This window comes from Camellia sinensis, chromosome 3 (genome assembly GCF_055761805.1).
Source record: "Camellia sinensis isolate YWXY chromosome 3, ASM5576180v1, whole genome shotgun sequence".
In the NCBI taxonomy this organism is placed as follows: Eukaryota; Viridiplantae; Streptophyta; class Magnoliopsida; order Ericales; family Theaceae; genus Camellia; species Camellia sinensis.
Genome location: NC_138963.1, coordinates 42,621,775 through 42,693,863, shown reverse-complemented (window position 1 = coordinate 42,693,863; position 72,089 = coordinate 42,621,775). Strand labels below are relative to the sequence as shown.

The 72,089-nt window shown below is 39.5% G+C and overlaps 1 protein-coding gene and 1 long non-coding RNA gene across 4 annotated transcripts; both read left to right on the top strand.

The window, feature by feature from the left end:
- The first annotated feature begins 42,701 nt into the window (after positions 1-42,701).
- Positions 42,702-45,717, top strand: LOC114269951 (secoisolariciresinol dehydrogenase). Of its 3 annotated transcripts, none has more exons than XM_082919629.1 (3): positions 42,702-43,236; positions 44,515-44,595; positions 44,854-45,717. In XM_082919629.1, the coding sequence occupies exons 2-3, from the start codon at positions 44,546-44,548 to the stop codon at positions 45,632-45,634; spliced, it is 831 nt and encodes a 276-aa protein (XP_082775755.1). In that variant the 5' UTR covers positions 42,702-43,236; positions 44,515-44,545; the 3' UTR covers positions 45,635-45,717. The 3 variants fall into 3 exon arrangements, with proteins under 3 accessions (XP_082775755.1, XP_082775754.1, XP_028067132.2); XM_082919628.1 differs by having other exon boundaries at positions 42,773-43,236; positions 44,512-44,595; XM_028211331.2 differs by lacking the exon at positions 42,702-43,236 and having other exon boundaries at positions 44,496-44,595.
- A 545-nt stretch (positions 45,718-46,262) lies between these two features.
- On the top strand, positions 46,263-49,073 carry LOC145822501 (uncharacterized). The gene is made up of 2 exons (XR_014363823.1): positions 46,263-48,692; positions 48,780-49,073. It is a non-coding gene; the product is annotated as an uncharacterized LOC145822501 (long non-coding RNA).
- The last annotated feature ends 23,016 nt before the right edge of the window (positions 49,074-72,089 follow it).

The window sequence follows — 72,089 nt, the reverse complement described above, 5'->3', positions numbered from 1 at the left end:
TGGAGAAGTGTGCTCTTGGCTAAACAAACGATTCCAGATGTAACCATGAACTCCGTTTTACAATTTTAGACCATTTGTAATTGTAACATTTGTAGTAGTTTTAATTTCTAGTTTGTAATAGTTTCACCATAGTGAAAGGAAAGGGAGAGATAAAGAAATTATAAACCTTCGGGTTTAGAGAAAATCTTTGCAATTAATTTTATTATTCTCAAAGTGGTTTGGTTTTTTGTAATAGAAACCAAAATATTTAACCTTGGCTAAAGAGTATTTATGATTTATATTCAGAAATGGCAACTGAAACGGATTTGGTTTCAAACCTTTGGTGTTTGAGGAAGTTTTTAGGTTTAATCATTTTATTCCCAAAGTGTTGGAAAACCAAGTTTGGAGAAAGTCTTTGGTTATAATCTGATTATTTCCAAAGTGTTTTGGTTTTAGGAGATGAAACCAAATTTTAGCATTGACTAAAATATTTCTAATTTTTATTCAGAAATAATGGGATCAGTTCCGAGAGTACCGGTTAACGTTTATGAGTGGTGTAATTCTGATAGCAATTTTTAATTTCCTGTAAGTTTTGTAAACTTTATTTGTTTTAACCTAATTTATTTCTCGAAAAACTTAATTTTAAATTTGTTTCTCATAAACTAGGAGTCAACATATTCTTAAAAGTTTTGTCTAAGGTAAACTGGATCTTAAATGGGACCGGTGTGACTCCTCTAGTCTTCCTGGACATTTTCCTAACCATGTTTGATCTTAGGGTAAGTGACGAGATCAGTTTTGAATTATATTTCAAACTTTGGGATTTTCTAGTGTTAAGTTTAGTTTCTAAAAAAACCAGAATAGTGAAATTCTATTGTAATTTTTTAGAAATGGCTTCAAGAGGTGATACTAGAAAATATTGCTCCACCTGATAACCTTAAGCTTTGCGAGGGTCTTAAAGGAAGATCTAGAGAGATCAAGTGTGATTAAAAGAAATCATAAGATTGCATGATAATAGTTCTGAATTAATCAGAGTTAATTAGTATAATATCCTTGTGTCAATTATAGCATGTATGATTGCTATGTGATTTCGGTTAAGAACAAAGATGGAACAACCCGTTAGGGTGGGTAAATATATTTTTAAATTTAAAAAAAATTCCAAATATATTCTTAAATTGGTGGCTCTTAGTGAGTACAATATCACTGATCACAAAGATAGAAAACTAGTGGTTCGTAGGAGATGTTAGACCACGGGCTACACAATTATGAGATTGTGGTTCCTAGTAGTGAATAGATTATTGATCACATGTCAAGACATAATGGCTCCCAATAGTGGAGAGGTTACTTATCATATGTCAGGAAATGATGATTCCTAGTAATGAAAGAGTCTATTGATCCTATGCCAAGACGTTGTGATTTCTAGTAGTAAAATGACTATTGATCAAACATTGTGATTCCTAGTAGTAGAAAGTCTACTGACCACATGCCGAGAAATTAGTGATTCCTAGTGATAAGACTATTGGCTATGTCATGAAGTTTCAAATAGTAGACTGTTGAACACTAGATTTGTGTTTCCTAATAGTAAGACTATTGGCTTCAAAGTGATAGGTTGGACCAAATATGTTTGGGTGCCTTGAATTTGAAAAAGACCTAATTCGGTAGATGACGATCTGGGAATGTATTTTCTGTGATATGATTTTGAGAGTTTCATAATCATTATGACACAGGAATTGTTTTGAAAACCTTGTATGAATTTTTGAAAAGGACAAAAGCCTTCGTATAAATTCTACAAATGTGGGGGTGTCATGCAAAATGTGGTAATACCTAAACCCAAGAGGGTTAAGATAAGCCTAAAAATCCGTTGACTTTGTATTTAACGATTATGCACAATAAAATAGTGCATATCAATTTTTTTGTGGACAAATTTGATATTCAGATTTACACAAGAATATTATTATGAAATTGAGGAAATGGTTTTCATGAGAAAAGAGATGAGCCTAAAAGATGTTAACATACTAGGACTTTAAAGTTGTTCTATCTAAATCTTCTTAAACCTATATGGTGGCTAGTGAGGCTAAAAGCTTCTTTGAAGCTGTGATTTCTTTAAAAGGAAGTTATTAATTTAGCTTTATCTTGCATAGGTAGTAAGCTTTGGGATGAAAGTGAATGAAAGCCAATGAGATAGGCTTGTTATCAAAGGATACTGGCAAAGAGAAGGTATGGATTACTTTGATACGCGATCACCAGTTATGGTGAGTATGATCGCAATTGTGCGAAGTTTGGAGATATATCAAAATGGGTGTTAAAGACAGTTTTCCTAAATGAAGATTTAAATAATGGAACAACCTAAAGGGTTTTTCATTTTGAGGATAAGGAAAGTTTGTAAACTTGAGAATCATTTTATGATTTGAAATAAGCACTGAAACAATGACATGAGAAATTTGACAACACAATGTTATCAAAAGGGTTTTAAATAAACAGGGATTGACAAATATGTGTATGTCAAAGACACTGACAATAGTATATATCATTTTGTGTCTATGTGTAGATGACATACTCATTGTCAGTAGTTATGAGAAGATGTTCAATACTACCAAGAAGTTGTTAAACTCTAAGTTTGACATGAAAGATATGAGCGTTATAGATGTGATTCTGCGTATTAAGATTACTAGAACATCTAGTAATATTATACTTTCTCAATCTCATTATGTTGATAAAATACTTGAGAAATTTAGTAAATCAGAAATACTTGAGAAATTTAGTAAATCAGATACAAGTGTGTCGAGGACACTGGTAGACTTGAGTCTACATTTGGCTGAGAATAATGGTGAAAATGTATTTCAACTAGAATATTCTCGAGTCATTGGAAGTTTAAAGTATCTGATGAGTTGTACAAGGCCAGGTATAGCCTACTTAGTTAGTAGGCTCAGTAGATACACGAGTAATCATAATGCTACTCATTGAAAGGGCATTATGTGGGTGTTAGATTATTTACACTATACTCAGGATTATGGATTGCATAACACTTGATATCCAGTTGTACTAGAAGGATACAAAGGCGCCTATTGGATATCTGATATAAAGACTACGAATCCATTAGTGGATATGTTTTCTCTAATTGGAGCTGCAACCATGTCTTGGAGATCTTCCAAGCTAATGTGTATCACGAAATCAATGATGGAATCAGAATTCAGTGCTTTAGATAAAGCTACTAAAGTAACTGAATGATTTTTCCATTTTACTGAGGATATTCCATGTTAATCAGAACTTGTGTTAGCAATTTTCTATATTTTGCGACAACCAATCAAGTATTGGTAGGGCACAGTTGGAAGGTCTTGACATTTTCATCGAAGACATAGTTCCATACAACAACTACTCTTGTGTGTGTCACTATAGACTATATACAGTCTAAGGATGATATTATGGATCCATTAGCCAGAGGGTTAAATCAAGAGTTAGTAGGAAAGTCGTCGTCAAAAAAAAAAAAAAAGGGGTTAAGGCTTTTAGCGAATGTTATCAGAACGAAAAACCCAACCTAGTTGATTGGAGATCACAAGATCTAGGTTCAAAGGGATAACCTAATTGCTTGTAATGGGTAAATCACTGTGGAGGTAAATCCTTCTACCCATTCCTTTATACAATGATACCCTGTGGGGTGGAAGGTTAAGTTGATGTTTTTAATGACCTAAATGTTGTGAATAGTCAATTGTGGTATAACGAGATACCTTATATATGTCATCTATGTGAGTGCGAAGCCGGGCCACTTCTTTAAGAATTGACAAGGCTAAATTCTTTAAAAACACTCACTGAACTATACGAGTGTTTCAAGGCCAAACCGGACACACCAGTGAGAACAAGAACAATGGTTGGAGTGACTCCTGTGTGAGGTCTATTATCTTGGTTTACACAAACAACATGATAGTTCAAGACATCATGTTCACTGGTACTGGTTAACTAGTAAATCTAACAGGCTTTCACTACGAAAGGTTCAATGCCAACAGCTACCTTTTCTAATGTAGGGTTATTCCGTGTGCTCTCTCTCCGAGTCTTTGTTATTAAGCATTGTCCAGTTTTCTTTATTCGACCAATTTTATTCATGTGGGGGATTATTGGAAAATAATGATATTTCGGCAACTTTAATTCAAAATTAAAGTGGGACTTAACCGTCGGTTGAGGTAGGTTTGAGTGGTTTTGTATTCTCTTAAGTGAGAAGATTGCAATACAAAAATAATGAGCCAAAATCATTAAGTTGTAAATGAGAATTGTATCATAAAGTGGTTATTAATATTGGGTTTAGATTTCGACTTAGTCTTGGTTTGGACTGGCCTAGACTTGTACTTGTGTATGTGCTGGGTTTAGTCTTAGACTTGGACTTGGACTTAGTCTTGAGCTTTGGGCTGAGCTGGGTTGGGCTTAGTTTGCACATGTGTTTGAGAATGAGCTTGGATCAGGTTGCAACCCAACACCCGCATCCATTTTGTAACCCATCTAGTTTAATTCTCAAAACTTATGTATTATATATACATTATGATTTATATAATGGTTTTGGAGCTTTGAACCTTTGTAACTCTAGTCCTAATGGCTAGAGTTGATGACATTTGATGACCCTATTAATGTTAGCCTTCATAGGCTCTCCCCTACTAGTATAAATAGAGACCTTGCTCTTCCAACTTAGTAGGTTGTTTTTAGAGAGGTTTTGTGATGAAAAATGAGATAGTATTTTAAGATAAAAAGTTGGAGATGATTTTTTATACCAAAGAAATTTTTTCCTATCTTCTTTTGTTAGCCTCTTCTTTGGTTCTTATTAGAGAGAGTGCATCCATTGTCAGCTTCACCGAAGTTATTCAAAAGGTGCTTTTGTATTAACTAGTTTCGACCCTCGTATCTTGGGAGATAGATGCCGGCGTACCTCCAGCATCTATTGGGAGGCGATGAATCTGTTTTAAGGAAACTGTCTAGTGCAAGTTTCAGTTTGCTTCTTTTTTTATCATTTGTTTTTAAATTTTTCAATATTTAGTTTACAAAGATGAGTTCTAATCTTTAGTTATCCATGTTAATAATTTGTTCTATTAGTAATGTAATCTAATTCATTTCTGTATTTTTAGTTGTGTCATTTATTTTGTATTTCATCATTTTAATAAAAAAAATTATTTTGTCATTTCTATTTAATTTGTTTTATATATTTTTCATGTATTATTATGGAAAAATACTAACATACAACACCACTAATCTGGCTTTCATAGAGCCTTTCAACAAGATGTCATCCTAAAATATCAATACCACTTCAGCTATGTGTAGTGTATCAGGCCATCTCCAACGCTACACCAAATCCATTGTGGAACAAAAAATGTAATCAAATCAGAAGAACGCATTTTCATTTTAAGGTGGTAAGTAAATTCATAATTTGAGTTAGAAAAATACACTTGCCAACCAGCTTCAATGCTGTTGAGATCTTCACCAAAAAAACCACCCAATATCCAAATCTAAGACAAGCTGAACTCATTAAGCTGCTGTATTTTGGGTTCCCACACATTTAAGGTTGTTTTTGCTCCATAGTACTTGTCTCCTTCAACATAAGCTATTGCATGTTGATTACCCCCCAAATTAACCAAAAAAACCAAAAATATTAGTTCAAAGAAATCAACATCAGCAAATCAAGAAAAATGCTAGCTCTAAACTTGTTTGGTTTTGTGTTTTTTGTGTGTGTAGTGGTGAGAATTAGATTCGTTTTCATTGATTTACCTGATGACCACTTTGGTTGATGAGGTCAGGATCTGCAGACCTGGGCTTAGGGAAGCTTCTATTTCGAATCAACTAATTTTGTTTCGAACAAACAATCTATACTTTCCAACATATGGAAACCTCTTTTAAGGATTGTATTATTTTATTCTACGAAAGTGATTTCTTCTGTGTACTACCAAACCAACTATTGGTTTAAAACCTAGACCAAACAAATTCTAGCCGTAAGGTATTTCAAATTTTGCTTCGAAGGCTTTTACTTTCATCAAGAAACCTAAAAAACAAGTCTTTAATCTCTTTGAAGTAAACAAAATACCTAAGTATTCTTTCACCCTTAGGTGTGGAATGTCCCTCGAAGCTGACTTCCTGCTTTCGAAGCCATTTGTCAGTTGATTTTGGCGCCAAAAGTTGGCTTCGAAACCAAATAGTTTATTTCGAAGCTAACATTCTTTCCATATCTTTTCACTAAGCTTGCTCTCAACACTTCTTCTTCCTTTGTTCTTGTAATGGGTATTTGTCTTCAAGGCACCTACATTTCAACTGTTGTTTTTTTTATTTTTTGCACTAACTGGTCGACCGGCCAGTCGTCTGCTCGGTCGACCGGTGGTTTGACGAAAAGTCAAATCCCTCCGTTGGAACAAGCAATATCAAATAGAGTTTTTACTCAAATTTAGTGAAAAAAGTAATGCATCGTTGGAGATGCCTTCATGAGCTCAATTTTCATAATTTGAACAATTCATTTTGCAAAGTATTGTGGTTATATTATTGTTAAAAAAATTTAAATTAACATCTTTTTTATTTTATTGCGTTTATTTATAAAAAAAATAAATGATAAATATATTTTTAAAAATAAATAATTTTTTTTAAACAAACGCGATAAAATAAAGATGTTAAAATTATTAGATTGGCCTAATTTTTTTTAGGGATAATATTCACGAAGTATTCTACAAAATAAACGATTCAAATTAATACGCGGTGGGCTCCATGGGTCTATATCTGGAGAGACGCTCAACCTATATCAATAATATATATGTTGGGGTCTTGTATTGATATATTTTTTTAATAATTAGATATCCGGATTAGTTTATGCATATTTATATTGTTGAAATAATTTTAAGACATAAAACTAAACTAATGTATTTGTTGGTGCATTCGACTCTATAATTATTTATTATTTTAATAAATATACCAACAATATTAAAAAAAAATCAAATCAACTGAGGCCTCGTTTGGCAATTCAATATTTTAGTCTAAAGTCAAAAAGTCACTAAAAAAACTAAAAAGCCAACAACCTATATCAAAAAGTCAAAGATTTCATTTTATCTTTACTTTTTGCACATCTTTTCGTAAAAAATCAAAAATCATTCTAAATATATTAATTTTTTTACCTAATATTTTAATCAAAAAATAAAAAAAATTAATAAAATAACCTATTCTCAAATGTGGCCAGGAGTGATTGATCCAAACACTCCCATTGGCACAAAAGGGTTACTCCCAAAAGCTAGATGGTCTTTATCTGCATTCACTAACCTCCCAAGCTTTTTTGCACTCTCTGCTATATAAAGAAGAAGAAAAAAAAAACAATGAAAGAATAGTCACCAACTTTGGAATTTAAAATCATAATCACATATATAGCCTATTACATTTTAGTCATTAATCTTTTAATTTTTCATTTTGATCCTCAAAATTTGTAATATGTTACACTTTACTTCTTGTCATTATGGTCATTTAAAATTAATAAGGAATGAAGGGTATTTTCAGGACTTTATTTAAAAAAAAATTTAAATTAAAAACTTAAGGATCAAAATGTAACAGATTGTATAGTTTGTGGATAATAATGCAACATAATCCATACTTCAAGAACCAAAATGCAACAAAATGCATACTTTAGTGACCATTTGTGTATTTGATTATTTTCATTTTGTTGTGGCTTCATGTAAAATTTTAAAAATACTCTTAATTTCGTTATTAATTTTGAAAGACGCTAATGTCAAACCAAAAGCATATTTTAAAGACAATTATATATATGTGTATATATATATATCCAAGAAATGAGTTTAAACAACCTTGTTCATATGGTCAAATGTGAAAATTGATAATGCAATAATCTTGATGGAAGATGGGTTAGGCTGATCCACGCTTCCGACGGGTCTGCTGGCTTTGGAGTCTTCAAAGCGTGCCTGCAAAAAGGTTTGAAGGGGAAAATTGACCCCCAGCGGACACTTCAACGATCAAGTTAGGTCAGGATAGATTGATTTTGGAGAGAGGGATAGAGAGAGAGAGACGAGGGGGTGAAGACTTAACCTCTAAGGTATCTCGAAAGCTTTCTCATATCCTTTACTCATCATTTCCTTGTCCATTCTCGGCTGTCTTGCTGGCCGAAAGTCTATGCCTAGTTAACATCGTTCATGGTGATTCTATATACTCCGACGTGAGGGGTCTTGCCGCATTTAATGCTGCAGTGGCCTCATTAAATGGCTGATGTGTGGGTGTAATAACTTTGCAAGATCTTTGTCTGTTTTACGTGGCTAATTTCTTGCCTTACACGTGTTTGGATGTTATTGGTCTTGAACTCAGCCAGACTGAGTTATGCAACTGAGCTATGCAAAGCCTCAGCCAGACTAAGCCTGAAGAACTCAACCAGACTGAGTTATGCAAAGCCTCAGCTAGACTGAGCTCTCCAAGCCTCAGCCAGACTGAGCCTAAAAAAGTTAGCCAGATTGAGCCATGCAAAGCCTCAACCAGATTGAGCTTGAAGAACTCAGCCAGACTGAGTTATGTGACTGAGCTATGCAAAGCCTCAGCTAGACTGAGCCTGAAGAACTCAGCCAGACTGAGTTATGCAAAGCCTCAGTCAGACTGAGCCTGAAGAACACACTGTATACACAGCCTCAGCCAGACTGAGTCACACAAAATTTCAAAACTCCATCCTTATTCTTCTTTTGAAATAATATTCCCCTTACTTTTTCTTTCAAATAACATAACTCGTTCTTTGAAACACAACACCATATGCAGAGCCAGTTCAATATATAACAGTCCAAAGGGCGAAACAAACATTAATTTTATAACTTAACTTTATTACAAACTGTAGGTAATTTTTATACAATGTCCACAACGTTTCCTTATCTTATAGACAACTTCATCACCCAACAATTAAGTCTTTACATACACAGATTTATTACATACCAAGTAAGCCATTACAAAAACCAACACCAAACAAACTTTCAAACCCATCTCTGCAGTTTAAACACAAATTCTTTACAAATTTGAGCCATTCTTCACAAGGGGTATTTTAATCCAAAAGAAAAAAAAGAAACAACAACTAGAACACAAAACAAATAGCTTCTAAACCTAAGTCTACTCTTCACACTGCCTCGCCTTCACCTCCATCATCTTTTTGGTCTTAACAAAATCAGGACTGGCAGTCTTGGTAAATGTTTTAGCGTTGTGAATACCCTCATGAAACTTGGTGTTCCGCCTAGACATGTGAGGTTGTCTCCTAACCCAAAAAGTATTAGAATTTCTACCCTTTTGAGACACCTTACCAAACAACTCAAAGCAATAAGGACGAATGTGGCCATACCTACTACAATGATGACAAACAAAAAAAGGTTTTACCTCCCTTTTATTGATCTTACCCCCGTTAGGCAGATGAAGAGAGAGATCACCCTATTGCACCTTCAGCTTTCCTTTTGTTTGAGTCTTTAGGTCATGTGATGTAGAGGCCTGTCCCTTGTGAACTGTCGCATTACCATAGCCTAGACCACTTTTGTCACAACCCATTTGTTGAGACCCGAGGATGTCTTCTAATGTCTTGGAACCTTTGTTCCACATGGAAAGTATGGCTCTAGCATCTTTGAGTTCTTCATTTTTTTGACCAACCATCTTTTCCAATGTAATTTGTGACATCTCAAGGTTTTCAATCTTCTCTTGATGTCATTCTGCTTTGCTGTTGCAATTTCTCCTTTTAGCTTGATATTTTCGCTTTCACATGCTTCGAGCTTGAGAGTGAGTTTGTCATTGATCTTGGACAAATTTAGAGATTCATCATAAAGCTTTTCGTAAGCTTGTTATAGATCATCACCATCAATCTCATCATTGTCTTCTGATGTTTCATCATCTTCTTTTTGCTCATCTTTCTCCTAGACCTCATTCAGTCGAGTAACTAAGGCAGGAAAGGTGATAGATGGTGGTGAAGATGACTATCCTCTTTCATGAAATTAACTCAGAATGTCCCATGTATCTTTGGCCTTTGTGCAGTGAGCAATCCGTTGCTGTTGTTTGTCAGAAATTGCTTCATGAATGGTAGTCAGAACTCTCTGATTGCTCGGATTGTCAGTGCTTTCAATATCCTCTTCAATGGCTTGTCAGCCCTTAGGTCATAAACTCTCAGAAACATCTTCATTCTGATCTTCTAGAACAAGTAATTACTCTCATTAAAGGTAAGAGTACGGTGCAGATTCTGACCACGAGCAAATTTCACTGGCTTTGGAAGAGGTTGAGTGACAGTAGAGCAGAATGCGATGTAAGTACTATCACCGTCTTCACCAGATTCGGTTTCATCGGGTTCTTGCTCTGACCTGCTTTCATCATCCCAAGTCACTATATAGACTTTCTTTTGGTTCTTTTTCGAAGGACATTCAAGAGCAATATGTCCAAACCCTTGATATTCGTAACACTTGTCCCCTTGCCCCTTCACAATCTTCTTTTTAGTTTTTGGAGCAAGTTTTTGTGGAAAAGTTTTGGGGTTTTTGTCACTCTTATCTTTTGAAATAGAGTCATTGAAATTAGGCTTCTTTTTCTTTAAATTTTTTTTGAACTATTTAGTAAACATAGCCGTCATCTCGGACTCTAGATCAAACTCAATCTCAAGGGTTTTTCCAGTCTCATGAGCATTAATGAAAGCCACACTATCTTCTTGTTTTTTCTTAGAAATTTGGTGGGCTTCATAAGTCTGCAAGTTTCCAACCAACTGATCAAGCTTGAGGGTGTCAACATCTTGAGCCTTCTCAATAATTGTCACTTTTGATTGAAACCTCTCAGGTAAAGACCTTAAAATTTTTCCAACAACATTAGCTTGAGGGATTTTTTCACCAAGAGTGAAACAAGAATTCACGATGTCACTAAGTTTAGCGTAAAAATCATCAAATGTCTCATCATCACGCAGAAAAAGAGTTTCAAAGGCGAAGGTGAGACGTTGAAGTTTTGACCTTTTAACAGAAGTAGTACCCTCGTGAATAGTTTCAAAAATATCCCAAGCCTCTTTTGCTACCTCATAAGTACAAATACGACGAAACTCTTCTGGTATGACGGAGCAAAAGAGGGAGTTGAGAGCCTTACTGTTCCAACTCAAATTTTGATAATCGAATGCATTCCATTTATCAAGAGGTTTGGGAATATCAACACCATCAATGGTGACATCAGGTTCACTTCACCCATAGATCACACAGTGCCAAATTTTCTCATCAATAGATTTTAAAAACGCTCTCATACGAGCTTTCCAATAAGAATAGTTTGCACCATCAAGTAACGGAGGTTTATGGGTTGAGTTACCTTCACGAATTGAATCTATATCACCAATCACACAAGATCACACTCCTATAATTTTGGGAAAAATAAAGAGTGACCTGCTCTGATACCAATTGAAAAACCTAAGTGATTCTTGACTAGATCAAGATTTAATTGTGACAATTCCAAACCAATTAACACTCACAATCTAAATAATCAAGCATGTACGAAAGTGATTTAGATTGTTGGTTCAGAAACAATAAATAGACACAAACGATTTTTATGTGAAAAAAATCACTATTGAAACACCTCCATTTGTGATTAAAAAATCATGGGCGAAACGCCACAAATCAATCCAAAGAAAGGTTACAAATATACCAAACAAATTACCAAAATGCTGTCAATTTATCTACCACAATCTGTATATCTTTCACCGCAACCTTTATCTCGGAATTGATCAGATTGATGTTGAATCCACAACATCCATTGTCGAATCAACGACTGCACACAACATCAAACTCCTTCAACTCCTCTGCGTTTGATTCTTCGGATTCCACCGAAGAAGAACACTTTTAAAGATGAACAACCAAACACTTTGATGTGTGCTTATCAAAACATGAGTTTAATACTCAATCAGACATCAAGGAAAAACAGCAAAACAGCCCTAACAGAAAACCTTAAAACCCTTAAAAAAGATCTCAAAAAACGTAACCCTAAAATTGACTTAAACACGTACTTATAGAAAACAGAGGCTGCGAAGGTCGCTCGAGCGAAGACTCTCTCGCTCAAGCGAGGAATCAAATACGCGTGTTTTCCTTAAGTGGCGTTGCTCGTGCCAAGCTTCCTTCGCTCGAGCACATAATCCTCATTCCCAGAACTTTTGCAGACAAAAACAACCTCTGGGAGCAAGACATCTTCGCATGAGCTAGGACTCCTTCGCTCGAGCGAGCAAGGCAAAACAACTAGGAAAATTACAACTCGATAAACAAGTTTGTTCGTGGAATTGACAAGACTAAGGGACCTAACAAACTTGATAAAAAAAAATTCAAAAAACTTCATATTTATAAATTCTACTCTACTTCAAATTTCAAAAAACTCTTTATAGGGTTAAATTTTTTTTTTTTTTTATAACTTCTTACAGCACCTTTATCCGATACTTCAGAGTTCCACCCGATACTTCAAATCTGATGTTGCACTCCAACAACTATTTTGGCATCAAGTTTGAACTCCACCCGATGTACCAAAAGTTAACATGACTTTTGACATGAAAATTTCTTGATGCATTTTCTTTTTTTTCTTTTTTCTTTACTTGTCTTTCTTTGCTTTTGCCTTCTAACAAAAGCAGCCAACTATACAATTTGGTACAAATTGTGGTTGTTCCCATGTTATGTCATGCCTTCTCTTTCTTTTTTTTTTTTTTAAAAAAAAAATAATAGATTAATAGATTTGACATATTGGATAGAGAGCTTCCATGTCAATTTATCATCCAAGCCTTCAAAAAAAATTTGACATACTAAATTTTGAAAGTTTGAGTGAAGAAACTCTTAGATTTGTCTATACAAGACTAACGTGAAAAGTAAAAAAAATTGACATATTTTGAAAAAAGGTCATTAAAGACAAAAAGAAAGAAAAAAAGAAAAAAAAAAAGGAAAATGTAACTTTTTTAACTGTATGCCAAACTAACACTATATTAATCCCTAAAATCTAGATAGTGCTCTCATAATCTAAATAATTTTGTCTTGTTTGAAATCTCATTCTAATTTCCTATTAATATTTTTCTGGTTTGATTTTTCTACTATAGCTTTCGTGTAATGAGCACTTTTTATTATAATAAGAAGTATTTTATCATAACTCGTTCTTACCATTGTCATACAGTAAGCGCTATTTTAAAGCAGCTAAAATCCTGTCCAATCTCTCTTAAATCAAACCCCACTTAATTTGTGATTCTTCCATGTGAATGGATAACCCTCATAATCCCTATGAATTCAAGTGTTCACACAAATTAAATTTAGGTCATTCGCCTATTCAAATTAAATTTAAAATTTCTTCTTGAACTTCATTTGACTTGATTCTAATTTGATGTTATTCTTCAATTTGCTTATGTAGAAACAATCCCCATTGTTCTTTGTCTATATGGGACTTCTGATATTCAATAATTGAAATCAAAGGATTTTTCTCATGAAATAACATACTGTAATTAATAGATACATCATATCTGGAATGAGTCCTACTTACATAATAAAAATTTATGTGATATTGAGAGTCAACTTGTATGGTAAAAACAAAACTAATTCGCTTGATAGAAATGTAGAGTAGTCCACTCCAGCTGTAATCATCACCAACTTGGACAGACTTGCCAAGAAACATTTTGAGTATTAATGGGTGTTTGGGGTTGTTTTTTTTAGTAACTTTGCTATTTTATTTATTTATTTATTGTTTTGTTTTTAGTGAACTTGTTAAAAAAATTTCAAAAAACTTCACATTTATAAATTCTACTTGACTTCAAATTTCAAAAAACTCGTTTCAGGAATTTTTTTTTTTTTTTTTAACTTCCTATAGCACCTTTATTTGATATTTCAGGGTTTCACCCGATACTTTAAATTTGATGCGACACTCTAACAACTATTTTAGCATCAAGTTTGAACTCCACCTAGTGTGCCAAAAATTAACATGACTTTTGACATCAACCCTTATGTCAATTTTAATATGAAAATTTCTTGATGCACGTTTTTTTTATTTTCTTTTTTCTCTTGTCTTCAAATACAACCAGCTAACAGTACGATTTGGTACAAATTGTGGTTGCTCCCATGTCATGTCATGTCATGTCATGCCTTCTCTTTCTTTTTTTTTTTTTTTTTTTTTTATTAATAGATTAATAGATTTGACATATTGACTAGAGAGCTTTCATGTCAATTTGTCATCTAAGCCTTCAAAAAAAATTAGACATATTAAATTTTGAAAGTTTGAGTGAAGAAATTTGACATATTAGATTTGTCTATACAAGACAAACATGAAAAAGTAAAAAAAAATTAGTAACATATTTTGAAAAAAATCATTAATAAAAAAAATTAGAAAAATATGACTTTTTTAACTGTATGCCAAACAAACCGTTAGTATATTAATCCCTAAAATCTAGATAGTGCTCTCATAATCTAGATAATTTCTCCTCCTAATTTCCTATTAATATTTTTTGGTTTGATTTTTCTACTATAGTTTTTGTGTAATGGGCACTTTTTATTATAACACGACATATTTTATCATAACTCGTTTTTACCCATTGTCATACAGTAAACGCTATTCTAAAATAGCTAAAATCCTGTCCAATCTCTCTTGAATCAAACCCCACTTAATTTGTGATTCTTGCATGTGAATGGATAACTCTCAAAACCCAAATCAGCCAACCCAATGTAGTTATTGAAAATTTTGAATTCGGGTGTCTTGCTATTGGATTCTTTTTTTCTCTCACGCCCAATTCATGTCAACAAAATATATGATTCAACTGTTTGAGTTAAAACTAAACTAAAATGATATTAAAATCATACATCCTAAAATAATGAGATCAATTATAGAGAATTATGATCCATATTTTTAACCTCCTCTTTACACTTGGATAAAATTGTATGTTATATCACTATTTTTACTCACCCTCCGGGTGTTATAATACATGTTTTTTTGGTACTCTTTAAAGTGACTATCATATAAAATGTACTTTTATGTCTATTTTTTAATAAATTGAAAAAATATTTGCCGGATAAACTCCTCACCTCTTAAGCCATGATGGTAGATATTCAACAATATTACAAATTCATTCTTATTAATGTAGAATTTATCTAAAAAAAGAAATTAGTGGCTTAGATTCATTTCATACGTGGATCTCACACTTCATCAATTCAATCTCTACCATGCAAACACATTCGGAATAAATTCGAGATCCGTAAGGGTGGATTCCTAGCATTTTTTGAAAGATATTTTATAGCAAACATTCATTTTAGGTTATTGTAGTTTGGCATCATCACATATTTTATTAATATCAATTATAATTAAAACTTTTTTTTATATAAAAAAAAATAAAATTATAGTATTTCATAAGAGCACATGAATAACACTATTACACATAAATTATATAAGTTTCAACCCTAAAAAAAATGCCAAAGCCAAAAGTATCAAAAAAACAACAACCAATGTGATAAAATTTATATATCAATTAGGCTTTTGAAATTATTTCGTCATGGAAGAACATATATCGAAAGAATTTGTGAAGAAGAAGACTCAAAATTTAGCCTCTCCTGAGTAAAATTTTTGGTTCCGCCCTTCAGCTAGTGAGAAATGTGTCTAATAGCCTTAACTTGGCATTTTATAATTGATTATGAGACAAATATAATTATTTCCATACATTAAGTGTAAATGTGAGAGGTGAACTCTCTCTCTCTCTCTCTCTCTCTATATATATATATATATATATACGCATATATGTCTACAAACATTATTATGATATGTCCACATTATTATGACACTTACATTGTGTTTGGTTGGGGGATTTGAAAAAGGAAAGGGAAAAGTAAGGTGAAATGTGAATAAAATATACCTATATTTCATATAGTTTCACATACTTTTTCCCTTTTTCTTTCCAAATCCCTCTCCAAATCTCCCAATCAAACACAAAATTACGCATTCCCTTCCATTCCAACTCTATGATTATTTTTTTCCCTCAAGCATATTTTTCACTTGATCGTTAGAAAGCCCTTAAGAAGGAAAGCCCAATTCTACTCCGTCCAGTTCATAGGCCATTTATTTACTGATTCCCTCGTCAGCTCTTTGAAGTTTTGTCTTGAAATTTACTTTAAAAATGAGATGTACAATGTACAGGGAGCAAATATTCAGACAAGCCCGCACTCCTTTCTTCCAAGCTCCAGTTTGTCTGATCGACCTGCGAGCACAACAGCGGTGAGCTACCTGGCGGTGTGTGGCCGGAAAACCCCTTCGACGATCAAGTTAGCCACACACACAGGGATGGAGAGAGAGAGGACTGGAGTGGTGTTTAGTGTTTACCTCACTAGAATGTCATCTGTCCAGGCATGGGGGGTGCAGACTCGCTTATATACCTTCTGCACCCCAAATCTACTCCCATTAGTCTCTCGACACGTGGTGCTGCTATCTCATTTGTCAGTACAAATTCAGTAATCACCACCTAACCAAACTGTTAGGATACCTCGGCGGAGCTTGGCAAACTGGCGGAACCTCCTCGGTTTCTCCTGACCGCGCTGCGCGGCATACCTTAATGAACCATTTGCCGAGCTCCTGTACAACCGAACTCGGCTGCATTCCGGCAAGCCGAGCTCGAGATAGGTCGAGCCGGTTAGCCGTCGGTCTTCCTGCCGAGCTAACGCATGAACCGTGGAACCTATGGAGACAGGCAGACATCTCGGCCGAACTCCCAGTAGACCGGCATCCGCACCAACAAGCCAAGTAGCTCGATCCCACATGCCATGTGCCTTAACCAAGCAAAACCCTTCTGAACAGGCCCAAGCTACCATGACCAGTTGTGTTCGGCCTACAATTTGCCCGGCCATTACCACGGCCCAATTGTGTTCGGCCCACAATTTGCCCGGCCATTACCACGGCCCAATTCAGCTCATAAATCTCCCTCTCAATTGCCCCTTAATTCTGTCCGCGCAAGCGTGACTGGGATTACATGATCTGACTGGGGTAGACTCTTCCTCGGTCCTTAGTTTGCAAGACATCAACCGCGCTATTCCTCTTGCTCGGTTTCTTGGCTTGCTTAGCTGAAGCCTCAACTTGCCTTTCTGGTGGTCAAAATCAGCTCGGCGAGGAACTCCAAAGAAGGCGAGCAAGGTCCGCTCTGCGACTTCCTTCTTGGCGAGCAAGGTCCGCTCCGCGACTTCCTTCTTGGTGAGCAACATCAGCTCGGCAAGGAACTCCAAGGAAGGCGAGCAAGGTCCGCTCCGCGACTTCTTTCTTGGTGAGCAAGATCAGCTCGGGAAGGAACTCCAAGGAAGGGGAGCAAGGTCCGCTCCGCGACTTCCTTCTTGGCGAGCAACATCAGCTCAGCAAAGAACTCCATAGAAGGCGAGCAAGGTCCGCTCCGCGACATCCTTCTTGGCGAGCAAGGTCAGCTCGGCAAGGAACTACAAAGGTCGGCGAGTAAGGTCCACTCCGCGACTTCCTTCTTGGCGAGCAACATCAGCTCGGCAAAGAACTCCAAAGAAAGAGAGCAAGGCCCATTCCGCGACTTCCTTCTTGGCGAGCAACATCGGCTCGGCAAGGAACTCCAAGGAAGGTGAGCAAGGTCTGCTCTGCGACTTCTTTCTTGGCGAGCAATATCAGCTCAGCAAGGAACTACAGACAAGGCGAGCAAGGTCCGCTCCGCGACTTCCTTCTTGGCGAGCAACATCAGCTCGGCAAGGAACTCTAAGGTCGGCGAGCAAGGTCCGCTCCGCGACTTCCTTCTTGGCGAACAACATCAGCTCGGTAAAGAACTCCAAAGAAGACGAGCAAGGTCTGCTCCGCGGCTTCTTTCTTGGCGAGCAACATCGGCTCGGCAAGGAACTCTAAGGAAGGCGAGCAAGGTCCGCTCCGCGACTTTCTTCTTGGCGAGCAACATCGGCTCAGCAAGGAACTTCAAAGAAGGCGAGCAAGATCAACTCGGTAAGGAACTCCAAGGAAGGCGAGCAAGGTCCGCTCCGCGACTTCCTTCTTGGTAAGCAACATCAGCTCAGCAAGGAACTCCAAAGAAGGTGAGCAAGGTCCGCTCTGCGACTTCCTTCTTGGCGAGCAAGGTCAGCTCGGCAAGGAGCTATAAAGAAGGCGAGCAAGGTTCGCTCCGCGACTTCCTTCTTGGCGAGCAAGGTCAGCTCGGCAAGGAACTCCAAGGTCGGCGAGCAAGGTCCGCTCCGCGACTTCCTTCTTGGCGAGCAACATCCGCTCGGCAAGGAACTCCAAGGTCGGCGAGCAAGGTCCGCTCCGCGACTTCCTTCTTGGCGAGCAACATCAGCTCGGCAAGGAACTCCAAAGAAGGCGAGAAAGGTTTGCTCTACGACTTCCTTCTTGGCGAGCAACATCGGCTCGGCAAGGAACTCCAAGGAAGGCAAGCAAGGTCCGTTCCGCGACTTCCTTCTTGGCGAGCAAGATTAGCTCGGCAAGGTACTCCAAAGAAGGCGAGCAAGGTTCGCTCCACGACTTCCTTCTTGGCGAGCATGATCAGCTCGGCAAGGAACTCTGGTCTTTCCACCAAAATGATTGTCAATTGCCCCTTTTCCTCGGCCTTCTAACTGACGTCTTCCAAAACCAAACTCCCTAGATCTCTTCCACAGTTGTTCACACCGCCATCCTCTGAGCTTCCCGCCGGGATAAAGCATCTCGGCTAGAGCCTTGAGTTGAGCAAAACATCAACTCTTTTTGCCGGAGTAAATCATCTCGGCTGAAACTTCAGAGTTGAGCAAATCATCAACTCATTTGGCCGGAATACATCATCTCGACTGAAACTTCAGAGTTAAGCAAATCATCAACTCATTTGGCCGGAGTACATCATCTCGGCTGAAACTTCAGAGTTGAGAAAATCATCAACTCATTTGGCCGGAGTACATCATCTCAGTTGAAACTTCAGAGTTGAGCAAATCATCAACTCATTTGGCCGGAGTACATCATCTCGGCTGAAACTTCAGAGTTGAGCAAATCATCAACTCATTTGGCCGGAGTACATCATCTCGACTGAAACTTTAGAGTTGAGCAAATCATCAACTCATTTGGCCGGAGTACATCATCTCGGCTGAAACTTTAGAGTTGAGCAAATCATCAACTCATTTGGCTGGAGTACATCATCTGGCCGGAGTACATCATCTAGGCTGAAACTTTAGAGTTGAGCAAATCATCAACTCATTTGGCCGGAGTACATCATCTCAGCTGAAACTTCAGAGTTGAGCAAATCATCAACTCATTTGGCCGGAATAAATCATCTCGGCTGAAACTTCAGAGTTGAGCAAATCATCAACTCATTTGGCCGGCGTACATCATCTCGGCTGAAACTTATGAGTTGAGCAAATCATCAACTCATTTGGCTGGAGTACATCATCTCGGCTGAATCAAAAAAGTTCTTAAGCAAAAGTAATTCACTTCTATTACACTGACAAAGAGAATATCACATTCAGAAGTGTAGGGGAAACAAGTTCTTCCTTAAAAAATTACTTAAGAACGATAAGAATATAATAGTTTGAGGTTAGCCGCATTCCATGGCCGGGGTACGCCTTTGCCATCCAAATCTTCTAAGTGGTATGCCCCCTTACCAGCCAGACCAGTTATCTTGTAAGGCCTTTTTGTCTGTTGCCACCGACGTTGTCTTCGTGGGGGACGTCGCTGCATCATCCTCTACTCGGATGTGCTCGTTGATGTGCTACATTAGTTGCCCCATGGATGGCGGCTGGTTTATTGTAAGCGAGTCCCTCAGCCTATGTCCGACCGGGAGACCGCGCTTGTATTGGGTGATTGCCAGGTTGACCGGGCAATCCAAGATCTCGTTAAAGGTTTCCCAATATCTAAAGTTGTATGCCTTCAATGTGTCGCTTGGCTCCATCTTGACACTGAGAAGGTGGTTAACTTCCTTTGGCGTTTTGGTGTTGGTTTTGAAGCGCGTCACAAAGGCTTCGGCCAACTGCTACCACCTTTCTATGCTCCCCTCCGGCAGCCTCTCAAACCATTTCAAGCCCAACTCGCCTAAACTTGGCGGGAAGATAAGGCACATAAGAGTGTCATTCCGCCTATGTCCGGCCATGACCTGTCGGAAGTGGCTTACATGCATATAGGGATCGATTTTTCCGTCGTAGAGCGTGAACTTAGGCTGGTGAAAGCCCGCGGGAAGCGGTGTTGTTTCTATCTCCACGGAGAAAGGGGTGGCGCTCAGCCTTGCCAAGTCTGTGTCTAGAAGGAGAGGCGCAGCTAGACGAGGTGGAGGCATTCCGACTCTTCACTAGCGTGAACCCCATAGGATAGCCGCTGGAACGCCGGCACCCTCTGAGCCTCCCGCCGGCGAGCCTGTTCCTTTAAGACTACCCGCAAATCCTCTGAATGAGCAGAATAAGAATACCTCGACGTCGTCGCCGGACGTGAGGGTTAATAGGTGCTGTCTTGCGTGCTAGACTTCTCTACGTACGTATCGAAATCTCCAACCTTGTAACTTCTGGTGATTGAGATGGACGGAGTACGCTGCTGGCTCTAACTATATGAACGGCGGGGTTGGGTGCGCTCACTGTGGTCTCCCACTCCAGCTACACCCTTCCCTTTGACATGTCGCATAAGATCCTCCATCTCCGCCGCCATTCTCCGGATGACGGCGTCTTGGTCCCTTAGCTTGTGGTCCAGTCGCCTGGCGTGCGATTCTCTCCGCCGCCGGTGACCGTCTGGACTCCGTGAATGTCCAAAGCTTCTTCCGCACTTATCCCGCACATCTCTTAAATGTCTTTCTGGAGAAGTTTCCAGGTCCGCCATAGGAGGAATGGCGGGATGTCCTTCTCTCCGTCTGCCTGACTCCGGGGTAACTCCATCGATGGCAAACAACGGAATCTCGTCGTTATTCGCCATGGACGGTGATCAGATGAGCTTGGGAGACAAGGTTTTGTCTTTCAAAGTTCCCACAGACGGCGCCAATTGTACGGGAAGCAAATATTCAGGCAAGCCCGCACTCCTTTCTTCCAAGCTCCAGTCTGTCTGATCGACCTGCGAGCACAACGGCAGTGAGCTACCCAGCAGTGTGTGGCCGGAAAACCCCTCCGACGATCAAGTTAGCCACACACACAGGGATGGAGAGAGAGAGAGGACTGGAGTGGTGTTTAGTGTTTACCTCACTAGAATGTCATCTATCCAGGCATGGGGGGCGCAGACTCGCTTATATACCTTCTGCGCCCCAAATCTACTCCAATTAGTCTCTCGACACGTGGTGCTGCTATCCCATCTGTCAGTACAAATCCAGTAATCACCACCTAACCAAACTGTTAGGATACCTCGGCGGAGCTCAGCAGGCCGGCGGAACCTCCTTGGTTTCTCCTGACCGCGCTGCGCGGCATACCTTAATGAACCATTTGCCGAGCTCCTATACAACCGAACTCGGCTGCATTCCGGCAAGCCGAGCTCGAGGTAGGTCAAGCCAGTTAGTCGTCGGTCTTCCTGCCGAGCTAACGTATGAACCGTGGAACCCATGGAGACAGGCAGACATCTCGGCCGAACTCCCAGTAGACCGGCTTCTGCACCAACAAGCCAAGTAGCTCGGTCCCACATGCCCTGTGCCTTAACCAAGCAAAACCCTTCCGAAAAGGCCCAAGCTACCACGGCCCAATTGTGTTCGGCCTACAATTTGTCCGGCCATTACCACGGCCCAATTGTGTTCGGCCCACAATTTGTCCAGCCATTACCACGGCCCAATTTAGCTCATAAATCTCCCTCTCATATAATGTATATTTAAAATTGGTGAAATATAAATTACACCCAAAATAATTGTGATTCATAAATATACTTTTCTAAATATTTTTAAAAATAAAATTTCTAAGTACGTAATATTGTTGTTTTCGTTATATTGGAAACAAAATGTGGAAACAAACAAGAAACTAGGAGACTACATAAATTACATAGAATGACCAAATATAAACTACCAATACTAAAATTTTAGATAAATTACACTAACCTCCTTTGATGTTTAGAAAAAATACAATAAGTCCTACAAAGTTTGTCATAATTATACCGAATTTTCTTAAAATTTTAATTCATATAATATTTAGTTCTATTTTTATTAAAAATCTGTTAGTCATATAATCATATGAATGAAAAAATTATATTCTTATCTCTTTTATATTGAAATAAATATTTTATCGTGTATCTTTGTGTTTTCATATCACTTGAATTAATTTATGTCTCTTTAACTTTATAAATTAAAAATATATATATATATATAGTATAATTATATTAAAACTATGAAATTTGCTATAATTTCTTCAAATTTGACAAAAATCATTATATTTACCTAACATTTTTAAAACATATGAGCTCAAATATGAAGTCCAATCAATCCCATATCCTTGCCCAGCAATAATTTCAGAGCATTAATTTTAGTATTTTAATAAAGTATTAATAACATGAAAAGGAGAAAAAAATAAATAAGTAAATAAATTAAGACTAAAATATTATATTACAGTGGATAAAATTTATTATCAACCCATTAAAACTGACTTTAAAATTCCAGAATTAGAGTTTGAAAGCCTTTTTTCCTATCCTACAAAAACAGGGTCAAATGATCAAAAACAGGGTCAAATGATTCGGATGGTGTTGTCTTGTCAACGAGCCATATTTTAGAGAAATTATTTTTTGTTTCGAGGGCTAATTTATGTAGTGGCCCAATTGAATATTTATTGATTAAAATAATAAAATTTTATATATTTTTATTATATTTTTAAGAATAACTTATTACCTGTCAAATGATAAATGATACGATGTAATGTTCGAAGATCACTAAGATTCCGTTTGAGAAGTGGGTTAACTTTTTAATTTTTTAACTTTTTTGACTATATGAGTTTGGGCTCAAAAGTTTAGGGTTGGTTTGGGATGTTCTAAAAATGTACACTTTTTAACTTATTGGTGGGTTTGGGTTGGGTTTGGGTTGGGTTTGATGTGATGTGTTAGAGAGGTGATGTGATTTAAATAAGATGATGTGGGATAGTGACTTTTTGATTTTTTGGCTTATTTAGTACATGCCAAACTAGTTCTTAGTTTGGGAAGGACTTTTGACTTTTTGATTTTTTTGATTTTTTTGTAAAAGAAGAGTGTAATGATTATGGGGTTGGATGGGATGTTTTGTCTGTAGTGACTCATGAGCCTATTCTGTCTATTGTGGCTCATTGAGCCAAAAAAACCCAATGAGCCCTTACCAAACCAACCCTAAATAATCAATTAATATTTTGGTGTTATGCACATGTTTCCATCCTATGCACACGTTGGAACCCAACGATAGGCACTTCCTACAAGGTAGGCAGAAGCAAAATCGGATTTCCATACATTTTTAAAATATAGGGATCACAATTTCCGTCTAAAAATTTACTTATAAATTAATCTTGGGATCCAAATTCAACTCTTGGTTGATGAAATTTATAAGTAAAATCAATTCAGTCGCACATTAATTGTTCTAGCCAATTTTGTTGGACAAAAATTTTGAAATCCTAACATAGTTGACATTTTATTTTATTTTTTATCTTTTAAGTGAGAAATAATTCTAAACTTGCATCACCGACAACTATGAATAGTTTGCAATAGTTTCGAGAAATTATTTGATAATTTTAAAGTATTATTTCACATCATTCCTAACAAAACATCTCTATTCAATTACTTCTTAAAGAGAAATTATAATTTGTTAAAAAAAAAAAAAATCAGTGACAAAACACTTATTCTATTACATTTTTAGAGATAAAATAATAGGGAGATCACATGCAGGTGAGAATTGGAGAAAAAAATTACCATCATATGGAGGGCTGCAAGTGCCATTTGACCCTCCACAGTCTTTTATTTACACTCCATCACAGACACACTTACATTTCATGTATTTGTAATTTCTTTTCCTAACCCCCACCTACATTTTGTTCTCCCTAAAATTAATTTGGCCTACAAAAATTTATTTATTGAGATAAAAATCTAGTTTTAAAGGATAGCAATTCGTTAGTTCAAAGAAAAAAATATAGTAATTTATCATTAAATATTTAATTTCATCACTAAAAAAATAATGATACTTTTAACTTAAAAATATTTTGTTTCTAAATTTTTGCCTCTAAAATTTTAATTTGTTGTAGTAAATATTATAGTTAAAACAGTAGGTCCTACTATCTTTTTGTTATATTTGCGGAAACAACAGAATATTTATCCAAATATAAGTGGCGTAGAGGAATACACCAAGACAGCCAAATAATTTTTCAAAAGAAATACAAAACTAATGAGATCTATTATTTGAACTAGGAGTGCTTATCAGGTTAGGTCGGGTGACCTCTAACAGATGATCTCTTATCCATCATTCATCTAAACTTAGGAGGATTGAAAAAAATTAATTCACTTAGTTAACGGATGTGAATTAAGTAGACTGTGTGAATTGACGGGCGGATGCAAATCAATTTGACGGTTTGGACTTTACTATTTTATATTTTTTTTGAACTATTTTAGAGTAATTTTTTTATTATTCTGGGCCTTATTTGAGTCCGATTTTTTTTTTCTTCATGTTTTATAATTAAAATGAATGCCTAAATTTCATATTTCATAAGTAGCTGATATTATTATTAAATAAAATGTACTTTTTTTAGCATAAATATATAATATTATTTTTTTAAGTGGGTTGGCGAATCAGGTTAGGTCAAGTGACTTCTTATTCGCCATCCGTCTGAACATAAATGAATTTGACAAAATTTTTATTTTCATCTATCCGCCTATATTATCGAAACAACTTAAAAACAAATGAATTAAATCAGACCGATCAGTTTGACGGATCAAATTCATTAGCACCCCTAATTTTAACCAACTATAAATTTAATTGGACCACCACATAAATATGCGACAAGCAAAATACTGGAGTTTCACGTTCAGAAGTTTCACGTTCAGAAGGTGTAAATCAACAAATCCACGATAGGGTGCTATTTTTCCTCCTCTCCAACCAGACAAGAAGAACGTGGGCGGCTCTACAACCCTATGATACCCTAATAAATTTTATTTATTTATATTTTTAGATCAAATTGACCCCATTATATAATTTTTTTTAAAAAAATTAAAATTGTACTTTACTTGCTTATGAAATTTGTATTTTTAATATACAAACGTTCTATATCTTAATCTATCTTGTGTCTATTACTTGTTTTGAGAGGTGGATTATAATTCACTTCTCAGATTATAACTCACTTCCTTCTCTCACAAAAAGTTGATTATAACCATATTCTCAAAATAGCCCTATGTATTCATGAGATTGGTTTTTAATATACAAACCTTCTGTATTCATTCTATAAAATTGGTTTTGTCAAATTATTGAAAATATATATTTATGAGAGTGGACATTTTCTTTATAAAATTTGTTAAGATTTTTATTGATCTCAAAAAAGAAAAATCATGAAGTCACTACTAGAAAGACGAATAGAGAGATGAGACAATATAATTGAAGCTAGGAAACGTTGTCGTCTGATGCAATTTCACTTGTGTAAGAGGGGCTAATTTGAGCCCACTAAATTATTTAGGCCCAATAGCCCAAGATTAGTGGGCCCGAATTTATTGCAAGTCCAAGAATCGATGGGCCCAGATTTATCGCCATCAAACGGATTGAATCGCTGTAAGCCTCGAAAGGGTTCGGGTCCACGAACATAGAGACTTACTCGGGCCCGGACTCGAAAAGGTATTAAGCAAGCCTAGAGATCCGAGGCACTCGGACTCGAAAGGATTCGGACCCACGAATCTAGAGATCCGAAGTACTTGGCTTCGAACGGATTCAGACGCAATCTAGAAGTCGCTCCGTTAATGAGTCCCAGAATACTTGCGGGCTCGGAGCTTTCCGGGATCTACGCACCAGAACCATGGGCGTAATGGAGTTCGAACAAAGGACCCGATCCCGAGGACGGTGAGTGGAGATAAATTCACTCTTCGGTTAAACTAGCCTATACCCGGGTCGAGGTGGCACGACCCCGGGGGGGTCCATGAGACTCGGCAATATTTTTGCGGCAGGACGTCCTCTGGGACTACCCCTGACCCTTTGGGATGATTGGGGATCATTGGTTAGGTGTGGCTAAGAAGAAGGGTTCGCCGAGGAAGTGATCTCCTCTTCGGGGTTTTCTCATCCTCGGAGAAGTCACCTCCTCGGAGAGGTCACCTCCTCGGACAAGGTGGTTAGAGAGAATATCTCCCATGTGCCTTGCACATGGGCTCCATCCTACATCATGAGGTGCCTATAAATAGCACCCACCCATAGCTTTACAAGGGATGGATTTTGGAGATTTTTTAACTCTTGGGAAAGAACTAATTTCCCTTCTCCATTATCAACCTTGAGAGTGAAAATGGGAGATCAATGGGAGAGCCTTGCCATTATTCTATTCTCTAGCCATTTTGCCTTCTTCTTCACCCAATCTCTTATCTCCATCATCTCCTTTGTTGTTGTGTTCCTAAGTTGAGATTATTGAAGAATCTAAGCCTCTCATCATATTCTAGAGAATTTGAAGTTGTTCTTCAAGGATCTTTGAAGATCTTCGAATTTTCCAACTCCTTTCTTGAACCCTCTCCTACATTTTGGCGACTCTGCTGGGGAGGCGGATTGGTTAATGGTCTCAACGAGATCTGGAATCCACACAACTCCAACAAGAATGGCGGGAGAAGATGAAGTTCACCAACAAGGATCCTCTAATGGTGGTGATGACAGAACCATGACTCCAGATCAACCACTTTTGCTTGAAGCCATTCAAGGACTTCAGAATACTCAGCAAGAGATTCTTACCACTCTTCAGAATCTCACTCACACCATGTTGGTGATGAGTTCTAACTTTGCACCGGCGCCAAACGGGAATCAAACTGGTGGTGGAGTTATTCTCGCCGGAGCGCAAAATCAAATTCAAGGAGAAGTAGGCCCCAATCAGCCTATGGCTCATGGCAACACGGCCACAGTAACACATGCTCAAACCACAGTAGGCGGCGGCAGTTTGCCCATGCCCGGGCTCCATGGCGTGCCAAGCCAAGATCCAATGGTGACTAGGGGAGTTTCTAGTGTAATGAATGGTGCTCCGGCGACTGTTGGTGTCCAGGAAAACATAAGGAGCGTGATGGCGCAAAAGGGAGCTCTGCCCGTACCTAATCTTGTCACGCCACCAGTAAATGTTACCCAAGCACCAAGCGGGCCTCCTTTGGTGCCGACAACAAATCTGCAAGCACAACCCGGTATAGCGGCGCCGTACGGTGGACTTTACGGGCCTCAATTCAATATCCCATCACCAACTGGCTTGTCTATAGGCGCTGATGGCCAGTATCGTCAAATGTCCTCACCAATGATGAATTCGCAGCACCAGAATGGCCAAGACACCCCTAGCTCAGTCTTCGGGTACATAAGCCAAGTCCCGGGAATACCACCATCAAACTCTCTCCCTCAACAGTTTCTCACTCTCGCCGATGTGCAGGCCATGTTCGATCTCGAACGGGGCAAGAGGACCTTACCCTCTTTGCCTGATCCAGACGTCAAGCCGCCTTACCCCATTGAGATGCTGAGCTATCCATACCCTGAGGGATATACAGTGCCGAAGTTCATCAAGTTCGACGGCAAACAAGGAAATGCCCGAGAACATGTTGTGCGATTCATCGAGACTCTAGGTATTCATGGTTCAAACCACGTCCTCCGACTGAGAGAATTCTCTAAGTCCCTCACCGACCGAGCATATAGTTGGTATGTTAATTTGGCCCCAAACTCTGTCCGAAGTTGGGAGGAAATGGTTAACAAATTCCACTCCAAGTTCTTTCAAGTGGCGGAGAAGGTGACCACACTTACATTGTGTAAAGAGAAACAACAAGAAAGTGAAGACATCCTTGACTACGTCAAAAGGTTTCAGGACAAGGCCGTGGATTGTCATGAAGCAGTTGAGGAGAGTTATCTGGTTCAAATTTGTCTAGAAGGGGCATTGAGCAGGTACAAAATGTTTCTAGTTAACCACAAGCTACCCACCTTCTCGGCATTAATAGAAGCAGCTCGGAACATTAGCATTCCTCAGGCTCAGGAGTCCGGATTTAAAGCCAGTTACAAGACTAGTTTCAAGTCATCTCGTGGACCTATCGTTGCTGCTGCCTCTGCCCCGGATACCCGAAATTCACAAGGAGGAGGTCATAGAGGCCAGAAAAGAAAGCAATATAATGGTGAAAAGGGGAATGTTTCTTATCCATGTGGAATCGAGGAAGTGAAAGCTCTAGTTAAGGAATGGGTGGCTGACGGAGAGCTAAAATTGCCTTATGTTGAAGAAATGCCATCAAAAAAGGACCGTGAGAGCCCTGAATTTTGTGTCTACCATCGTACATTGAAACATCCAACAGAGAAGTGTTGGACTCTCAGGAAAATCTTCAGAGATAAAGTCGAGGCAGACGAATTGAGGTTCAAAAAGCGAGGGACTCAAGACATCCGAGAACAACCGTATCCTCAACACCGAGACAAGGGCAAGAATGTTGCTATGATAGCTTATGAAGGCCCAATGATCGAGGCTATCGCTAATCTCGATGACGATGACTGTTATCTGGACGACATCCTCGAGCCAGAGGGTGAGCAAGTTTACTATGGAAGTGCTCTCGATCCAGAGGGCAGAACATTTATGACTCATGGCGATGATCCCTTTGATCCAGAAGGAGGAGAAGAATACTATGGAAGAGGAGGACACCATGTTTATGTGGCATCTTATTTTGAGGAGACCGAGGAGATGGTTAACTACGAGCCTCCAAGTGTGGAAAAAGATCCGGATCACTATGCCAAAACCCTGCAAGACTGTGTAAAGTTCAAGCAATTCTTTGACCAGCTTGGACTTTCCAGGGAGGCAAGAACGGAAATCACCAAGTCTATCATTAATATAGCCGAGGCACACCATGAGGAATGCATGTCGACTGAGGGGTCTATCCCGAGGAAGGCAAAAGAGCAATCTAGTGCCATTACTTTCTCCGAGGCTGATCGAAAGTATCCTTTTTCTCACAATCGCCCGCTTTATGTTACTGTTTTTATTAACGGGGTTGAGTTCAAAAGGGCCTTTCTAGATAGTGGAGCCTCTATCAACATTATGACTCGCGCTACTCTAGAAAGAGCCGGAATCTCTGAAGAACGCATTGTGAAGCAGCCGATAGTCATCACTGGCTTCGGTGGAGAAAGGAGAATTACTATCGGATGCGTAACAGTTGATTTAGCCGTTGGAGAGATTCGCTCGGCCACCAAGTTCCATATTATCGATTCTGAGGCAAATTATCACATCATTCTAGGGAGGACCTGGATGCATAGATATGGGGCTGTACCATCAAGTTATCATCAGTGTGTTAAGGCTAAATGGGGAAAGAAGACGGTGACAATTCAGGCTACAGAAAGGCCGTTCGAGATCCATGAAGCTCATTATTCTGATGCCATCTACTTCACCGAACTGGCTGTCGAAGAAGTTCCCACCACCTCTAAGCCTCGAGGGGTCAAAATTCCTCGTTGGGAGGATATCAAAGATGACAAGGAGCCGATGACAGAATCAAGTAAGCGGGCGATGTCTAGACCAGAAAGTCCGCCTATTCCTCGGAAGGGGATGAAAGTTCGAGAAGGAGGCAAGATGGTGTATTATTTATGAAGGTGCGGGGAGTCGGTTTCTTCAGTCACCGACTCCGAGTCAAAAGAAGAGCCTCCTGACAATGATATAGTAATAAAGCCTGAAGTGGCTCCAGAATGTATGCAAGATGGGCCGAAGCCTCAGCCTGAACAACTTATCGAAATAGATCTGAGTGATGGACAAGATGCACCGAGGCCGGTATTCGTAAGTTCGAGCCTTAGCCCAGAAAAGCGGGAACAATTGTTAAAGTTGATAAGCCGATACTCAAATGTGTTTGCTTGGTCATATAAGGAAATGCCTGGACTAGATCCTGACCTAGTCTCCCACTATCTTGATGTGTTCCCAAACTCCAAGCCAATTAAGCAAGCTGCTCGAAAATATCATCCAGATCTCGAAGAGAAGATTAAGGAGGAAATTGAAAAACTTCAACAGGCTGGTTTCATCCGGCCAATACAGTACCCCACGTGGTTAGCAAACATCGTGCCAGTAAAGAAGAAGAATGGCCAAATCAGAGTATGTGTAGACTTTCGAGATTTGAACAAATCTTGCCCAAAGGATGAATTCCCTCTTCCTCACATCGACACCCTCGTGGATACTACCTCGGGACACCAGATGTTCTCATTCATGGATGGATTCAGTGGATACAATCAGATTAAGATGGCTGAAGAGGATGCAGAAAAGACTGCTTTTAGAACACCTCTCGGAAACTTCTTCTATACAGTCATGCCTTTCGGACTCAAGAATGCCGGTGCAACTTACCAAAGGGCTATGACTGCAATCTTTCATGACATGATCCATCATGAGATGGAAGATTATGTTGATGATCTAGTGGTGAAATCCAAGAAAGAAGAAGACCATCTCCGAGACCTTGAGAAGGTATTCAAGAGGTGCCAGAAATTCAAAATGAGGATGAATCCTCTCAAATGTGCTTTCGGGGTGACGGCCGGGAAGTTCCTCGGGTTTCTTGTACATAGGCATGGTATCGAGGCAGATGAAGACAAGGTCAAATCTATCAGAGCAATGCCTCCCCCGCATTCTCAGAAGGAGTTAAAGAAGTTCCTCGGGAAGGTGTCTTATATTCGGAGGTTTATCCCAGCACTGGCAGAGATCTCTGCGCCTTTCGGCTCTTTGTTAAAAGGAGATGCCAAGTTCGAGTGGAACCAAGAGCACCAAAAGGCCTTTGAGAGAATCAAGGCGGCCTTGACCTCGCCTCAGACCATGATAGCCCCGCAGCCCGGGGTGCCTCTAATGTTGTACCTAACTTCAACCCCCAAGTCCATAGGGGCATTATTGGTCCAAGATGTAGATGGAGTAGAACGCCCGGTGTATTACATCAGTCGGAAGATTCGAGGAGCAGAAGTCCGATATACTCCAGTAGAGAGACATTGTTTAGCTTTGGTATTCACTGCCCAAAAGCTCAGACATTACTTCCTAGCACATCAGATTCAGATTGTTACTAGAAGTGATCCAATCCGATACCTCCTCAGCAAGCCTGCTCTAACCGGGAAGGTGGCAAGATGGTTGTTAGCATTGGGTGAATTCGAGATCACATGTGTAGCCCCCAAGGCGATCAAAAGCCAAGCCTTAGCTGATCTCCTTGCCCAATTTCCAAGTGGTGACTATGAACCAGTGAATGAAGAATTAAGAGGAGAGGTGCACGCAGCTATGGCTTCCGAGGAAAGCTTCTGGACATTGAGCTTTGACGGAGCAGCAGCCGGAGGGAAGGGAGGAACCGGGATAGTCCTTACAAGCAAAAGTGGGGAAAAGTTATATTTGTCTTATAAACTGGATTTCCATTGTTCGAATAACGAAGCCGAGTATGAGGCTCTTATTTTAGGCTTGATAGCAGCTGAGAAGCACAGTATCAAGAAGATTCGGATCCGGGGGGACTCAAAGCTGATAGTGAAGCAAGTTTCAGGACAGTTCGTCTTAAAGGAGCCTGCCTTGGCCACATATCGAACAACAGTCCAAAGGCTTCTTGACAAATTTCAGAAGGTCGAAATAGAGCATGTGCCTCGCTCCGACAACAAGTTTTCAGATGCCCTCGCAACATTAGGGGCAAGAGTTGACATTCCAGAGGAAGAGGCAACAATTGTTATCAAGAAGAGAACAGAACCTTCAATAATACCCGAAGACAAAGGCCTTCCGGAGGACTGGAGAGGAGAAGTCCTCAAGCAACTCAGAAGCAAAGTTGGAAAACTGACTATGGCCAAGCTTGCCCAATTCACAATTATTCAAGGTGAACTTTACTTCCGAGGAGGTACCAGATTCCTAGCCCGGTGTATTGGCCAACAAGAAGCAAGCTTCCGACTACAACAGATCCATGAAAAGTCTTGCGGGGATGGGGATATCAGTCTGTATAGAAGAATCCAAAGACAAGGTTATTATTGGCCCGAGATAGAGAAGGACTCAAATCAATTACAGAGGGAATGCCCCAAGTGTCAGTCATACATCCGGGAGGATGAGAGTTGCTTTGAAATTGATACCCCTGACTGGAGGCAAGTCTACATTGACTATCTCAAAGAGGGAACACTACCTGAGAGCCCAAGGGACATTGCACACCTCAAGAGGAGAGCGAGGCGGTACTTTCTTGATCAGGACAAGCTGTATAGAAGAAGTATTGAGGGCACTCCCCTGAGATGTCTCTCCAAGGAGGAGTCAGATCTAGTCCTCGGAAGAGCCCACGAGATTGAACATCAAGGAGGGGCTCGGCTGTTCGAGCAACTTATACACCTTGGGTATTACTGGCCGACCATGGAGTCAGATGCATCCCATCACGTGAAGAGGTGCCAGACTTGTCAGAAACACGGAAATTTGATCCATGCTCCAGCTGTAGACCTGCATAGTATCCGAACGCCATGGCCGTTCCATACCTGGGCTTTTGATCTGATAGGGCCCATCTCCACATCTTCTAAGGGGTACAAGTGGATTCTCGCAGCCACAGAATTGAGTACAAAGTGGGTCGAAGCAATTCCTCTGAAGAACGCTACGGGGCCTGCAGTTGCGAACTTCATCAAGGAGAATATCATTTGCCGATTTGGAGTACCAAACACCATCCTCTCGGATAACGGCACTCCCTTCATAAACAAAGATGTGAAGAGCCTCCTAGAGACTTACCAAGTGAAGCATCACAAATCCACACCCTACTATCCAAAAGGGAACGGGCAGGCGGAAGCCACAAACAAGACACTGATAAGGATTCTGAGCAAGATGATGGATGAGTTTGGGGGGACTTGGTCCGAACAGTTGATAGTAGCCCTATGGGCGTATCGCACTTCGAAGAGAAAGCCAACTCAAGCAACTCCTTACTCCCTTGTGTATGGGTCCGAGGCAGTGTTACCTATAGAGTTGGAAACGCCATCTGCTCGAATGGCTCTCGCCTCGGGAATGGTATTGGAGCCTCGAACCACCAGATTGGAAGCATTAGAGGAAAAGCATGACAGAGCTGCAAAAGTCATGGAAAGGTATCATGAGTCCATCGCCCGAGCCTATAACCAGACTGTGGTACCAAGGAAGTTTGAAGAAGGTGATCTAGTATGGAAGATTGTAGACCCAATCATGCGAGGACAGCCTTTACCCAAGTTTTCTCCAAAATGGGAAGGGCCCTACAAGGTGGTTCAGGCAAGCTCAAGCGGGTACTACAAACTTGTAAGGGTTGAAGACGGCTTCCGAACTGGCCCGCTCAATGCAAAGTTTATCAAGCATTACTACCCATAGTTGGACTCATCTATGTTGAAATTCATTTTCACTTTCTTACTTTGTCTAAAGGTTGTATTTCCCTTGCGTTATGAAGAAGCTGGTTTTCTCTATGGTGTATGTTTTATCCCATCACTTACAGTGAATCTATTATGCTTTTGTCAAGAAAGTTGAAGAACTAATGAGAATATTTCAGCTTTTATAAACATGTGCATATGATTGTTCTATCATTCGAAATAAATATTTTATCAAGTAGAATGAGAAAACAATGCGAAAATATCCAAACAACAAAAATTTTGTCATTTCATTGCATTGTCCTAGATAAAACATTTTTATCGAAAGGGGCAAGAAAGTAATGATAAAAAAAAAACTCAATCTTTCCTAAAGACACCTTCGAAGAAGCTGCCCGTCACATCTACATCTGGAGGACAAACAGTAGAGTGTGCCTCTAAAGTCTCCAAGGCCCGAGCATAACCCGACTCAAGTTCACGAAGAGTTGCCTTTGTCTCATCTATAGAGGTGCGATAAGAGGCAAGCACAGACATAAGTTCCAGCCGATGACTGGCGTTCGAAGCTATATCCAGGCGCTTCCGAAGCCATGATAAGTCCACTTGGTGACGCTCCATGTCAGAGATCCCCTGATACGCCGTCTCGACTACTTTTCCATTAAGGTCACACAACCGTTGCGTGTCCAAGCTATATAAGATAGTGGCAAAAGACTCGAGAAGAGCAGTCTGAATGAGTGGACACTGGCAAGCAAATGAAGCAAAGGTCTCCGGGTAACTTGAATGCACAAGCTGTAGAACTGAAGCAAACTCAGGAGCTACCCAATAATGGAGAAATGATACTTTGCCAGAAGTCGAAGGAGGAATTGGGGCCGGAAAGTTGCTAGTCTCAGGAATCTCCCCAATGTCTATCGGGTTAGATGAACCACCCGGAGGGGTAACTCCCGGCAGAGGTCCCGAGCCTGAGAATGCCGAACGATAAGGGGACAGACCAAAAGCATCACTATCAATGTGGAAATCACTGAGATTCAAATCCAAAATATTCGAAGGCACTGGCGATGAAGAACCTCTGGCAGTCGTCTCAAAGGCAGGTGTTCCCCCTTGAGAAGGAGAACCGTGAGGAGTTACAAAGAGAGTCGGAGTAGAGTCCGGGGCAGGTGAAGACGGGACCCCGGTAGCAGCTAACACTGGAGCAGAGTCCGAGGCAGGTGAATGCAGGACCCCGGTAGCAGCTAACACTGGAGCAGAGTCCGAGGCAGGTGAAGGCAGGACCCCGGTAGCAGCTAACACTGGAGCAGAGTCCGAGGCAGGTGAAGGCAGGACCCCGGTAGCAGCTAACACTGGAGCAGAATCTGAGGTAGGTGAAGGCAAGACCCCGTTAGCAGCTAACACTGAAGAAAAGATAAGAAGGCCTTATTAGAGGTAGGGAACAGGAAAGTCATTTAAGTAAAGATTTCTCACAGATAGAAGTAAATGACAAACTTCAGAAAGAAAGATTACCAGAGGGAGAATCAATATGCAAAGCCGGAGCAACTGAAGGACTCCTAGCATCAGCAAGGTCACTTGGCCGTATAGAGAGCACCTGATCGATCTCAATGTCTGACAAAGCCTGAACAGTAGCAGTCATCCCTGAAGAAGGAAGGAGGACCGGAGGATGAGAATTACCATAAGTGCCAGAGCGAGTCTCAGAGATTTCTAGCACATCCACCTCCACACCATTCCCAGAGGCGCACCTCGTCTCTACATTGCTTCTAGAAGCATGGCCTACGGCATCAATTTCTGTGGCATCAGTCCCTCCAGTAATCTCAACATCAGAACGGTGAGCCCCAATAACCTCGTCACCAAGATAGCGCTCCTCCTCAACTACGGTAGGGCAGTGACGACGCATGCGTGGAATAAGGTCACAAAAATGATCGGAGGACTCAGCCTCATCATCGTCATCATCTATAACTGCTATACGAGAGGTGCGCATCTTCACAAGTCTTGCAGACAAAGGAAGGGTGTCGTCCAAGTCTGAGTCCGGCCTGGGGGAGGCAGCATGGCCAGGAGCCCCGGTACTAAGAACGTCAACAACCGCAGGATCCTACACAACATGGACAAATAAAAGTTTTCATTTTAGAAGGTATAGTCGCAAAAAGGAAAGTAGCTTCAAATCAAAAATTTCGGGTACCTCATGAAGCCTTTTGGAAAGGCGAGAAGCGGAAGGACTGGCATCAGAAGTCCTCTTGTGAGCCATCTTCTTAAGGCGGGTCGTCCGAGGAACTGGCTCCGGAGAAGTAATTGCCAAAGGGACTGGCTCCAGAGAAGTAATTGCCAAGCTAGAAGCAGATGCCCGAGCAGAAGGGTCAGTTGGAGCAGATGAGGTGAAGAAACTCTCGTACATGTGGTCAGATTTTCGGCTCTCGGGTAGCCGAAGAGAAGAATCCTTCTTATAAATCGGCGGAGGCAAACATACGGTCGGTCTGCTCTGGACAAATGCAATAAACGCATCGATATTCTTCTGCCAATACCGCCTGAAAGAGGGGGTGAAACCCCCTACTCGGCTCAAGCCTGGCATCGTCAAAGAGCCGGATATGGGAAGCATGGTGTGTACAAGCCGGCGACTGAAGCGCCCGTAGCTCTCTGAAAATGATAATAAATGAGGTGCTGGCCCCGGGGCACATTGATCAAACCCGAATTGACATGCTACACGGTCAGGCCTATAAACGGCACTATCAACGCCTTCCTCATGCCACACCGGTAATGAACTCGGACGGATCATAATCAGCATATCAACAAGGGGTGCAGGGATGTTCTTCGGTAAAGGAAAGGACACCGAGCGGGAGGAACCATGATAGATAAGCGGTGTGGCCACATCTACAGGTGGGCATACATACGGCCGTGCCACAAAGCGTCGGGGATCATCCACCAGAGTATTCAAGGATAAGGTGGAAATGATACGTGACCAACGTGTAATCAACGGCTGGCAAGACTTTGCTTTCTCAAATGTCCGAGACCCATCAGTATCGAGCACGGGGATGCCATCTTTATCCACTATCTCCCGAAGAACCTCCGCCTCGAATACAGTTGGAGCAGGGGCAAATTTTGGGAACCTCTCGAAGAAGAAACAAAGTAGGAACTGGCTGTGAATGAAGGAGACAGGCTCATATCGACCCACGGAGCGAACCATATCTCGATGTAGTAGATCCAGCCGATAATAGAGATTCCCAAGAAATAGGGGAGCCAAAGGGATCCGATCTCCTCTAAAGAGCCTGACTGCCAAGGGGAAGACGAAAGGATTGAGGGAATCCGGAGGTGTGCTCGGAAGAATGAAGAATGAAAGGAAGCAAGCCAGAAATCCCAAGAAATAGAGCCTGGAGCCATACATCGGACCGGCTTCATACTCCCGAGAGTCAGGATCAGCATCTCTGGCCAAGGGCTGAAGATCCTTGAAGAAGTGACGGATCCATGCAGTATAGGAGGCACGGTCCGTCCTTACTCGACTAGTCCTCCTCGCTGAACCATCAAAAACAGAACTCCACCGACCACAAGTTTGAAGATTTAGCTTCAGAGATTGGATCAAAGAATCATCTTCGGGGGGTGTCTGCTCAGGGTCGAAGGCATCAGGGCCGGTCACTTCCAGGCGCAGCAACATGAACACATCCTCAAGGGTGGGCCCCATCTCGTGCTGGCCAAGTATAAAGGTGTGTGTCTCGGTGCTCCACCGAAGAGCCATGGCTTCCAGGCTAGCATTGTTGCGACGGATGGATAGAGATCTAGATATTTTCACCGGGATCAATAGCCGGGCCTCTTGAAGTCGTTGACAGAGGCTCTTGTCCGAGAGGACATCATCGACCCACTCTTGCCAACCGAAAGGAGGGTTTGAGAAGGCCTTGAACTGAGGATAACAGTATGGAAAGTCCCCCTGCTCAATCCGAAAGCGTAGCACCGAGGAAGGAGAAATGAGGGCCTCATGTCCAGAGTCAGTGTCCTCAGTGAGACATAATGGAGCCGCCTTCGGAGATAGAAGAGAAGTGGTGGAGGTAGCCGCCCGCCAGAAGGGGTCCTTCCGACCAAAATAAGGAGATTTCCTCCACTCAGATGCCGGAGATACATCCCTCTCTTTCATGAGAGCCGGTTCCGATGACCCCGGGACAGCAGGTTTCTTTCGAGAAGACATATGGCTGAAATAACAGGTATAAATAGTAAGGAGTTGACCGTATTAAAATTCAGAATATTGTTACATGCAACATGATGGTTTTATCAACAAATTCAACTTCAGACGTCATCAACAATTCATTTTCTCGGATATTCTTCAAGCTCAACAAATTTTAATACCAATGGGTGCATCATCAACATATAGATTTTCGCCTTCTATCATCAATAAGAGGTGCAATGTCAAAGGTCGCTTCATGATGAAGTTCAATTGGGTCAATTTCTTAAAGTCACTATGTTCCATATTAAAGGTCCAATTTATACGGGGCTCAAAATTTGGACACAGTGAAGTTCAATAGTAAATTTCAGGCCCGAGATCCGAAGTATATTACATTGCTTATCAGTAGCAAGATTTGATGGATTGACGTGCAAGCTACAAGAATGTTCTTCCCAAGTCAATATTATTTGCTCAATTCAGGTGGCAGATATTCTATTACGAGGGCAAAAAAAAAAAAAAAATTCAGCAGCAATGGTTCAAGTTATGCAATAGTCCAGAATTTCTTTGGCAAATTTCAAGTCAGAAAAATCGTTTAAATAAATCCCACAACTTATTTCAAAAATTGCAAAGCCCAAACAAATTCAAGATTCACATTGGGATTTCAAATCACCGATATTATTTTTATTTAATGTATCAGAACATGGAAGTTCAAGCATGGATTCATTTTATTTAATATAGCAATGCATGGGTTTATATATCTATTTCTTGAGCACAAAGATCCATCAATAAGAAGGAAAGTGAATTTATTCATTTATTTATTACAAGAGCTGCCACCATACAAATATATATATATATATATAAAACAATTGAAAGAGTTACTCACAGATTCACGCCAATGGAAGAAGAGCACGGCTGGAAGTAGTGACAAGACTACAAAACGTAAGCCAGACACACCTGAGGCCGACGCCGAGCAGTACTAGGCAGGCCCACTCACACGTCGCGTTGAAAGGGCAACGTGCGTAGTCGGCGTTGGAGAGTTGAGGACGGAGGCAGTGTTGAAGATGTAGCTGAGTCGGCGTCGATCAAGATCAACAAGATTGAGCTAGGCTGAGCTAGACCACACACGTTGCGTTGAGAGGGCGAACGTGTGTGGTCTGTGTTGGAACCCTTGAAGTCAACAGTGATCGGAGGTGAAGCAGAGAGAGGCTGACAGCGGCACTCGGAGGGTTGAGACAACAATTGATATGCAAATAGAGGCGGATTTCAGCGATTGTGGGAGCGAAACCAAGGTTCGGCGTGCTTGAACCTCTAAGCTCACTAAGCTGAAGTGAAGCACCAAGGGCGAGCAACAGCCTGGATTACACGACTGCGGCAGTCGTGACGCTGAAACAAAACAGTGGCTGTGTCATGGCGTTGGGGCAGATTGGCGGCGTCGCTTGAAGCCACGAGGAAGTTCAATGCAAACGGCAGCGGCTCTGCTTTGTTCACAAAGAAGAAAAACTGTGTTGGTCCCATTCAAGAGGAGTCTAAAAAAAAAATATAATGAAATAAAAATATATAATATATATACATCATGAGCCATATATATATATATATATATATATATTTGAAATGCCTACTAAAAGCAAAGATGAGGAAGAACGCTGGACAGTGGAGGAGCAGTGATGTTGCAGAAAGGCCGATTGTGAATTGGCGATGAAGCTGGGCAGTCGAAGCCGGCAGTAGCAGCGGCGTCGGTGCTGTCTTGGGCTGTGATGTTCGCGATAGTCGGAGCTGAGCTATGTGGATGGCATTGCAATGGCAGTCGGCATTTGTGGTAGGTCGTAGTCGGCGTTTGCAGTAGTTAGAGCAGCGACAAGATGTCAGCAACGCGAGGAGGCAGCGACCGTGACGAGCTGGTGCCGGTGCTGACCTACCGTGATAGTGGCTGGATCTTTGGCAGCGGGGCTAGAAGCTGCGATGGAGGTCCGTGCAAATGGCAGCAGTGCTGGGTTGCTGAGGAAGAAATATGGCCTCTCGATCTAGAGAGAGTAGGATGAGAGACGAAGTTGAAATGGGTGTGGCGGCTGTGCGAAAAGTTGGTGAGCCAAATAGGGTTTTGCCATTTCCTTAAATAAAAAAAAAAAAAAAAGAAGGTGCGATCCGGTGTGATGCCAGGAGTATTCTGAATATATATATATATATATATATATATATAAAAGAGCCTTTCGTTTTTCTTTTTTTTTTTAAACTCTTTCTTATCAATTTTTTATATTCTTGACAAGATAAGCCACACTTTTTCTTTTAGAGTACAGCTAGCCCACGTTTCACTTTACAGCATAAAAAGGTAAGGCTCATGCACTTTTATTTTTGATTTGAAAAAAAAAAAAAATATTTTTGCTTGTCAATTTTTTCTGTAAATTGAAGTGCGTCATCAGCTTTATCCATAGGCTCTGTCGTGACAAAACGTTTTTTTTTTTTTTTTTTTTTTTTTGGGGAACGTGATGCGAAACAGGGTCGAAGAAATGACAGTATGCATGTCTGAGAAATTTAAAATTTCTCATACACGCAAGGGGCAAATGTAAGAGGGGCTAATTTGAGCCCACTAAATTATTTAGGCCCAATAGCCCAAGATTAGTGGGCCCGAATTTATCGCAAGTCCAAGAATCGATGGGCCCAGATTTATCGCCATCAAACGGATTGAATCGCTGTAAGCCTCGAAAGGGTTCGGGTCCACGAACATAGAGACTTACTCGGGCCCGGACTCGAAAAGGTATTAAGCAAGCCTAGAGATCCGAGGCACTCGGACTCGAAAGGATTCGGACCCACGAATCTAGAGATCCGAAGTACTTGGCTTCGAACGGATTCAGACGCAATCTAGAAGTCGCTCCGTTAATGAGTCCCAGAATACTTGCGGGCTCGGAGCTTTCCGGGATCTACGCACCAGAACCATGGGCGTAATGGAGTTCGAACAAAGGACCCGATCCCGAGGACGGTGAGTGGAGATAAATTCACTCTTCGGTTAAACTAGCCTATACCCGGGTCGAGGTGGCACGACCCCGGGGGGGTCCATGAGACTCGGCAATATTTTTGCGGCAGGACGTCCTCTGGGACTACCCCTGACCCTTTGGGATGATTGGGGATCATTGGTTAGGTGTGGCTAAGAAGAAGGGTTCGCCGAGGAAGTGATCTCCTCTTCGGGGTTTTCTCATCCTCGGAGAAGTCACCTCCTCGGAGAGGTCACCTCCTCGGACAAGGTGGTTAGAGAGAATATCTCCCATGTGCCTTGCACATGGGCTCCATCCTACATCATGAGGTGCCTATAAATAGCACCCACCCATAGCTTTACAAGGGATGGATTTTGGAGATTTTTTAACTCTTGGGAAAGAACTAATTTCCCTTCTCCATTATCAACCTTGAGAGTGAAAATGGGAGATCAATGGGAGAGCCTTGCCATTATTCTATTCTCTAGCCATTTTGCCTTCTTCTTCACCCAATCTCTTATCTCCAACATCTCCTTTGTTGTTGTGTTCCTAAGTTGAGATTATTGAAGAATCTAAGCCTCTCATCATATTCTAGAGAATTTGAAGTTGTTCTTCAAGGATCTTTGAAGATCTTCGAATTTTCCAACTCCTTTCTTGAACCCTCTCCTACAACTTGTAATTTAAAAATAAATAAACAATTTAAAGAAAAGTTGATTATTAAGAAATCGATAAGAGATAAATGGTAATGGTTTATGAGTTTATTATTACTTACGTAATATGGACCTGTCTTGTCCCGAATAGATTTTCCCCATCCTAATGAGGAAGTAAGCTCGAATGTGTTTTGTTTCCCTCGCCATGTTCTATTTGACCGTTGCATCAATTGTATATAATATATGAATAATGTTTGAGAGTCACAATTTGTGTGACTCAAATGACTCAAAACTGTCAAAACGACGTCGTTTTGACATGTTTTGTGCTCAAAACGACGTCGTTTTGACAGTTTTGAGCCATTTGAACCGTAAAAATTGTGGCCCTCTACCATATATAATTTAATTTTTTTTAACTATATTAAAATTAAAACACAAAAAAAAAAAATAAAAATAAAATCACATAACATATATTTTACTCATTTATTTCTTATCTATATTTAAATTCTTATTAATTATAAATTAGTATTTATAATATATTATATTATCTATAATTTTTATTACTATTCACATTCTTAAACTCACAAAATTAAACCATCCATCGCTTTGCTCTTGTTTCTACCAGGGCAGGAACGAGTTTGTAGTCCCAAAGCCACATGGTTGCCATCCCTAATCATCACCACCACATAGACATAATGATCCAAGATCGCCTACATCAAATGTCCTAATATTAGACAAGTTTGAGAATTCTCAAAAAAAAAAAAAAAAAAAAAAAGTTAAAAAGTTAAAAAGTCAAAAAATTATTTAAAAAGTTAAAAAATTATCACTATTAATCAAAAGTCAACAATTACGGCCGCATAACTCTCAATACTAATTTTTCCTTACACATTAATTTATATAATTTTTTAATACACATTTTTTCATAAAAAGTCAAAAAATTAACCCAAACATTCATATTTTCAACCTTAACTTTTTAGTCTAAAAAGACAAAAAGTACATTTATTTAGGACACTCTAAACAACTCCTAAGGAGTAAATCCCCCAGGAAAAAAATTATGGCATTGCCAAATTACTATGTTGCCCTCTTTGGTTATTATTATTATTCTTGGTTTAAAAAAACTTATAATAATTTTTTAATTCTTATTTATTTTATTTTGTATAGTTTGGTTTGTTATCCTTGTCACACCATGCACCCATTTTTTATTTTGGAATAGCCTACGATATAATTTTTGTGGTGTTAATTAAAAATTATTGTGGTTTTATTAGGAAAAATCGTAGTTACAAATTATTGTAGTTATGTTAGGAATTATTGTGATTATAAATATTTACAAATTATGAACCTTAAAAAAATTATGGATCAATTGTGATTTTATTATGAATCATATTGTGGTAAAATTAACTAATTGAGTTTTGAGTCTTTTACAACAAATAGATATTCACAAAAAGAAAAAATCACAATAAATACTTTAAATGTTTTAAATTTGTAGTTACTAAGTTTCGACACAACAAATAGATACAAATTATAACATTTACACACAAAAAAAGACCCTGTGAATAATAATAAGTTTTAACTCTTCAATTTTGAATGTTTAAAAAAGACTATGATATTAACAAAGATATTTTTATTAATATTAAATATATAAAATTAATAAATTTTGTTATATAAGATTTATGCACTTTATAATGGGTGCACACTTTCACTAGTAGTGCACTAATCTCCCGTTTGGTAGCTCGAAACTAAGACGGCTCGAATGGCCAGAGTTCAAAATGACGTCGTTTTGGAATTTTTTTTTTTTTTTTTTCTTGTTATCTCTTTGAAGATGAAGAACACAGAGAGAAAAGGAGGCTAGGAAAGAACATGTAAAGTCTTCATCAACAGCAATTGAAAGACTTTTGTTCAACAACGTCTTCATCAACAACATCTTCATCAACATCAACAAAAGTCTTCATCTTTATCAACATCTTCATCAACACATCATCATCATTATCATCAACAACAACTTCGTCAACATCATCATCATCATCATCAAACACATCATCATCATCAACAACAACATCTTCATCAACATCATCATCATCATCAACAACATCATCATCAATATCCATCGATTTTGTGAATTCCATATCCATCGATTTCGATGAAATCGATCGATTTCAAACCCTGAAAAAAGAAGAAGAAGAAGAAGAAACAGGTTGAGCTCTCTCTCTTCACTGGTGGAGCTCAAATCGATGAACTTCAATATCTCTGGTAGAGCTCTCTCTCTCCTCTCTTCTCTCTCTCTCTCTCTCTTTGAGAGATCTAATACGAAAAAAAAAAACTACGTCGTTTTCGACAGTCGGGCCATTTGAGCCAAATGATTTTCGAACTACAAATCATTTTTCAATACCTAAATAACGTGTAAAGTATCAAATCCCAAACAAATTTAATATATATATATATATATATATATATATGTTGACAGCATATATTAATATAAAAATCAATAGTGATATGAATTGAGAAAAATAAACTAGAAAAGTGTTTCAAAATATAATAATAAATTAAGATTTATTCATATCGTGAATTCACAGTATCAAAAAAAAAAAAATTTAGAGGCCAAGTTTCAATTTTAAATATATACCTTCCATTACAAATTCGGAATCATTTTGTGATTTGTTTTGTTTTATTTTTTTATTTTTTCAAACAAGGTGTAGAAATTTTATTAGAGGGTTACTAGTCTTTCCATATAAAAATTTAGTAACACTACAAATTGTGAAATTTTTTTCAAAATTTTATCTGAAATCATCAGTGTATGGTTCATATACATAGACCCTGTAATACACTAATCAAATTTCAACAACACATATCCTTTAATAATAACTTTCTTGACACATTTTCATGATTAGTGCACCTTACTAAGAATTTCTTGAGTTTTACCTGTACATAGTAATTCAAGGTTCAAATTCATTTCTTACATGGAGCCATATTTCATCAATTTAATTTTCACAATGCAAACTAAGTATAGGCTAATATGAGGTGAAAAAAAATTGAAGTGTTTTGATTTTTTTTTTTTTTTTTTAACTTTTTACCAAAAAAATGTGTAAAAGAATAAAGAGAATTAAAAGAAATTTATGAATTTTCTGTATGATATTTTGGTTTTTTGACATTTTTAATGAAATTTTGAACATCCTATATTTATAGGGAGTGATTATTTAGTCTAAAAGTTGTGCTTTAAAACAACCACTAATGATGTGACATTCACTTTTTTTAAAAAAAAAAAAAACAGACCCAACAATATTGTGGCAATGGGTGAGCAGTGGGTGCCACGGTGGCACTAATTAGTGCTCTCAGTCATTTTCCTTCAGACCATTTATCATTTTGATGCTTGTTAAATAATATTTTAAAATGTTAATAAAAAATATTAAATCGTACAATTTTAATAAACAAATATTAAATTAAGACGCGTTATAAATATGTTCCCAGATCACCAGGTAATTTTTCTCTACATATTGGATCCATCCATTGATTCTGTTATAAATACAGCAGCTCAAGTTCTTTCATTCACAGCGGAAACATCATGTCAAATCTATTGAAAGCCTCTTCCTTGCTATCTCCCATTGCCAAGAGGTAACCAACCCATCAATGCCTCTCCACAACCAAAAAAAAATTTCTCTCTAGATATTTGATATCAACAAACTTAAAATATATATATATATATATATATATATATATATATTTTAATCTCACCATATTCTCAGTGGTTAGTGCTATTCTAAAATAACGTCTCTAATCAATAATTAATTATTTTTTTACATATTAATTAGTCTTAAGAATAAATTTAAAAAATAAATTCCTATATCATTTTTCATCCCGATAATTTTGCAGGCTAGAAGGTAAAGTGGCGGTGATAACCGGCGGAGCCAGCGGCATTGGCGAGGCGACCGCCAGGCATTTCGTACGGCATGGCGCCAAGGTCATAATTGCGGATATCCAAAACACCGTCGTCAACTCCACCTCCACCGAATCCGTTTCTTTCGTACACTGCGACGTGAGCAACGAGCGCGACGTGGAACACGCAGTAGACACCGCCATCGCCAAACACGGCAAACTCGACATCATGTTCAGCAATGCCGGGATCGGCGGCAAGTTCGATCGCACAATCAAATCCCTCGATTCCCAAGATCTCAAGCGAGTCTTCGACGTCAACGTCTTCGGTGCTTTCTACTGTGCAAAACATGCCGCCAGAGCAATGATTCCAAACAAAAAAGGCAGCATTGTGTTCACAGCGAGCGCGGTTTCTGCGATTTATGGATCGATTCCTCACCCTTACACGGCGTCGAAGAACGCCGTGGTGGGGCTGGCGAAGAACTTGTGTGTGGAGCTCGGGAAGGATGGGATAAGAGTGAATTGTATTTCTCCGCACGCTGTGAACACGCAGATTCTGAGAAATGGGCTGGGGATGAAGGAGGAGGAGGTGGAAGAGCTGGTTTGCGAGTCGGCCAACTTGAAAGGAGTGAGATTGGAAGTAGAAGATGTGGCCGAGGCTGTGGTGTATTTGGGGAGCGACGAGTCTAAGTATGTGAGCGGGGTCAACCTGTTGATCGACGGTGGTTTCAGCACCACTAATCCGGCTTTCATAGAGCTCTTCAACAAGATGTCATCCTAAACTATCAAAATTATTAGATTGGCATAATTTTTTTAATGATAATATTCACCAAATATTTTGTAAAATAAACGACCGTATTAATACGTGGTGGGCTCCATGGGTTTATATAGAGAAACTTAACCCATGTCAATAATATAGGAAAATGTCTCGTAGCTCAAATTTTGTGGCTCAAAAGTGGCTCAAATGGCCAAAACGACGTCGTTTTGGCCATTTTTATGTTGTTCTGTACTCAAAACGACGTCGTTTTGGCCATTTGAGCCACTTTTGAGCCACAAAATTTGAGCTACGTAGCATTGTTGTTAAATATATATGTTGGGAATTTGTATTGATATAAATTTGTTTTTAAATAATCAAATATCTGTATTAATTTGTATTGATCGACGGTGGTTTCAGCACCACTAATCTGGCTTTCATTGAGCTCTTCAATCCTAAACCATCAAAATTAATTGGCCTAATTTTTTTAGTGATGATATTCACGAAGTACTCTACAAAATAAACTATTGAATCAATACGTGGCAGGTTCCATGGGTTTATATCTGGAGAGAAGCTCAACCCATATCAATAATATATATGTTGGGATTTTGTATTTATATAATTTTGTTTTTAAATAATCAGATATCCGGATTAGTTTATGCATACTTATATAATTGATATAATTTTAAGATTTAAAACTAAATTAGTGTACTGGTCCGTGCATTTAACTCTATAATTGTTTATTATTTTAATAAACATACCAACAATATTAAAAAAAAATCAAATCAATTGAGGCCATATTTGGTAATTCCATATTTTAGTTTAAAAAAAGTCATGAAAAAAAAGTCAATAACTTATATAAAAAAGTTAAAGATTAATTTTCTCTCTACTTTTTGCGTATCTTTTCGTAAAAAATTAAAAAGTCATTCTAAATATATATATTTTTTATCTCATTTTTTAACTAAAAAATCAAAAAATTACTAAAATATCATATTCCCAAACAAGGCCAAGAGTGATTGATCAATCCAAACACTCCCATTGGCACAAAAGGGTTTCTCCCAAAAGCTAGATAGTAATAAACTTCATCTGCAATCACTAATATCCCAAGCTTTTTTGCACTCTCGGCTATCTGAAGAAAAACAAAAAATAAAAAAAATCAATCAATGAAAGAATAGTCACCAACTTTGGAATTAAAAACACGATCACATGTACACATGTCTCTCTCCAAAGTATATAGCCTATTACAATTTAGTCTTTAATTTTTTAATTTTTCATTTTGATCCTCAAAATAGCAATCTGTTACACTTCTTGTCATTATGGTCATTCAAAATTAATAAAGGAATGAAGGGAATTTTCAGAATTTTATTTTTTTTAAAAATTAAATTAAAAAATTAAGGATCAAAATGTAACAGATTGTATATTTTGTGGATAATAATGCAACATAATCGATACTTCGAGAACTAGAATGCAACAAAATGCATACTTTAGTGAGCATGAGTGTATTTGATTATTTTTATTTTGTTGTGGCTTATGTTGCACAGACTCTTCAAAATAAATCAAATATCCATATCGGACACCTGACACTCGGATAAGGATATGGGATATGTGTCGGATATTTTTTATCGGACACTACTATTATATGTACATATTGTTATATAATTGATATAAATATCTTTTTGACACTGTAAGTTACATATACCACCATTTTATCTCACATACTTGATTAAAAGTATAAAAAATTGACATTTTTTTGCCGAGTCTGCATATCCTTAAATTTATAATTTGTTAAGCTCAACATCTAAATATATACTCGTACCCGACACTCGTACTAGAGTTCATGTAACATAGGTTGTGGCTTCATGTAAAATTTAAAAGATACTCTTAATTTCATTATTTTTTTTTTAAACGACGTTAATGTCAAACCAAACTTATATTTTAAAGACGATTATATGTATATATATCCAAGAAACGAGTTTAAACAACCTAAATGTGAAAACATTTCCACAAGGACTCCCCGGTTAATGACGACCATGGCAACAGTGTTGTCATCTGCAAGAGCTTCGACATCATCAAGATCAACCTCCCAACCCTTTTCTGGTAGAAGGTTGAAATGTCGGATTTCAAGATTGGCAAATGCAGCAGAAGCTGCATATTGTGGATACCCAGGCCTAGGAAGTAATACATTGGCTCCAGGAAGACGCCCAAGCACCATTATAAGGACTTCAATTGCATGAATGGCACCAGCAGTTTGATACACATCATTTGGTGATAATTTGTATGGTAGTCCACAAGAGAGATGCTCTGCAATTGACCATTTAACCAAAAAAGATTGTGTCAGAATTTAAAAGAGTGGATTAATGTTTCTCATAAATTGGTCCATCAATGAGCTCATTGTATTTTTTTTTTTTTTTTTTTTTTTGAGAAAATTACAGGTTCTTATATTCTCTCGTTTATGTCATTTTAGTTATTCTAATTTTAATTGATTCAATTTTTATTTTTATTTTTATATTTTGCATCAATTTTGTTCAATTGATAATGCCGTTAAAATTTTTAACAGAAAATTTTTACTGAATTAATTGAGATTAAGTCACATAATTGATCAAATTTATATTTTTACTCTTAAAAAGCGTGACACATAATGTTGATGTGTGCATTTATCATAAAAAAAAAAAATGCTAGCAATTAGAATCAACTAGACCAATTTGATGTAAAAAAATAAAATAGAGAGTCAAAATCAATCCAACTAAAATTGTAAGAATCAAAATGGCACAAGAGCCAAAGTAACCATTACGTTCTGGCGGCCGTTCAATTCCAGCAGCAGGAGCGTAACCATTGAAGTTAGCAGAACAGAGAGAATCAACAATGGCGCCCTCGGCTACCAGAGTGGTCCGAAAAAAAGCCGATGGATCGCCTTGTACGAAGGGAATGAACGGCCTTGTGTCTGGTTTATTCAGATTTGCCGTAATCTTTGCCTGAACTGTTCTAAAGGTAATGGGCGACGCCATTTTGCCATCTTCTTCCTTGCCTTGGATATCCCATTTCTTCTTCTTCGACGACGACAACCCTTTCTCCATTTCTTTGACTGGTTGGTTTGGCAATTTGGTTTACAGTGTTTCTGTTAGCACCATAAATCTGCAATTTTTATTATTATTTATTATTTATATAATTGCAGGACATGTGGCATCCTCCTACTCATTTGGAGGTTATGAGAAGTTATGAAATGTCAAAAGATGATGGAGAATAAAATGGAGAACATGGAGCATGAATTGGAGGTTAAAGGAAGTTATGAAAACATTGAAGGATATGTGGCATTGTGAGAATAAAGATGGAAGAGTGGGCAGTTTTAGGTGGTTATTGGATAGTTATTGTTGGAAGTTTTTTCCAACAAATATTTGCCTATAAATAGCCATTCATGACTACATTGTAAAGGATCCAGGATTCAAATCAAAGACAATTGATTTCAATATTTCTTGTCATTTTCCTTATCTTAGGAGTAGTTTAACATAGATTTATATTTTGAAGCATTTATTTTCAGCATTTACTTTTCAAATCATTTCATGTTCGAAGCATATGAGTAGAGGTAAGTAATTATTACTTTGATTGTTCACTCAATCGTCTTTCTCCGTCTCCCTCATTCTTCTTTTAATTTTTCTTTTCTCTACACTTTGGCAATTTTGAAGTCCTCTTTGTTGAGGCAAAAAAACCGTCAATGCAATCGCTTGATAATTGGTTTGAATTTAATCTGTAAGGATTTTTTAATCCTTACTGGCACGCTCGCATTTATGAAATTTTCCTTCATAGGAAAAATAAGCCAACAATTTTTGGCACGCCCAGTGGAACGTCAAGTGTAAAAAATGAAAAACAAATTGGATTTGTCCATTTCAAATAGCCTAGATGAAATCGATTGGCATAAACTAAAAATTTTAGATCTTCAAGAAGAGATCCATTTTCTTGATGAAAAAAACTTTCATTCCTTACAATATTATTTGGTGGAAGAAAAAATGCACCATTTAATTGAAGAAATTCATCGACTTGATATGGAAATTCGCCAATGGAATGATGAGTTATCAACTCTCACTACCAAGTCTTTAACCAAGGCTTTAATGGTCGGAATTGGTGAAATTTTTCAAAATTTTTCCATGGTTAAAAATAACAAAAACAAAGAGTTGATTTCATCAATAGCTCGGTGGGTTCAAGAGCACATGTTAAAAGAGCCAAATTATGAAATTAACATAACGAAATGGCATGTTCTTGAGCCAAATTTGGCTAAGAATAATGTTCCATGCATGGCTCGGGCGGTCCAAAAACTAATTTTTAAAGAGTCAAGTCATGAAAATAGCATACCTATGGGGGATTTTCATAAGCCATTAATGGTTAACATGGAAAAACAGCCCACTTTACTAAATAATTATGAAAATCAATTCAACGAAAGTCATGTTTTTAAACCAAACATGGTTAAGAAGAATGAACAAGTCACTCTTCCTGAATTCAAAAATTTTGACATTTTTCAAAATGTTAAAAAGTATGAATTTTCATGGTCACACTATATCATAATTTTTGTTGTTCAAAATCCATTTTGGATTTGTGGATCACATCGAACGTTGACTTTGATGGAATGACTAACAAATAATATTTTATTGTTGCAATATATTGGGCCAAAATTATGGTTATTAGTTGATCCATAAAACCATCACCATTTGGTTTTGTGGTTACCTTCAAAGCATGTCCCAAGACATTTCGAAGCATGTTATTAAGAACATGTGAGGGTTGTTAATCCAACTCTTTGGATTTGGTTCGAAGGGATGTTGTGAGCACTCTCGAAGAACAACTTTGGTCCTTTAGTAACAAACGAGACTTTCGAAGGGTTGTTTTGTCATCAATAAACACCTTGAAAATGTAACATGAAACAAGAAGGCCTTCGAGATGTGTACCTCCCTTCAAATATATGTAAAATGGCAATTAATTAATTGTCAAATAATGCCTATTTTTGGCATGATAATTAGTGGCTTTACTGATAAACATTTTTATAGCCATTTGTTACATGAAAATGTAACTAGTATTCTACAAAAATTGGTTCGAAGAACAACGGTTTTGGTGTATTCAGAGAATTAATAATTGGTTCGAAGCATAAAATTAATATTTTCATTAATTATGTGTGAACTAGAACATACAAAATTTGAATAACCATAGTATTGGCCAAAAGTTGCTTCGAAAGCCCTTTTGCCATAATTTTTTAAGCTTTAAAGCACTCCATCTTGCATCAACAACAGCTTCGAAAAAATAATATTGGTGGTTGTGAACCTTCAATGTTGGCCAAAAGTTGCTTCGAAAGCCCTTTTTGTCATAATTTTGTATGCTTCGAAGCACTCCATCTTGCATCAACAACAGCTTCAAAGAAAAAACAGTGATGGTTGTGAACCTTCGAAACTTTATCGAGTATTTCCAAGGATGTAATTCGTCCTTTGTCGGCATTTTCGACCTTCGAATGATAATTTTGGTCCTCTATACCACCTTCGAAACTGGTTATTTATCATGTGTAACAGTTTGCTAAAGTGAATCATTGGCTTTGGCTTGAAAATATGTGGTTATCCTTCGAAACTTTTCTGCAATAATATCCCTTCAATGTGTATATATAAAATTTGCAACATCTTGTCATAATTTCATGCTCATTTGAAGCACTTTATTGCTTAGATTAGTCATGTGCTTGGTTCGACCCTTAAAAAATTCAAGTAAACATCATTTTTAAGGGCCGCAGGGGGTAATGTTGGCACCATAAATCTGTAATTTTTATTATTATTTATTATTTATATAATTGCAGGACATGTGGCATCCTCCTATTCATTTGGAGGTTATGAGAAGTTATGAAATGTCAAAAGATGATGGAGAATAAAATAGAGAACATGGAGCATGAATTGGAGGTTAAAGGAAGTTAAGAAGACATGAAAGGATATGTGGCATTGTGAGAATGAAGATGGAAGAGTGGGCAGTTTTAGGTGGTTATTGGGTAGTTATTGTTGGAAGTTTTTTCCTACAAATATTTGCCTATAAATAGCCATTCATGACTACATTGTAAAGGATCCAAGATTCAAATCAAAGACAATTGATTTCAATATTTTTTGTCATTTTCTTTATCTTAGGAGTAGTTTAACATAGATTTATATTTTGAAGCATTTATTTTCAGCATTTACTTTTCAAATCATTTAAATCATTTCCTGTTCGAAGCATAGGAGTAGAGGTAAGTAATTATTACTTTGATTGTTCACTCAATCGTCTTTTTCCGTCTCCCTCATTTTTCTTTTAATTTTTCTTTTCTCTACACTTTAGCAATTTTGAAGTCCTCTTTGTTGAGGCAAAAGAACCGTTAACGCAATCGCTTGATAATTGGTTTGAATTTAATCTGTAAGGATTTTTCAATCCTTACTGGCACGTTCGTATTTTTGATACTTTCCTTCATAGGAAAAATAAGCCAACAGTTTCTATGTTTTGAAGCGGAGAGAGAGACAGACACACAATTACACTTAATATGGGTAAGACCATCTCCAGAGACGCTGTATCGCATCTTTTATCAAATTTAAATTTGATAAAAAACACATCCAAACTGAGCTTCATTTCTCTCATTAAATTATATCAAATGAAGAAAGAACCAATTTTTTCATCAAAAATGGGATTTTATCTTTTTATCAAATTTTACAGGTGACTATTATGAGGGATTGATCCTCTAGTAGTTGTTTTTTACTTTAAACTGTTGTATGGTTTTTTTATTTATGTTGAATCCAATAAAAAAAAATTAAAGGTGGCAATTGGTGAGCGGCTGACCAAACGACTTGCTTGTCAACCGAATTTTGGGATGGATTACGAATTTTGTAAAAAGATTTAATGAAAATTTACGCCAAGCCAGATAATCGGCCAGACGACAGATCAAATTTGATGAAATTATTAGAGTGCATCATATCATATCAAACTTTTTATTAAATCAAACACTTTCTCTCTCTAGTTGAGAGCTTCTCACTCTACACTTTTCTTGTCCTAGGGCTTCCAGCGGGCTGCGGTAGTCGGGGTGGGGGAGGGGATTCCGGCGGCGTCTGGCCTCCTCTCCCCTCCTCCTACCCCCATTTTTTCTCTTTCCTTTCCTGGTTTGCTGCAAATAATGTGGAAACTTGGGACTTCCATCTTCTCCCTCCTTTGTGGGGTCTTTCATCTTTCCTCCACTTCATCTCTGGCCATGGCCTCACTGGGTCTGCCGCCTCAACTTCGTCGGAACTATTGTCACTACCACCGCTGGATGTTGTTGGTGTGGATCTTTTTTTGTCTTTTTGCTATGCTCTGTTTTTGTTTTTTAGTTATGGTGTCTATCAGGGAGTGCATGTTCAAACTTACCCATTCTGTGATTGGGATCTTTGCTTATTTTAGACATGCTCTAATGCCGACTCTATGATCGGTTCTGCTTTGCAATACGAGCACGAACACATGATGTGTGTCTAAATATTTTCTTAGATTTCTCTCCTTTGTGCGTCTTGCAATTTTTTTACTTTGTTTGGTGTAAGTTTTGGTTTTGATGGATCTTGTAAGTGCCGTTCGGCTTTTTTAAATGAAATTATCTACTGTTCAAAAAAAAAAAAAACTTTTCATTAAATTTTTATTCAAATTTGATGAAACATTGAAGATACTCTTATTACATGCATATTTGTGAAGGTTGATTGCAATTTGTTTGGATGGATTGAATAAGGAGGGATTGGAATCCATCTGACTATTAGTACTGTGATACATTGTCCTTGGACTATTTGGTTAGACTGGATTTATATCTTATGTTTGTTTAGTTATGAAATTAGATGTTTGGATTGAACTATTCTATTGAATCCTATGCTTGTTTGGGATATTATGAAGAAGGATAAATGTTCAAATGACTATTTTATTCGTTTCAATTATTTCCTAAGTAATAACAATATTAAGCATATATTTAATATTGGGAGATTGACCAATAAGTCCTATATTTTGGACTTATAATCCATATAGTCCCATATTTTTTCTTGGGGATCCATTTAGTCGTTTTGGATGTGTAATGACTCATTTGCCCGTCACATTGGAGTGTCACATTTGGAAAAAATACATTAAAAAGTTTCTAATTTTTTTAGAGTGTCACACCATATCCGCAACGTTGGAGTGTCACATGTCACATTTGAAAAAAGTACACTAAGGAGTTTTTAATTTTTTTAAGAGTATCACATCATACCCGCTGCGTTATCACATTTAAGAAAGGAACACTAAAGAAATTTTTTTTTTGAAGTGTCAAATCATACTCTCCACATTGTCACATTAAAAAAAAAGTACACTAAAGAGTTTTTATTTATTTATTTTTTAAAATATCACATCATACTCGCCACGTTGTCACATTAGGGAAAAAGACACTAAAGAGTTTTTATTTTTTGAGTAAAAGTTTTTGAGTTAGAGTGTCACATTTAGAAAAAGTACACTAAAGAGTTTTTAATTTTTTTTAGAATGTCACATCATACCCGCCACGTTGGAGTATCACATGTCATTTTTGAAAAAAGTATACTAAGGAGTTTTAATTTTTTTTTAGAGTGTCACATCATACCCGCCACATTGTTACGTTTGAGAAAAGTATACTAAAGAGTTTTAGTTTTTTTAGAGTAAAAGTTTTGAAGTGTCACATCATACTCGTCACGTTGTCACATTTAAAAAAAAGTAGACTAAGGAGTTTTAATTTTTTTTGGAGTGTCACATCGTTGAAGTGTCACATTAATACCTATCACATTAGAATATTATGTCATACCTGTCACATTAATAAAATTGTATAGTTGTCCATCAAAATACTACCAAAATAAAAAATAGGACCACATGGAAAAAACTCTCCACTAATAAAACTTAACAGATCAATAGAAAAAAACTTGGAACTAATTGGAATACTTGTTTATGAGATGAGATTTATTAGTAAATATCCCTTTAATGTTTTAATTATTTTTAGCAAGATTAAATAAAAATTTATTTTATTTTATTTTTTGCACAATTAAATAAATTTATTTTTTTTAAATTAAATAAATTAAATATCAATAAAAATATATGTTATTTTTTTAATTAAAATTTTAAATAAATTTATTTTAAAAAATAATAATAATTAAATAATGAAATTAAATAAAACATCTATTAAAATTTAAATAATGAAATTAAATAAAATATAAATAAAATTTTAAAATAAAACATCAACAAAATATTTTTAAAAAATTAAATAAATAAAACATCAATAAAAATTAAATAAGGTTATTTTATTTTTAAATTGCGACATTTAAGTTTTATTAAATTTTACTAAATATAATACATAATTAAATAGTAGATGGTCAAAATAATAATTTCACCACCTAATCTCATATTCCCATTATCCCTCCATTTGTCCCCTCATGGGACACAATAGTCTAATATATTTGGGATTAATAATCCGAAACAACAATTTTGAATCAACTAATGAACTATTAGTTCAGAGGAATTATTAGTCCAATCTCATGCCTCAATCCCTCAAAACAAAAACCACCCAAATGTCATAATTCAATCATATGACAATGGTAACTTAAAAAAGAAAAAAAAAAAAAAAAGTTAATCAAACACTATTTAAGGTATAATTAATTTTTTTTTTGAATTTATAACTAAAATAATATTATAACTAATTTCACAATGACTCATAACTAATATTATAATATGTATAATCACATCATAATCACGTCATAACTAACATCGTTTCCCCACTTGAGGTATAGACAGCAGGACCGACCGATATTTTCAAGATTCAAAGTGGACCACTGATAAATGTGGGAGAAATTACCACCTAGTGGTCTGTCCACAAAATTAGTACAAATTGATAGAAAAGTAGACAACTTATTTGAATGGGCACGGTCATTATCCGTGTGAAATCAAGTTTTCACCCAAATTAAACGTGGGTCATCATCCATTCAAATTAAACCAAATTTTCTTTCTTGAATTATAGTTGACTTTATTCTAATGTGAACGTGTTTCCCAACTTAGATAAGTTGGCAACTCATTTAAATAGATATAGTCATAATCCCTATGAATTCAAATGTTCACACAAATTAAATTTGGGTCATTCACCTATTCAAATAAAATTTAAAATTTCTTTCTTGAACTTCATTCGACTTGATTCTAATTTGATATTATCCTTCAATTTGCATACGTAGAACAATCCCCATTGTTCTTTGTCTATATGGGACTTTTGATATTTAAAAATTGAAATCAAAGAATTTTTCTCTTGAAATAACATATTTGTAAGAGGAGCTAATTTGAGTCCACTAAATTAATTAGGCCCAATAGCCCAAGATTAGTAGGGCCAGATTAATCACCATCAAATGGGCCGAATCGCTCTAAGCCTCGAAAGGGTTCGGATCCACGAACTTAGAGACTTACTCAGGCTCGGACTCGAAAGGGTTCGGATCCACGAACCTAGAGATCCGAAGCACTTGGCTTCGAACGAATTTAGACGCAATCTAGGAGCCGCTCCATTAATGAGTCCCAGAACACTTGCGGGCTCGGAGCTTTCCGAGATCTACGCACCAGAACCATGGGCGTAATGGAGTTCGAACAAAGGACCCGATCCCGAGGATGGTGAGTGGAGATAAATTCACTTTTCGGTTAAACTAACCTATACCCGGGTTGAGGTGGCATGACCCTAGGGAGTCCATGAGACTCGGCAATATTTAGCGGTGTGGGGCCTCTAGGACTACCTCAGCCCTTTGGAATGATTGGGGATCATTGGTTAGGTATGGCTAAGAAGAAGGGTTCACCGAGAGGTTGATCTCCTCTCTGGGATTTTTCTCATCCTCGGAGAGGTCACCTCCTCGGACAAGGTGGTTAGAGAGAATATTCCCCATGTTCCTTGCACATGGGCTCCATCCTACATCATGAGGTGCCTATAAATAGCACCCAACCATAGCTTTACAAGGGAGGGGATTTTGGAGAGAAAACTCTTAGGAAAGAACTAATTTCTCTTCTCCATTATCAACCTTGAGAGTGAAAGTGGGAGATCCATGGGAGAGCCTTGCCATTATTCTCTCTCTAGCTATTTTGCCTTCTTCTTCACCCAATCTCTTATCTCCATCATCTGTTTACTTTTGTGTTCTTAGTTGAGATTATTGAAGAATCTAAGCCTCTCATAATCTTCTAGAGAATTCAAATTTTTCTTCAAAGATCTTTGAAGATCTTCGAATTTTCCAACGACGTTCTTGAACCCTCTCATACATTTGGCGACTTCACTGGGGAGGCGGATTGGTTAATGGTCTCAACGAGATCTGGAATCCACACAACTCCAACAAAGATGGCGGGAGAAGATGAAGTTCACCAACAAGGATCCTCTAATGGTGGTGATGACAAGACCATGGCTGCAGATCAACCACTTTTGCTCGAAGCCATTCAAGGACTTCAAAATACTCAGCAGGAGATTCTTACCACTCTTCAGAATCTCACCCACACCATGTTGGTGATGAGTTCTAATTTTGCACCGGCGCCAAATGGAAATCAAACTAGTGGTGGAGTTACTCCCGCCGGAGTGCAAAATCAAATCCAAGGAGAAGTAGGCCCCAGTCAGCCTATGGCTCATGGCAACACGGCCACAGTAACACATGCTCAAATCGCAGTAGGCGGCAGCAGTTTGCCCACACCCGGGCTCCATGGCGTGCCAAGCCAAGATCCAATGGTGACTAGGGGAGGTTTTGGTGTAATGAATGGCGCTCCAGCGATTGTTGATGTCCAGGCAAATATAGGGAGCATGATGGCACAAAAAGGAGCTCTACCCATACCTAATCTTGTTACGCCACCAGCAAATGTTACTTAAGCACCAAGTGGGCCTCCTTTGGTGCCGACAACAAATTTGCAAGCGCAACCCGGTATAGCAGCGCCGTACGGTGGACTTTACGGGCCTCAATTCAATGTCCCATAACCAACTGGCTTGTCCATAGGCGTTGATGGCTAATATCGTCCAATGTCCTCACCAATGATGAATTCGCAGCTCCAAAATGGCCAAGTTGCCCCTAGCTCAGTCTTCGTATCCATAAGCCAAGTTCCGGGAATACCACCATCAAACTCTCTCCCTCAACAGTTTCTTACTCTCGCTGATGTGCAAGCCAAGTTCGATCTCGAACGGGGCAAGAGGGCTTTACCCTCTTTGCTTGATCTCGATGTCAAGCCGTCTTACCCTATTGAGATGTTGAGCTATCCATACCCTGAGGGGTATACAGTGCCGAAGTTCATTAAATTCGATGGCAAACAAGGAAATGCTCGAGAACATGTTGTGCGATTCATCAAGACTCTGGGTATTCATGGTTCAAACCACGTCCTCCGGCTGAAAGAATTCTCTAAGTCCCTCACTGACCAAGCATATAGTTGGTATGTTAATTTGGCCCCAAACTCGGTCCGAAGTTGGGAGGAAATGGTTAATAAATTCTACTCCAAGTTCTTTCAAGTGGCGGAGAAGGTGACCACACTTACATTGTGTAAAGAAAAATAGCAAGAAAGTGAAGACATCCTTGACTACGTCAAAAGGTTTCAGGACAAGGCTGTGGATTGCCATGAAGCAGTGGAAGAGAGTTATCTGGTTCAAATCTGTCTAGAGGGGGCGTTGAGCAGGTACAAAATGTTTCTAGTTAATCACAAGGTACCCACCTTCTCGGCACTAATAGAAGCAGCTCGGAATATTAGCACCCCTCAGACTCAAGAGTCCGGATTTAAGGCCAGTTAGAAGACTAGCTTCAAATCGTCTCGTGGATCTATTGTTGTTGCTACCCCTGCCCCAGATACCCGAAAGTCACAAGGAGGGGGTCATAGAGGCCAGAAGAGGAAGCAATATAGTGGTGAAAAGGGCAATGTTTCTTATCCATATGGAATCGAGGAGGTAAAAGCTCTAGTTAAGGAATGAGTGGCCGACGGAGAGCTAAAATTGCCTTGTGTCAAAGAAATGCCATCAAAGAAGGACTGCGAGAGCCCCGAATTTTGCGTCTATCATTGCACATTGAAACATCCGACAGAGAAGTGTTGGACTCTCAGGAAAATCTACAGAGATAAAGTCGAGGCAGATGAATTGAGGTTCAAAAATCAAGGGACTCAAGACATCCGAGAACAACCATATCCTCAGCACCGAGACAAGGGCAAGAATGTTACTATGATAGCTTATTAAGGCCCGATGATTGAGGCTATTACCAATCTCGATGACGATGATTGTTATCTGGACGACATCCTCGAGCCCGAGGGTGAACAAGTTTACTATGGAAGTGCTCTCGATCCAGAGGGCAGAACCTTTATGACTCATGTCGAAGATCCCTTTGGTCCACGAAGAGGAGAAAAGTACTACGGAAGAGGAGGACACCATGTTTATGTGGCATCTTATTTTGAAGAGACCGAGGAAATGGTTAACTACGAGCCTCCAAGAGTGGAAAAAGATATGGATCACTATGCCAAAACCCTGCAAGACTGTGTAAAGTTCAAGCAATTCTTCGACCAGCTTGGACTTTCCAGGGAGGCAAGAACAAAAATCACCAAGTCTATCATTAATATAGCCGAGGCACACCATGAAGAATGCATGTCAACTGAAGGATCTATCCCGAGGAAGGCAAAAGAGCAATCTAGTGCCATTACTTTCTCTGAGGCAGATCGGAAGTATCCTTTTTCTCACAATCGCCCGCTTTATGTGACTGCTTTTATTAACGGGGTTGAGTTCAAAAGGGCCTTTCTGGACAGCGGAGCCTCTATCAACATTATGACTCGCGCTACTCTAGAGAATGCTGGAATCTCTGAAGAGTACATTGTGACACAGCCGATAGTCATCACTGGCTTTGGTGGAGAAATGAGAGTTACTATAGGATGCGTAACAGTTGATTTAGCCGTCAGAGAGATTCGCTCAGCCACCATGTTCCATATTACCGATTCCGAGGCAAATTATCACATCATTCTAGGGAGGACCTGGATGCTTAGATATGGGGCTGTATCATAGAGTTATCATCTATGTGTTAAGGCTAAATGGGGAAAGAAGACGGTGACAATTTAGGCTACAGAAAGGCCTTTCGAGACCCATGAAGCTCATTATTCTGATGCCATCTACTTCACCGAATTAGCTATCGAAGAAATTCCCACCACCTCTAAACCTCGGGGAGTAAAAATTACTCGTTGGAAGGATATCAAAGATGACAAGGAGCCATGGGCAGAATCAAGTAAACGGACGATGTCCAGACCAGAAAGTCCGCCTATTCCTCGGAAGGTGATGAAAGTCCGAGAATGGGGCAAAATGGTGTATTATTTGTGAAGGTGTGGGGAGTCGGTTTCTTCAGCCACCGACTCCGAGTAAAAAAAAGAGCCTCCTGACAATGACATAGTAATAAAGCCTTAAGTGGCTCCAGAATGCATGCAAGATGGGCCGAAGCCTCAGCCCGAACAACTTATTGAAATAGATCTGAGTGATGGACAAGATACACCGAGGCCGATATTCATAAGTTCGAGCCTTAGCCCAGAGAAGCGGGAATAGTTGTTAAAATTGATAAGTCGGTACTCAGATGTGTTTGCTTGGTCATATAAACAAATGCCTAGACTAGATCCTAACTTAGTCTCCTATTATCTTGATGTGTTCCCAAACTCCAAACCAATCAAGCAAGCTGCTCGAAAATATAATCCAGATCTCGAAGAGAAGATTAAGGAGGAGACTGAAAAACTTCAACAGGCAGGTTTCATCCGACCAATACAGTACCCCACATGGTTGGCAAACATAGTTCCAGTAAAGAAGAAGAATGGTCAAATTAGAGTATGTGTAGACTTTCGAGATTTGAAGAAATCTTGCCCGAAGGATGAATTCCCTCTTCCTCACATCGATACCCTCGTGGATGCCACCTCGGGACACCAGATGTTCTTATTCATGGATGGATTCAGCGGATACAATCAGATCAAGATGGCTGAAGAGGACGCAGAAAAGACTGCTTTTAGAACACCTCTCGGAAACTTCTTCTATACAGTTATGCCTTTCGGACTCAAGAATGCCGGAGCAACTTACCAAAGGGCTATGACTGTAATTTTTCATGACATGATCCATCATGAGGTGGAAGATTATGTTGATGATCTAGTGGTGAAATCCAAGAAAGAAGATGACCACCTCTAAGACCTTGAGAAAGTATTTAAGAGGTGCCAGGAATTCAGAATGAGGATGAATCCTCTCAAATGTGCTTTCAGGGTGATGGCTGGGAAGTTTCTCGGGTTTCTTGTACACAGGCATGGTATCAAGGCAGATGAAGACAAGGTCAAATCTATCAAAGCAATGCCTTCCCTGCATTCTCAGAAGGAGTTAAAGAAGTTCCTCAGGAAGGTGTTTTATATTCGGAGGTTTATCCCAGCACTTGCAGAGATCTCTGCCCCTTTCGGCTCGTTATTAAAAGGAGATGTGAAGTTCGAGTGGAACCAAGAGCACCAAAAGGCCTTCGAGAGAATCAAGGCAGCCTTAACCTCGCCTCAAACCATGATAGCCCCGCAGCCTGGGGTGACTCTAATGTTGTATCTAACTTCAACCCCCAAGTCCATAGGGGCATTATTGGTCCAAGATGTAGATGGAGTAGAACGCCCGGTGTATTACATCAGCCAAAAGATTCGAGGAGCAGAAGTCCGATATACTCCAGTAGAGAGACATTGTTTAGCTTTGGTATTCACCGTCCAAAAGCTCAGACATTACTTCTTAGCACATCAGATTCAGATTGTTACTAGAAATGGTCCAATCTGATACCTCCTCAACAAGCCTGCTCTAACCGGGAAGGTGGCAAGATGGTTGTTAGCACTGGGTGAATTCGAGATCACATGTGTAGCTCCCAAGGCAATCAAAAGCCAAGCCTTAGCCGATCTCCTTGCCCAATTTCCAAGTGGTGACTATGAACCAGTAAATGAAGAATTAAGAGGAGAAGTGCATGTAGCTATGGCTTCTGAGGAAAGCTTTTGGACATTGAGCTTTGACGGAGCAACAGCCGGGGGGAAAGGAGGAACCGGGATAGTCCTTACAAACAAAAGTGGGAAAAAGTTATATTTGTCTTATAAATTGGATTTCCATTGTTCAAATAATGAAGCTGAGTATGAGGCTCTTATTTTAGGCTTGATAGTGGCTGAGAAGCACAGTATCAAGAAGATTCGAATCCGGGGAGACTCAAAGCTGATAGTGAAGCAAGTTTCAGGACAGTTCGTCTTAAAGGAGCCTGCCTTGGCCACATATCGAACAACAGTCCAAAGGCTTCTTGACAAATTTCAGAAAGTTGAAATAGAGCATGTGCCTCGCTCCGACAACAAGTTTTCAGATGCCCTCGTAACATTAGGGGCAAGAGTTGACATTCCAGAGGAGGAGGCGACAATTGTTATCAAGAAGAGAACAGAGCCTTCAATAATACTCGAGAACAAAGATCTTCTGGAGGACTGGAGAAGAGAAGTCCTCAAGCAACTCAGAAGCAAAGTTGGAAAATTGACTATGGCCAAGATTGCCCAATTCATAATTATTCAAGGTGAACTTTACTTCCGAGGAGGTACAGGATTCCTAGCCCAGTGTGTTGGCCAGCAGGAAGCAAGCTTCCGACTACAACAGATTCATGACAAGTCCTGCGGGGATGGGGATATTAGTCTGTACAGAAGGATCCAAAGACAAGGCTATTATTGGCCCGAAATGGAGAAGGCCTCGAATCAACTACAGAAAGAATGCCCCAAGTGTCAATCATACATCTGGGAGGATGAGAGTTGCTTTGAAATTGATACCCCTGACTGGAGACAAGTCTACATTGACTATCTCAAAGAGGGGACACTACCCGAGAGCCCAAAGGACATTGCACACCTCAAGAGGAGAGTGAGGTGGTACTTTCTTGATCAGAACAAACTTTACAGAAGAAGCATTGAGGGCACTCCCCTGTGGTGTCTCTCCAAGGAAGAGTCAGATCTAGTCCTCGGAAAAGCCCATGAAATTGAGCATCAAGGAAGGGCTCGGTTGTTCGAGCAACTTATATACCTTGGGTATTATTGGCTGACCATGGAGTCAGATGCGTCCCATCACGTGAAGAGGTGTCATACTTGTCAGAAACACGAAAATTTGATCCATGCTCCAGCTGTAAACCTGCATAGTATCCGAACGCCATGGTCGTTCTATACCTGGGCTTTTGATCTGATAGGGCCCATCTCCACACCTTCTAAGGAGTACAAGTGGATTCTCACAGCTACAAAATTGAGCACAAAGTGGGTCGAAGCAATCCCTTTAAAAAACGCTACAAGGTCCGCAGTCGCAAACTTCATCAAGGAAAATATCATTTGTCGGTTCGGAGTGCCGAACACCATCCTCTCGGACAATGGCACACCCTTCTTAAACAAATATGTGAAAAGCCTCCTAGAGACTTACCAAGTGAAGCATCACAAATCCACACCCTACTATCCAAAAGGGAACGGGCAAGCGGAGGCTACAAAAAGACATTGATAAGGATTCTTAGCAAGATGATGGATGAATTTGGTGGGACTTGGTCCGAATAATTAATAGTAGCCCTATGGGCGTATCGCACTTCAAAGAGAAAGCCAACTCAAGCAACTCCTTACTCCCTTGTGTATGGGTCTGAGGCAGTGTTACCTATAGAGTTGGAAACATCATCTGCTCAGATGGCTCTCGTCTCAAGGATGGTACTGGAGCCTCAAACCACCAGATTGGAAGCATTAGAGGAAAAGCATGATAGAGCCACAAAAGTCATAGAAAGGTATCACGAGTCCATCGCCCAAGCCTATAATCAAACTGTGGTGCCAAGAAAGTTCGAAGAAGGTGATCTAGTATGGAAGATTGTAGACCCAATCATGCGAGGACAACCCTTGCCCAAGTTTTCTCCAAAGTGGAAAGGGCCCTACAAGGTGGTTCAAGCAAGCTCAAGCGGGTACTACAGGCTTGTAAGGGTTGAAGATGGCTTCCAAACTAGCCCACTCAATGCAAAGTTTATCAAGCGTTACCACCCGTAAATAGACTCATCTATGTTGAAATTCATTTTCATTTTCATTTTCTTACTGTCTAAAAGTTGTATTTCCCTTACGTATGAAGAAGCTGGTTTTCTTTATGGTGTATGCTTATCCCATCACTTGCAGTGAATTTATTATACTTTTGTCAAGAAAGTTGAAGAATTAATGAGAATATTTTAGCTTTTATAAACATGTGCATATGATTGTTCTTTCGATTGTATCATTCGAAATAAATAGTTTATCAAGTAGAATGAGAAAACAATGCGAAAATCTCCAAACAGCAAAGATTTTGTCATTTCATTGCATTGTCCTAGATAAAACATTTTTATCGAAAGGGGCAAGAAAGTAACACAAAAAAAAAAAAAAAAAAACTCAATCTCTCCTAAAAACACCCTCGAAGAAGCTGCCCGTCACATCTACATCCGGAGGACAAACAGCAGAGTGTGCCTCTAAAGTCTCCAAGGCCCGAGCATAGTCCGACTCAAGTTCACGAACAGTTGCCTTTGTCTCATCTATAGAGGTCTGATAAGAGGAAGGCACAGACAAAATTTCCACCCGATGACTGGCGTTTGAAGCTATATCCAGGCGCTTCTGAAGCCATGATAAATCCACTTGGTGACGCTCCATGTCAGAGATCCCCTGATACGCTGTCTCGACTACTTTTCCATTAAGGTCACACAGCCGTTGCCTGTCCAAGCTATATAAGATAGTGGCAAAAGACTCGAGAAGAGCAGTTTGAATGAGTGGACATTGGTAAGCAAATGAAGCAAAGGTCTTAGGGTAACTCGAATGCACAAGCTATAGAACTGAAGCAAACTCAAGAGCTACCCAATAATGGAGAAATGATACTTTTCTAGAAGCCGAAAGAGGAATTGGGGCCGGAAACCTACTAGTCTCAGGAATCTCCCTAATATCTATCGGGTTAGATGAACCACCCGGAGGGGTAACTTCCGGCAGAGGTCCCGAGCCTGAGAATGTAGAGTGATAAGGAGAAAGACCAAAAACATCACTATCAAAGTGGAAATCATTGAGATTCAGATCCAAAACATTCGAAGGCACTTGCGATGAAGAACCTCTAGCAGTTGTCTCAAAGGCAGGTGTCTCCCCTTGAGAAGGAGAACCATGAGGAGTCACAAAGAGAGTCGGAGCAGAGTCCGAGGCAGGTGAAGGAAGGACCCCGATAGCAGCTAACACTGAAGAAAAGATAAGGAAGTCTTGTTAGGGGTAGGGAACAATAAAGCCATTTGAGTAAAGATTTCTCATAGATAGAAGTACGTGACAAACTTCAGAAAGAAAGATTACCAGAGGGAGAATCATTATACAAGGTGTAGACACCTCATTTTTGACTGACCTTAAGACTCAGACATCATCGATTGAGCGCTCGGTGATAGTGCATGTTTGTGCTCGTTTCGAGTTTCCGGAGTTTTTGGCTGAGTGCCTTGCCTCCGGGCCTCTGAACTCTTTGTGCTTTGGCTCAGTTTGTGGACCAAGCCTTGTTTACCTTGCCTGGAGGGGAGAGAGAGGTCCGTAGACCACCTTTTGTGGTCGTAGACCACTTTTCCCTCTGGTAGGCCAGTTTCCGGTTTCCAGAGCCTTCAGCCGCGCGCCTTGTCTTGCTTCCCTTTTGGTTTGGCTTTGAACCGAACCTTGTTTTACCTTCTCTGGAAGGAGAAGGAGATCTGTAGACCACTTTTTGTGGTTCGTAGACCACTTGTTGTGGTCATAGACTACTTTTCTCTCTTGGAGACTAGTTTTCGATTTCCGGAGTCTTCAACCGCGCGCGTTGTCTCGGGACCGCTTAACGTTCTCCTCTTGGCTTGGTTTTCGTACCATGCCTTGTTGCCTTGGTCTAGAGGGACACTGAGGTCTTGGAGACCACTTTTTGTGGTCGTAGACCAATTTTCCCTCGTAGACCACTTTTGGTGCCCGTAGACTAGTTTTCGAGGCCTCCGGCTGCGCGCCTTGCCCTCGGACTTTCGTCTTTCATCTTTCTTGGTTTGTTTTTGGCACAAATCTTGTTTTCCTTTCTTGGAGGGTGGAATAAGGGTGGGAGACCAGTTTCTGTCCCTGAAAACCACTTTTCTTTCCCGCCAGCCAGTTTTCTTCCCTGTAGACCACTTTTGGTGGTCTATAAGTGGTTTGCAGCTGGAAAAAGTGATCTCCCACCATGCAACCACCTTGCTTTCCTGGTGTAGACCACCTCTCCTCCCTAGGAGACCACTTTTCTTCCTGGGAGACCACTTTTTGTCTTGGCCGACCAGAAAAAGTAGCTGGCCGACCACTTCAAGTGGTCAGCAACTTTCCTGCACCTTTTTGAAGATCTTTTCTTGCCAGCTGCGCCAGCTGGTGAGCACAGAAGCTATCCTTCATACACGTGTATGGAGGGATAGCTTGGAGCTCTTAGCTTCCTCAACAAGCTTGTTGCTTGTTTCTCTATATAAGGGCGACCCTCTTTCCCTTCTCCAGGTTCAAAAAAACTCCATTGAGCTATAGATACACACTTATCTCTATATTTGCTCATTCCCTCTTGTTTTGTGATTAAAAATGTAGTTTCTCCATACTATTGCACACAAACACACACTCAAACACCACTCTTTTGTTGCTGAGGCACTTAGAAGTTGGTTTTAGTGTTTTTGAATTGGTTTGAGCTCAGAAAAGCTGCTGGAGTTGCAGCTTTGAAGTTGTTCTTCAAGGGTGAGTCAACTAGCCCTTTAAAGCTTTATTTTGATTAAGTTTTTGGACTTATTTGCATGCTTATTTTGGCTTAACTTTCTACTACAAAAAGTTCTGATTTTGCATGCTTGAAATGTTTGTTTCAGGTCTTGTTGGTGTTAGGGATGGTCTACCCCCTCTTGTGCCTTGTTTGGCCTTGTTTTGAGCCATCCCTTTAGGCTTTTGTTTTAGCCTTTGTATGGCCTTTCTACCAATGAATTCCACAGGAATTTCAGCGGTGGAAAGTGTGTTTTGAGGTCTTAAATAGGAGAGGGTCACCCCCCTTTCCTTATGTCTTAAATGCTTGCGTTGTATGCCTCATGTTTGAGCATGTTTGTTAAGCTTATGTTGGTTTATTCTCAACTTGTTTTGGGGGTTATTTTGACATGGCATACCACTGTTTTGACTTGGTTCGGTCACCCCATGCATGTTATTTACACTTGTAGTGTAATCCTTACAAACTAGCTTTGTGTGCTTCATAAAGTAGCATGCCTTTCTAGCATGTTTTGAGTCCATCTCAGTAGGTTTTTGGTGTTGTTTTAACATGCCTTAGATCTGCTTTGGCTTGGTTTGATAGCCCCATGCATGCTCCTTGCATTTGTAGTGCATTTTCATTCATTAGCCTAATGTGTATCATGCTTTACACCATCATTCTAGCATGCTTTTGGCTCTACTCTAAGAAGCTTTTGTTCATGTTTTAGCATGCTCTAGCTCTGATTTGTGTTGTCTTGGTCATGCATGCCTTGCTTTGTATAGCTATAATGCATTCTAGCTCACTAGCTTTGAGTTTCCAAGTTGCTAGAGTGCATTCATTGAGCTATTTTCATGATTTGGCATCATTTGATATGTGATTTCAGTGCATGTCATATCTTTCACTCATTCAATGCATTGGAGGGTTTATGCTTTATGCCTTGAACATGAGCCATTGTGTATGCCATCTTGCATAGGATTTTGGGCCACCATTTTAGTGTGTATTTGGTCCTATTTTTCCATGATATAGCTCTGATTTTTGTTGATGAAGTCATTTCATGCTTGGTTTTGGTAGGTGTAGTTTAATCCTCCTTATTGGCCTAGCTTGCTCCATGTTTTGGCCCTTCATGCTAGCTTATTTTGGCTTTGCTCCATGCATGTTTTAGCATCATTTTGGCATGTTCTAGGACTGTTTTGGGTTGTATTGGCCATATGCTTCATGTATTGCATAGCTATAGTGCAAGTACCTATGCTAGTTTTAAGCTTTGAACCTCCTAGCATGGTTCATTTGTGTCATGTGCATGATTTGGCATCATTTCATATGTTATTTCAGAGCATTTAGTGTTGTCACACTTCCATGTTTGTCACTCTTTGAGCACTTTTGAGAGTTGTGCTCTTATGCTTAGTTGATGAGCCATTGCATGTGCATACATTGTCTTGCATTTCATGCCTTCATCTTAGCATTTTGGCCACTGTTTTGGGCATGATTGAGGTCTGTCCATATTCAGTTTAAGTCCATTTTGCATGTTGTTGCATGCTTGTTGCATTGCATGATATTTATATGCTTGTTGTTTGCATTGTGTGTGCATGCATTGCATTTTGTTTAGATAGGGAGTTAATCTGAACACGAGAAACGAGGGACGTTTCATACTTGAAGTGATGAAACATGCCTCAATTCTCGGTCGCCGACCCTCTTGATCATGTATGATAGAGTTTGAGGCTTTATGTGTTTTCTTTGTGCATTTATTCATATTGATTGTGCAATCTTGGCTTCTCGGCCACCGTGCATTGCGATGCTTGGTTGGTGGCCCAAGAGTCGGGAACCACACTCCCTTGAGCTTGAGAAATGATAGGGAGAGTGGTTCTGCGCACATACCTTGCTAATACACTGCCATGCCCCTTATTGCTTTCTGTTGCAACAAACTAGAAGTGTGCAGGATTTTTGGTCGGCCGGCCAGTTTTTCTGGTTTGCAGCATACTTGGCTGGTCTGCAGGTGGTCTACACCACCATAAAGTGGTCGGCCATGTCCCTGGAGGTGCCCATGATGGAGTAGAAGCTATCTGGAGCTTTGTACATAGTTCTGAGAACAATTGCAAACAGAGGCAAGTTGGAGCATCACGATGGATTTCCGAATGAGGCGACTGAGCATTCATGCACCACTCGCTCCGAGGGCCTCTTCGTAATGCTTTATTTAGCTGCTTCGCTTAGTTAGCTAGTTTAATGATTTTGTACTTAATTAGTTAATGCGTTTAGCCATTCATTTGTTTTGTAATAATTAGTTAACTAGGATTGGTTAATTAGTTTCGTTTTGTAATAATTAGTTTAATTAGCTTAGATTAGCTAGTTAGCTTATTATTCGGACCCTCCGTAGAGAGGGCACAATGTTGTAAATAAGTGTGCGTGTGTGTGATGCATGTCTTCCAACCCCCATTTCTTTCTCCCTTTTATTTACCAGCTTTCGATGGTTAGTTTTAGGGCATATCTCAATTAGCATACTTATGTTTGCATGCGTGCATCCATTCATCTATCTTGCATGTACCGGGCTCGGCGCATCATATTAACTGCATTGTATTTCAATTCCTATTCGAATACATGTTATCAAAGTTGCATTTCACATGACATCTTAGAATAACCGAGCCTATCTTAGTTGCATTTTGCATGTGTTGCATTAGGCATTGTTGACATAGCTAGGGTCATGCATTGATTACTAACTAGCTTTTATTTTGGCTTGGATTACTTGATGAGTCTTTATGCTTTAGCATCCTTGCATGTGTGTAAGTGACTGCCATGAGGCTAATTGCTTAAGTGTTTAACTGCATGAATGCCTGTGGATGAATATTGGATTGCTTGAATTGGAACAATTCATCGAAATGCAAGTTTTAAGCCCACTTGATGTGGCAAATCCACGACTTAGCCTACTTGCGAGTAGCATTTTTTAAACCATTTTCAAACAAACAAACATGAGATGTTTTGTTCCAACTTGAGTGATTTAGTCTATACTTGTATGCTGTGCGCATCACGTAGTAAAGATTAGATAATAAATCGGAATAAGAACGCATGTGTTTTCAAAAACAACATATCATGTTAGTAAAGGCCGATCCTTTGATCGGGCGAGCGGGGGGTGCTCATTGCATGACCTTCCCCTCTCGTACCCAAGTTCCCGAGCCGAGACAACTTTGGTGATGACGAACACGTCGCCTTAAGCACGAGTCAGGGTTTCCTAAATTTTCCACAAATAAAATATTTAGGTGGTGACTCTGAAATCTGGCAAAGCAGTCCATGTTTGGCACTTCTTTATCAAAATCGATTTTCCAAAACGATTTGCCGGATTTGGACTCTTTGGTGATTTATCAGTCTTACATTGCACTTTGTGAGATTAGATTCAGAACTGTGACACGAGTCTGAACTGTAGTAGCTAAAAACAACGACTCACGCCCCCGTGCGCGGAGCGGAGTTCCGGGCGGTCTACACAAGGCCGGAGCAACTGAAGGGCTCCTAGCATCAACAAAGTCACTTGGCCATACAGGGAGCACCTGATCGATCTCAATGTCTAATGAAGCCTGAACAGTAGCAGTCATCCCTGAAGAAAGAAGGAAGGCCGGAGGATGAGAATCACCATAAGTACCAGAGCAAGTCTCAGAGATTTCTAGCACATCCACCTCCACACCATTCCTAGAGGCGCACCTCATCTCTACATTGCTTCTAGAAGCATGGCCTGCGGCCTCAATTTCTGTGGCATCAGTCCCTTCAGCAATCTCAACATCAGAACGGTGAGGCCCGATAACCTCGTCACCAAGATAGCGCTCCTCCTCAGTTACGGTAGGACGGTGACGACGCATGGGTGGGATAAGGTCACAAAAATGATCGGAGGACTCAGCCTCATCATCATCGTCATCATCTATAACTGCTATACGAGGGGTGTGCATCTTCATAAGTCTTGTAGACAAAGGGAAGGTGTCATCCAAGTCTGAGTCTGGCCTGGTGGAGGCAGCATGGCCAGTAGCCACGGTACTGAGAACGTCAGCAACTGCAGGGTCCTACACAACAAGGGAAAATAGTGTTCATTTAAGATATAGTCGCAAGAAGGAAAGTAACTTCAAATCAAAAAAAAATTGGGTACCTGATGGAGCCTTTTGGAAAGGCAAGGAGTGGAAGGACTGGCATCAAAAGCCCTCTTGTGAGCCATCTTCTTAAGGCAGGTTGTCTGAGGACCAGAGGCCGTATTCAAAGGGACTGGCTCTAGAGAAGCAATTGCCAATCTAGAAGCAGACGCTCGAGCCAGAGGGTCAGTTGGAGTAGATGAAATAAAGAAACCCTTGTACATGTGATCAGATTTCCAGCTCTCAAGCAGCCGAAGAGAAGAGTCCTTCTTATAGATCGGCGGAGGCAAACATATGGTTGGTCTGCTTTGGACAAATTCAATAAATGCATCGATATTCTTCCGCCAATACCGCCTGAATGAGGGGGTGAAACCCCTCACTCGACTCAAGCCTGGCATCGTCAAAGAGCCAGATATAAGAAGCATGGTGTGTACGAGTTCGCGAGTAAAGTGCTCGTAGCTCTCCGAGAAAGATAATGAAGGAGGTGCTGGCCCCGGGGCACACTGGTCAAACCCGAATTGGCATGCCACTCTGTCAGGTCTATAGACAGCGCTATCAATGCCCTCCTCATGCCATACCTGTAATGAACTCGGACGAATCATTATCAGCATATCAATAAGGCATGCGGAGATACCCTTCGGCAAAGGAAAGGACACTAGGCGGGAGGAACTGTGATAGATAAGCGGTGTTGCCACACCCACCAGTGGGTATACATAAGGGCGTGCCACAAAGTGCCGGGGATCATCCACCAAAGTATTCAAGGATAAGGTGGAAATGGCACGTGACCAATGTGTGAACAACAGCTGGCAAGACTTTTCTTTCTCAAATGTGCGAGACCCATCAGTACCGAGCACGGGGATACCATCTTTATCCACTATCTCCCGAAGAACCTCTGCCTCGAATACAGTCAGAGTAGGGGCAAACTTTGGGAACCTCTCGAAGAAAAAACAAAGTAGGAACTGGCTATGGATGAAGGAGACAGACTCATATCGACCCACGAAATGAACCATGTCTCGATGTAGTAGATCCAACCGGTAATAAAGATTCCCAAGAAATAGCGGAGCCAAAGGAATCCGATCCCCTCTGAAAAGTCTAACTGCCAAGGGGAAGACGAAAGGATTGAGAGAATCTGGAGGTGTGCTCAGAAGAATGAAGAATGAAAGGAAGCAAGCCAAAAATCCCAAGAAATAGAGCCTAGAGCCATACATCGGGCCAACCTCATACTCCCGAGAATTAGGGTCAGTATCTCTAGCTAAGGGCTGAAGATCTCTAAAGAAGTGGTGGATCCATGCGGTGTAGGAGGCACGACCCATCCTCACTCGATTGGTTCTCCTTGCTGAACCATCAAATACGGACTTCTCCAACCACAAGCTTAAAGATTTAGCTTTAGAGATTGGATCAAAGAGTCATCCTCGGGGGGTGTCCGCTCAGGGTAGAAGGCATCAGGGCCAGTCACTTCTAGATACAGCAGCATGAACACATCCTCGAGGGTGGGCCCCATCTCATGTTGACCAAGTATGGAAGTGTGTGTATCAGTGCTCCACCAAAGAGCCATGGTTTCAAGGCTAGCATTGTTGTGGCGGATGGATAGGGATCAAGATATTTTCACCAGGATTAATAGCTGAGCCTCCTGAAGCCACTGACAGAGGCCCCTGTCTGAGAGGACATCATCGACCCACTCCTGCCAACCAAAGGG

Coding starts and splice junctions, on each gene's coding strand:
- LOC114269951 (XM_082919629.1), top strand. CDS start 44,546: ATGTCAAATCTATTGAAAGCCTCTTCCTTGCTATCTCCCATTGCCAAG. Junction 44,596..44,853: donor CTATCTCCCATTGCCAAGAG/GTAACCAACCCA, acceptor ATAATTTTGCAG/GCTAGAAGGTAAAGTGGCGG.